Below are 72,089 nucleotides of genomic sequence, written 5' to 3' on the forward strand. Positions count from 1 at the left end.
GGCTCTGGCCCAGGCTCTGGTCCAGGCTCTGGTCCTCCAGGCTGAGGCTGAAGCTGGTGTAGCCGTTGGGCCCAAAAGCACCACCACCGCCGCCCGACTTCACCGAGCTCCTTCTGCTGCCGCAGTCCCTGCCGCCGGCCCCGCGGCATGTCATGGGGAAGGTGCGCGCCTGCCTTTCGTCCATGATGCTTTGATGAGGGGTGGTCCCGGGTTCAGGTCAGGAGGATGCTGGCAAACGCTGGTTGCGCTCAAGCCAGGAGGTCACAAGCACACACAGGTGAGGTCCAAGTGGAAGGGATGCAGAAGCGAGACCGTGAGGTAGAAGACCTTACCTAAGCATGCCTGGCTTCCCACTGCGATGAAGGGCTCTCTCTCTGGGTGGGTACGTGTGTGTCAGGACCTGTAGTGGGGGAAGTGACAAGAGTCAAGCAGATTGTATGACAGTGAGCCCTAAGCCCTTTACCATGCACTGGGATGGACCTTGTAACCTAGTAGTCGTGGTCTGTGGCTCCAGTCCGCCACATCCCCTTTTGGCCAATGACCAATTTACAAAGTACTGTACGCACATCCAAAAGAACAAACAAACAAACAGGTGCTGGAAAGAAGAACATGCTCAAAACCTCAGCTTGCTGGTAATCCATTAAATTAACTATGGGGGCTTGATTCATCGATCCAGTGTGTGGACTCGATTTCTCCAGTTATTCAGTTCTCCCTGGGACCATTTTTTGATTGATTGAATAATGTATTAGTCAGAAACGTAACGTGTCATGTGGTAGTCAGACATTAAGGCTTAAAAGGATAACACCAGTAAGACTCCCTAATCAGAGAGATAGAAGAAGGCAATGGTAGCCGACCAGGAGGGAATATGGGGAAATGATCCATGTTGATGACATGACTTACGAGATTCTGTGTACCGCTTTGCGGGATTTTAGGGCAAAATCTGTAGGAGCAGTGTCCAAAAATGTGTTTTGCAAGAATCAGCCTCATGGTGGCGCTAGAAGAGGGCCATGAGGTGGATGTTGTGAGTTGCCATCCAAGGAGTGTGTGTGCAAAGTTTGGCAGGGATAGGGGCAACGGTGCCAGAGATAAGAGTAGGGCAAAAGTGTGACGTACAGATGGACAGACAGACAGATGTACGCAATTAAAAGTAAAATCTCTATCACACTTATGCCAGGGTGCCCGAGACTACCCTCCCTCATGCCAGTGGGTGGCACCCATGCCTAAGGTTGCAGCAAAACAATGTTGCATGACAAGTAAACAACATCATCAGGCTTAAGTAAGTTTCCGGTATTCTGTGATATTAATGTCAAAGGGGAACGGAAACCAAGGGAATTACTACAGGGAATTTGTGAGAAAGGATTTGGAGTGAAATCTAAGTGCACTGTTGATAAAAGGGCTATAAGCATAGCCTATGACTGCACATAACACAACACAACCCCATAATAACACAACACGTACTATTCTCAGAAAAACAATGCTGCTCCAGGGAATATACGGATGACAGCGAAAGGTCAGCACAAAGGTTGTCTTCTGACAGCACTCTGGAAGGATTTGCTACAGGAAATAGTAGACAATCCAGTTGTAACGCCTTGATGTCAAACATGCCTATAGGGAGAACTGGTATTATTGCGACCGTAGGTCGCAGTTACTTGCGCTCCTATACTATCCAAACCTCCACCGGCTGTCCGTCAGTCCGTCAGTCTGTCACACGTCACACTTTTGCCCTGCTCATATCTCCGCAACCGTTGCCCCGATCCATGCCAGATTTTGCACACACACTCCTTGCCTGCCAAACTACAACCTCCAAGGAGCTCCAGGGACCCCAAAATCCCTGGGGGATCCCCAGGTGTAAAAAATGACCAAATGTGCAAAAATGACCAAATGACCACCTCAACGGGGCTGCTCACAGGGAATTCCCGGGGACCACCGACTCCTGGTGCTCCAGAACGGATGCAAAAGTGGTGGCGCCCCCAGTGGAGGACCCCCTCCACTGCAGCTCATATAAAATGCCTTAACTCGGGCTAGGAGCGACCGGGAGAGCCGGGGCCGGTACCTATTCGTCCGCTTCGGCGGAGCGGAGACCCCACCCCTCATTTCTCACATGGCCCTCTTCTAGCGCCACCATGAGGCCGATTCTTGCAAAACACATTTTTGGACACTGCTCCTACAATTTTTGCCCTAAAATCACGCAAATCGGTACACAGTATGTCTACACTCATGTCATCAACTTGGATCTGTCCCATATAGCGCCACCTTCAGGCCGATTTTTTAAAACACATTTTTGGACACTGCTCCTACAATCTTTGCCCTAAAATCACGCAAATCACTACACAGTATGTCTACACTCATCTCATCAACATGGATCTGTCCCATTTAGCGCCACATTCAGGCCGATTTTTTAAAACACATTTTTCGACACTGCTCCTACAGATTTTGCCCTAAAATCACACAAATCGGTACACGGTATGTCTACACTCATGTCATCAACATGGACCTGTCCCATATAGCGCCACCATCAGGCCGATTTTTTCAAACACATTTTTGGACACTGCTCCTACAGATTTTGCCCTAAAATCACACAAATCGGTACACAGTATGTCTACACTCATCTCATCAACATGGACCTGTCCCATTTAGCGCCACCTTCAGGCCGAACACATTTTTGGACACCTACAGATTTTGCCCTAAAATCACGCAAATCGCACAGTATCTCTACAGTCATGTAATCAAAACACATCTGTCCCATCTAGCGCCACCATCAGGACGATTTTTGTACAACAAATTTTTGGCCTATTTGTAGAGATAAGCGACCAACGGATTAGGGAGTCTTACTGGTTGTATCCATTTCAATTGTATTATATGCATTCATATTCATAGATGATGCATATCTGTGTCCCAGCACAGCTGCCGGCTAGTCATTGTTTTTTGGAGCTGTGTGAAGCACAGGCTCCCTATACGTGGCCGTGTGGGTGGGTCTGTCTGTGTGTCTGTCTGTCTGTCTGTCTGTATGTAGCCTGAACTTCCTAAACTTCGGCACGCCACTAGTCCCAGTTTTGCCACCACACACTCGCGCCATATGTCAAATCGAACGGCTTACTCGGGAATTGTGGGCTATTACTTTTCTAAGAGAAAGGTTCTATAGTTTAATTGATATTAATTTATTAGTGAATTAATTTTCCCCATTGACTTATAATGGGAATCGCAAAAACTCACATTCAATTATTTGTCTCTCGCAAACCATAGGGGCTAGAGTTTCAAGACTTGGAGAGGAGGTTCATAATGATTTCAAGGATTAAATAAAAAATAATTGTGTCATTTGGCCACATGGTGGCGCCATAACACCCCACTTTACGTTTTGGCCTGTAACTCTTGAACCGTAGGTCGGAAAATTAAAAATATTTTTTCCCTGGATTCCTTGGGTCATGACGCATCTCCCCATATAGGCCACGCCCATTTGCGCCATGATAGATTTTCCGCCATCTTGAATTTTCTCCAAAACACACTTTTTGCTCCTTTTCCTACATATTTTCTTCAAATGTCACAAAAATCGGTACACATGATCCACACACACACACACACACACACACACACACACACACACACACACACACACACACACACACACACACACACACACACACACACACACACACACACACACACACACACACACACACAGCTCCACTTCACACGGGTGTGATTTTTTTTTTCATTTTCATGTTTTCATTTCATTTGAAAGCTGGGGATCACAGTTTTGAAGATATGGCTTATAGAATGATGCCATGCTGAAATAGTACTTTTGAGATATTCAAGTTTTAAATAAATGTCTAACCTGCAATGACCTGACTCCGCCACATGGGGAGCAATCTTCAATTCAATCTTCAATTCAAAGAAGCTTTATTGGCATGAGAACACAAACGTTTACACAGTGGTGGAAAAAGTACCTACATTTTATAATTAAGTAAAAGTATCAATTCTGCTATGTAGAATCACTCTGTTACAAGTAAAAGTCCAGAATTAAAAATGTACTTGAGTAAAAGTACAAAAGTATTGGTATCCAAATGTACTTAAAGTACCAAAAGTAAGCTGGGGTGATCCACTGTGTCATCATCAACAGTGTATAGATTCTATACACTGTTGATGATGACAAAGTGGATCACCCCAGCGATGGTCTGTTCAAACCACTGACTGACTGACTGGCTGAAGTTTGCATAGGAAAAGGTAGTTTCATGACAATACAGTTCACTTCACTGGTACACGGTCAACTAAAATAATCACCCAAAAAAGCCTATAGATTGTTTCAATTGAGGTCCTTTTTTAACGCGTCGGCGATTTTATAACCTTTTCTGTCAAGTCTTGTAACTAAAACCTGTATATAGCAGCACTCAATCACTGCGATTTGAGAGTTGAGACGTGACGTGAGTTTACAGAATCACTGTACACGATCTGACTACCCGTCCTCTTCTGGTTTGTTCACACACAGGACACAGCTGTTTGTGTCTGAAAAGCCCAAGTCTAGCCTACGTTAACTTAACCCGACAGTGCAGATCTAAAAGCTCAGAACGCGTCGCGGATGCGATGTGTTGTGAGCTTGTAGATCTGTACGGAGAAGTATAACTCGGGCAGGCAGGCTGTGGAGAGGCGACTTTTGGGAAGATGATTGCAATATTTTGGCTTATCGCCGAACCTTAATTAATAGATACGGGGTGCGGTAATTACCGCAGTACCGGCGGTAAATGGGAAGACGGTAATCGCGGTAACAAAATGTCGATACCGCCCCAGCCCTACTGATACCGATATTCCCAATCGATCGGCAAATCCATAGATTCTTCTACATATTGTGTTACTGTAGCAGCATTTATATATTAATGATTCTTCTTACAAAACACTGACATTGTATATTAAGTATAAGCATTAGGAGACTGCATAAATATTGTGAAAAGCTGATCTAGCGATCAAAGCCGAGAGGCATTATTGGCCGATGGCGATCACTCACCGATCAATCGGCACATCTCTAACTAACAGCACAGACAGAATAGCCCATACAAGGAGATATGCACGTGTTTAATATTTTAGTATTGACTTTAGATACATCCTTAATTTATTATGCAGATTAGTCATGCACTTTGTCTCCTCTTTCTGTTTATGCTCTTAAATTATCTTCACTGCAATGATGGGTCTGCACAAGAATTTCAAACATATTACCTGTAATGTGATGTGAAAAATAAAGATTTATTGATTTATTGATTGTTTTGAGCCTGTAGATAGCGGCTATTTTCGCTACTTTTGTGCGACATAGAATGACGAAGTAGGGCATCAATTACTAAAATTAGTGAGTGTGGAAAATATAATGGCCCTTTCCATCATCAAAGTTGTGCATTATGTTCTAGAGCAGGGGTCCTCAACGTTTTCAGGCCAAGGACCCCTTAGCTGAGAGAGAGATGAAGCAGGGACCCCCAGATTCCATAATAGTTTCATCGTTTGACAGCACAATCATCAGTGTATTTTGGATTCCTGTCAATTTGTGTTTTCAGATATTTAACCACTTGAACCGTCAATACTTAATAAACTTGAGCTTTCACTCTGTACTTAGTCTTCTCTTTTTCCCCTCTACACCAAAGCTCTTTGACGAAAATAGCCGATCTACAAGCTCACAACACATCACAGCGCAAGGCGTTGTGAGCTTGTAGATCTGCTATTTTTGGCTTAAGTTCAAGTGGTTAATATAAAAAATCAAACCTCGGTTCGAAGTAAAGCGGTGAACTTTTATTCTATGTGTTCTAGAGTTATGAACTCTGTGATCTATACATTCTTTATATTCTGAATGAATTAATGATTTTATCTGGAGGGCCAAATTGTCATGTGAAGCTTGACCAATCCTCAAATATATATATTTACTATGCAAATATATATAAAGTATCCTCAAAGTATCCAATCATCAGACCGGGACGGACACTACACACATACGGACGGACGGACGGGACAGATAAAACCTGTTCATTCTGAACTGAAATGGCCATATATGGACATGGGACACACATTTTGCTTTTTGAAAAAGCCTATTCATTCTGGACTGATATTCTGGACGTACGGGACAGAAAAACCCTGTTCATTCTGGACTGGAGTGACCATATATGGACATGAGGTGACATACATTGTGTTTTTGAAAAAACCTGTTCATTCTGGACTGAGATGACCATATATGGACATTAAACACACATTTTGTTTTTGAGAAAACCTGTTCATTCTGGACTGATATTCTGGACGTACGGGACAGAAAAACCCTGTTCATTCTGGACTGGAGTGACCATATATGGACATGAGGTGACATACATTGTGTTTTTGAAAAAACCTGTTCATTCTGGACTGAGATGACCATATATGGACATTAAACACACATTTTGTTTTTGAGAAAACCTGTTCATTCTGGACTGAAATGACCATATATGGGCGTGGGACACACAAAGCCACTCATTGGAAGCGGTTTTCACCGCTTCAAAAAGGAGAAAAAAAGTTTCTATCACACAAAGATTTGGAGGACCCCCAGTAGTAACTCTGAGGACCCCCTAGGGTTCCCGGACCCCCTGTTGAAGACCCCTGTTCTAGAGGTCCCGGAGGGCAGTGGTAAGGAAATGGGTCAGGTCCATCTTATGTCATGGATATCAGACAACAACTATTAATACAATATAAACCCAAGTGTTCGTTGAACCTGTTATATGAGGAACACAGAGGGACCCAAATAAAACAATGTCCAGGCAGAGTTATAATCCAATATTCCAAATTATTTATTTCCTATTCTCTAAGTGTACAATTATTGATGAACCTATGCTAATGTAAATGAATGAATGTAAGAAAAGAATGATACAACCTTACAACAATGGCAATACAGCAATACAGCAATACAGAGCTCTGGGTCCAAACTTAACTAGCACATAGAGTAAACTCAGTGTGTCAGTTCACGAAGTCTGCACACCGAGTTTCTAACTACAGAGCTTCTTATACAATTTAGATCAAAGGGGTTGATGAGTCGATTCTCGTCATGGGTTGATCTTCTGGTAATTTGGGACGGTCCATGACAGGGTGTTGACAACTTTGATTTACCGCAAGTGATGGATTGTTTTCACGTTTCCTGAAATTAAAACAACTCAAGCAGAACAAAGTGCAGAAATATCGCTAATATTCTGTGTATGTTTCCACACCTTTTGTCAGTTTTTTTTAGAGATTCGTGGGTGGGTTCATGACCTCGATCTAGTTTCGTTTTGACAGCTTAAGTTTCGTTTTGACAGCTTAAGTCAAATTGATGATACATCGCCGTTATATTCTGATTTCTCTTTGTCTGTAGAAGTGAACTAAAAATAACAACTGTCATAATGATATATTTAAATTTTACGGAAATTTTAAGTGCCTGACATCACTCTTTTAAAACAGTTTCGTTTACATTATGCTGCGGCAATCACCTTTTATTACTGGAATCTACGTTAACTTATGTTTTAAAATTCCCCTGCCTGTGCAAAATACTCGTGACATTTGTCTTGACTTTCCATAAACCTTGGATGCACTTTTGGGGCTTTTTGGGGACAGGGTTTACTCAATTTAGCTTATAAATCTAAGTTCATATAATGCTGTTTTCTCATCAGTCCCCCTTTCCACCTGGTCAGGCCAGGTGGACTACAGATGTTGTTTACATAATGGTTATGTTAATTTCGGTGTATTCATAGGGCCTAGAGGGAACTGAGTGGTCTGGCTCCAAGTCATAATATGAAGCTTCACTTGGTACCATGACATAGCGGGAGGAGCTTGGGGTATAGTCTGCGTTGACGTAATGAGGAGTACACTTATTAACTCATTCATATTCACCTTAGAGAATGAGACAGGGGCAATGAGGGATACCATAGCACAAGTACCTAACCACCCGTTGGTCAGAACACTATGCAATGCCTTACCTCCACAGTACCACCAGACATCGGCTCTTGCTACAGGGAAACTGTTAGATTCCTTTTGACCTGTAACATCAAGGGTTTCAACACACTTGCCGATATCTAAGTCTCCCATGCTTACACCGTTCTTAGGCCCCTTCCTAGTTATGCAGGAATGGTTGGAGGAGGCTGTGGGAGAAAACACTAGTGGTACAGCTGCTGCTGGAGCGATGGGAAAATACTTTTCCCAGTGTGGTCTTAGGTTGGTCCGCGAGGGTGTCAGTTTTGTCAGGTGGGTCAGTCATTGGCCGTGGGGCTGGGCAGTCTGCGGTGGGGTCGGCTGAGTCGAGTGGGCCAGTCAATGGTCGTGAGGTTGGGCAGGAAATCCTGTATGGGGACCTAGCTGCTTCTTTTCCTGCTTTATACCCCAACATGGGAACAACAAAAACAACAGCCGAGCAAGTAGTAAAGGGCATTAGGCCCCTTAAAACATACCAGGGAGATATAGGTTTCCTGCTCCTTCTAGATATTCTTATAGCAGTGCGGCGATGGGCATCCGCCCAATCCCCGGGGAAAGGAGCAATTTCTGGAGGAGGAGCAGTTTTTGGGGTTACTCCCCCTCCGTGTTTTCCGGGCAGCGAGGACATGGTGTCCCCCTTAGATAAGCGGAAACACAAAGGAATATTTGATACCTTCTATTACTTAGACCTGGTTTCTCCCCTTGTTCGTAGAATCTTCTCCACCTGCACATTTAGTTTAGTAAAGTTTCTATTTCTGTTTCTAGTGCCTTGGCGGTGTAATCAATTAGAGATAATTCCCACGAATCAAAATCGTCGTGATCTTCACGTGTTGCAAACCCAGTAAGATGATTAGAGAAGTCTACAATCCAGCGCGAACACTGGTACACATATCTCACAACTCTATGTCTATAACTATGTATTACTGCTCTTATGGGCATCTAACAACTACACTCTTTTTATTTATTTTTCTCTCTTTTTTTATTTTTTATATGATCATTGTGGATGCATGTTAGGACTTAGATCATAGATCACTTGAGTCCTTTGGACCTCCCTCACCAGGGTGCAGCCCTGGGCTAGACCCCTTTCCACTCGAGGCCTGCACTCAGGTTCCCCTGGGTAGAGATCTCTAGCCTCCTGCTTCCCGGTGTCTTCTTTTCAAAGCCCCCCGATCACAGGAGCACAGCTCGCCTACTGACGCATTCGCTTTTGGCTTACTGTGGCCTGACTGTACATTGAGCCGAGCACGGCGGCCATCAGTCCTCAACAGGCACCTGCATGGACTTACTGCCATCTGTGACCCGACCGGCCGGTGACCCAGTCGATAGCGACCCCTGACCCCGTAGTGATGATTGGTCACCCAGGGAGGAAGCCGACGGTCTGATCCCAACCCCACTTGGCTATGAGCATCGAAACTTTGACCGTTTTCACCAGCCTTGCCTGTTCACAGAGGTCGTCTACCACGCACCTCTGCTAGGTGTGGACTATCGTCCACGTACCACACAGTTACCGCCACCATTACGTGCGACAACCACGCCGACTAGACGGTACCACGGCAGGGTGTGAACTCACCCTTCACTAGACACGGGGGCCCTTCAGTATACTCTCCCCAGCACTATATTTTGTCTTTAACGTGCCCTTGGAACCTTGCGATTCCGCCGCCGCCTGTTACAGGCTAGGTTTGGGGTGCCCAATCCCCTTGCCTAGCCTGTAAAAAATGATTAATATGAGTTCAAATGCAATCAACTGGTTAAATGAGCATAAGCAAAACAACAGTAAAGGAGAACAGTGTTGCCTTAATCATCAAATCGGGGTCGTCCTTCCAATTGACGATGAGGTCCTCTCGAACCTGTCCCAAGGACCTGTCTCCTGGTGTGGCTGCAGGGGCTAGTTGGGTTAAGTGGAACCAGATAGACCCTTTTCCCTCTAACTGGACCGAATGTGAACCCTTAAGTTAACCTTGTACGGGCCTGTCCATCTAGGAAAGCCCCACTTTTTCTTTATCACCTTAAGAAAAACCCAATCCGAAACTTTAACAGGCGGTCCTGCCTGTTGTTGTTCCTCTCTCTTCTGGTGTATGGCTTCCCGTCTGAGTTGAGACTGTTGAGAAAGCTACCAATGTAGTTAGTGCATTATAGAACGATGAGTGACTTATCTTTGAACGGTCTATTTCAGTCCCCCTTACAGCTGTAGTAGCCAGGCCGGGGAACGGGTACCCCCTGGTCATTTCAAAAGAAGTATACACTTGAGTCCTTTGGACCTCCCTCACCAGGGTGCAATCCTGGGCTGGACCCCTTTCCACTAGAGGCCTGCACTCAGATCTCTAGTCTCCTGCTTCCCGGTGTCTTCTTTTCAAAGACCCACCGATCACAGGAGCACAGCTCGCCTACTAACGCATTCGCTTTTGGCTTACTGTGGCCTGACTGTACATTGAGCCGAGCACGGCGGCCATCCGTCCTCATCAGGCACCGCATGGACTTACTGCCATCTGTGACTCGACCGGCCAGTGACCCAGTCGATAGCGACCCCTGACCCCGTAGTGATGATTGGTCACCCAGGGAGGAAACCGACGGTCTGATCCCGACCCCACTTGGCTATGGGCATCGAAACTTTGACCGTTTTCACCAGCCTTGCCTGTTCACAGAGGTTGTCCCCAAAAACGTACCCTCTGCTAGGTGTGGACTGTCATCCACGTACCACGTGTTGCCTGCCACACCCACCATGTGCGACAACCACGCCGACTAGACGGTACCACGGCAGGGTGTGAACTCACCCTTCACTAGACACGGGGGCCTTCAGTCAATCTCCCCAGCACTATAGTACGTCTTTATCGTGCCCTCGGAACCTTGCGATTCCGCCGCCGCCTGTTACTGGCTAGGTTTGGGGTGCCCAATCCCCTTGCCTAGCCAGTTGTACTATTCGCGAGTGCACGGCGGGTGACCTTGCTCGGGGGACAAAGGTTTTTTGAGTGATAAATTAACACACACCTCTCCCCCCTTTGTTTCTGGAATAATACAGCGTTGGTCACGTTATTTTTTACAGAAACATCCAGAAAAAAAGCTGAGAATAGTCAGAAACACTTAGTTCAACTCTAGAGTTCAAAGAGGAAGTAACCTGACTGGTGGTGCCTAGCAACTTAGTGTCAAATTCCTCCCTGTACAAGTCGCCAGCTTAAGTTTGGTCTCTAAGATAATTTAGGGTGACATGAGGAGGATCGTGAGGCGCCATATAAGGTCTAATGGTGGCAATCCATGACTTCCATGAATTAAACATAGTCTGAATACCGATCTGACCCACAGGTTGCGGCCGCAAAGCGCCCCAAAGTACTTCAGCAGCATAGGTGTGAGTGCCTCCAGGCGAAGACAACAATGGAAATTGTCCATGAATCAACTGTCCATCAGTGCAACGGATGACAGTTCCATCGGGAAACGAGAGAACAATACCCTCGCTTGTGCATAGAATAGATGCTCCGAGAGCAATGAGCAAGTCTCTCCCCATCAAGTTGACAGGGCAGTAGGAGAGTACATGAATGAATGAGCCAGTTTCTGTTGGCCCACTTCCGTCACGAGGGGTTTGGTTAATGGCATAACTTGTGTTTTTCCTGATAATCCCATAACAGTTATGTGGGTGCAAGACAGGTCTTCAGATAATACGCCATTGTTTAATGTTGAATATTGTGCGCCAGAGTCTGCCATGAATCTCCTCATTTTCCCCCCCACCCGTATGTCCAGCAAAGGCTCAGCCATCACAGCATCTGGAATGGGACTCCCTAGGCCTCCCTATGCTTGATAAGGGGACCACCCGAGTGGAGATTGCATCGGTGGCGTTGCAGCTCCATGAGGGGCCTGGTGGGTCTGCTGAGGAGGGGGCTGAGGGGGCTGAGCTTGGACGGGCCATGCAGCAGGGGTTGGTTGCTGCTGGTACTGCAGTGGCGGCTGGAAGTGAGACCACTGAGGCGGTGGTCCGTAGTACTGCTGTTGTGGTTGTGGCCACTGCTGACCCAGCAGCTGATATGGGGATACACCCTGTGGGGCCAAATCAGTACGCGGACGCCTAGGGCCCCTGCAATTGCGGGACATATGGCCGAATTTGCCACAGTTATAGCAAACGCCATTGAATTTGAAGACATTTGGATTGCCACCTTGTTGACCCCTGGGTGGCCCAGAGCCTCCCTGTGTCCCTCCCCCCTGATTCTGCTGAGGAACAGACTGTTGAGTGTTCCCTTGATAAATCATCATGTCCCCCCCATTCTCGCTCTCAGTCCCCTGGGGCGGAGTGATAGTTTGAGTATTAACTTGAGGGGCCTGCATGGCAAGTGCTTTCACTGCCTTTTTCTAAGTTCCTCCTCCACTTTTCTAACCTGTGCTTTAAGGAGGCGGGCTTGTGGACATTTTGCCTAAAGTCAGAACGCTCAATTTATTGAGGAGTCCGGTAACGATGTAATGTATTAGTAGTATAAAATTATATACGATGCTAAAAGTAAATATGTAGTATAAGTATATATCGGTACATACAAGTAAACACACAGTAGAAGTAAATACACACAGCATGAAGGAGCGGTACATTGAGGGTGTCAACTAACGGTTCAGAAACCCACACCAGCTCAATGCTTTTGCAATATATTCCTATACAAGCGTAGACAGAGATAGGCGGAGGAGATGTGGCTTCCAGAGAAAAAGAACCACCAGTATGAACTGACAGGTCTTTAAATCCTTGACCACGAGCACATTCCCACCCGCAATACAATCCCCAATACAGACTTATTCAGAGAATAAAAGATTTGTTTCTTTTAAATATTCTCTGTATAAGGAAGCCACCCACAGTCCCCACAACGAGTCCCTGACTCAAAAGTCAATGCCTTTGTACGACACCCACCTAAGTGCTGTGTCAACAATGCCAACTTATCTTTAACACTTGTCCCCTGGACTATAAACTCATCTGGCCCCCGGCCAGGCTAGACCCTCTGGTCCTAAAACCAGGTATACCGTCTGATTACTAAGATCAAAATTAACTAAACAAAAATAAACTCATCTGGCCCCTGGCCAGGCTAGACCCTCTGGTCCTAAAACCAGGTAACTCTTCAGATTACAAAAATCAGGATTAACTAAACAAAAATAAACTCATCTGGCCCCTGGCCAGGCTAGACCCTCTGGTCCTAAAACCAGGTAACTCTTCAGATTACAAAAATCAGGATTAACTAAACAAAAATAAACTCATCTGGCCCCTGGCCAGGCTAGACCCTCTGGTCCTAAAACCAGGTAACTCTTCAGATTACAAAAATCAGGATTAACTAAACAAAAATAAACTCATCTGGCCCCTGGCCAGGCTAGACCCTCTGGTCCTAAAACCAGGTAACTCTTCAGATTACAAAAATCAGGATTAACTAAACAAAAATAAACTCATCTGGCCCCTGGCCAGGCTAGACCCTCTGGTCCTAAAACCAGGTAACTCTTCAGATTACAAAAATCAGGATTAACTAAACAAAAATAAACTCATCTGGCCCCTGGCCAGGCTAGACCCTCTGGTCCTAAAACCAGGTACACCGTCTGATTACTAAGATCAGGATAGACTAAACCCTCTGGCATTAAAACCAGGTAACTCTTCTGATTACAAAAATCAGGATAAACTCATTTGGTCCTCGACCAAGAAAGACTAAACAATAACAATCTAAAAAGTAAGGATCCCAACGGACCCAGCTAAAAAGCAAACCAATCAAATCTTAGCATTCATTCACCATGTGTCTGTAATTTGGTAATAATACACTATGCTTTTAGTCAACAGTAACACTTTGTTCGTTTGGACAAAACCTTTTTAGAGTGGCCAATTGCAGAATTTGTTATAACAGGTTTCTGCTTACCGTTTAGTAGATGTTTATACTCCGGAGTCGGGTTTGTCCGCACGAAAAAAAAAAGCCTCACTGGGACCACTCAGGAACAAAGTCCAGGCGGTCACCTGGCCCAGGAATGGGTCCCTCAGGAAGGTCCTCAACAGGGGAGTCGGGGGTCACCAAATTGGTAAGGAAATGGGTCAGGTCCATCTTATGTCATGGATATCAGACAACAACTATTAATACAATATAAACCCAAGTGTTCGTTGAACCTGTTATATGAGGAACACAGAGGGACCCAAATAAAACAATGTCCAGGCAGAGTTATAATCCAATATTCCAAATTATTTATTTCCTATTCTCTAAGTGTACAATTATTGATGAACCTATGCTAATGTAAATGAATGAATGTAAGAAAAGAATGATACAACCTTACAACAATGGCAATACAGCAATACAGCAATACAGAGCTCTGGGTCCAAACTTAACTAGCACATAGAGTAAACTCAGTGTGTCAGTTCACGAAGTCTGCACACCGAGTTTCTAACTACAGAGCTTCTTATACAATTTAGATCAAAGGGGTTGATGAGTCGATTCTCGTCATGGGTTGATCTTCTGGTAATTTGGGACGGTCCATGACAGGGTGTTGACAACTTTGATTTACCGCAAGTGATGGATTGTTTTCACGTTTCCTGAAATTAAAACAACTCAAGCAGAACAAAGTGCAGAAATATCGCTAATATTCTGTGTATGTTTCCACACCTTTTGTCAGTTTTTTTTAGAGATTCGTGGGTGGGTTCATGACCTCGATCTAGTTTCGTTTTGACAGCTTAAGTTTCGTTTTGACAGCTTAAGTCAAATTGATGATACATCGCCGTTATATTCTGATTTCTCTTTGTCTGTAGAAGTGAACTAAAAATAACAACTGTCATAATGATATATTTAAATTTTACGGAAATTTTAAGTGCCTGACATCACTCTTTTAAAACAGTTTCGTTTACATTATGCTGCGGCAATCACCTTTTATTACTGGAATCTACGTTAACTTATGTTTTAAAATTCCCCTGCCTGTGCAAAATACTCGTGACATTTGTCTTGACTTTCCATAAACCTTGGATGCACTTTTGGGGCTTTTTGGGGACAGGGTTTACTCAATTTAGCTTATAAATCTAAGTTCATATAATGCTGTTTTCTCATCAGCAGCAGGCAGGTTCTAGAGTCCAACTCCAGCCAGCTCCGGCACAAATTAAGCCCTGCACACACATATAATTAGTGTGCAATCCAATTCATTCATTAGTCAAAACAGTAGAGTGATTGTGATTGATGGGTGACAGACTATATGACACCTTTTCTTGCCTCATTCATAGGTATCTGTTTCTTATAGGGCTGAGCTACATCCATGGAAAAGTCAAGTGCACTAATGAAGGACACGGCCATCTGCTCATCTGAATCATACTTTGAGGAACCCTCATTTCTCTCCTCAGTGGGTTGACCAATCCATCTGAACTTGCACATAGACAATGATGACCACATAATATTTAGGGAGAGAGTAAAGGCTAGTCAATCTAAGGTTTGACCCAAAAGAAATTGCAATAGTAATGGTTCATGGTTTTTTATGATCCTTAGGGTCATCCAAATAACATATTAAAAGTTGTGAATTATATATTTAGTGGATCAAGGTAAATTCAGGGGGTTCAAGTTTGGGTCCATTCACTTACTATACAGGAAAAAAAGACCCCCCAAAAAATCTTCTTTAAGTAGCATGGGAGGGGTCTAACTAGGGGTTTTTCATGATCCTGAATCCATTGCAAGCATTTGTTTTGCACAAAAAACATTTGTCAGGTTAAAAACGGACACCACAAAACGGAGCTGGCCCCAGAAAAGTGATGACTCATCACTAATCCATAGTTTTGTGGTGTCCGTTTCAAGCCCAAGGAATGTTTTTTCCTTGCAATGGATTCAGAATCATGAAAAACCCCTAGTTAGACCCCTCACATGCTACTTAAATACGATGTTTTGGGGTCTTTGGACCTAAGTGAATGGACCTAAACTTGAACCCCCTGAATTCACCTTGATCCACTAAATATATAATTCACAACTTTTAATATGTTATTTGGATGACCCTAAGGATCATAAAAAAGCTTGAACCATTACTATTGCAATTTATTTTGGTTCAGGCCCTTTTTTAGCTTAAATTGACTGGCCTATGCAAGCTGTTTAATAGCATTTCTGTAAACTCACTGGAAACTGCTGTGAGTTAACACTGGGGGGAGGTATTGTCAGTGTTGATCAGCAGGTGTTTGTGCTCTCCCCTTTACAATTGTGCTCCCCTGAATTTTTTTGTAGGCCAAGTACACTAGACTAGAGCATTTGCATTAGTGTTATTTATTATTATTTTACCATGCTCACTACACATTCCAACAGTAAGCTTGCAGTACCAGTAAAGACATAGCATGTTTGTGAACTCTCACTGAATTGACAGCTGTGGGTGGAACCAGGGAGAGTGTGTTTCCAATTGTCTAATTGTGCTCTCCTCTTAATAGCATAATGTTCAATGTTGCAAAGTTATAAAGGACTTTGAACACCAGGTCGCAAGTTATGAAAAGCTCCACCAGCTGTCTGTCCGTCTGTCACATCACATCACACTTTTGCCCCTACTATTATCTCTGCCACCGTTGGCCCTATCGATGCCAAACTGTTCACACACGCAAATCACAACCTCCAGCCGATTTTCTCACATGGCTCTTCTAACGCCACCATCAGGCCGATTAATGCAAAACACATTTTGGAGCACTGCTCCTACAGATTTTGGCCTAACTAAAACCATGCAAAGCGGTAGGCACACAGTATCTATAAATCATGTCATCAACATGAATCTGTCCCATTTCCCCTCCTGATTGGCTACGATTGCCTTCTAAAGTTTGTGTATGTCCCGATTAGGGAGTCTTACTGGGGTAAACACACACACGCAACAAGCAGCAGATCTGAAGCTGGGCACATGGCATGTAACCTAGACTGTGCATCAAAATGTTATATGGTCTATCTGTACATAGGCCATGGGTTTTCATCAGGGGGTCCGGGACCCCCTGAGTTACTACAGAAGGGTCGCCAAATCTTTGTGAAATAAGAACTTTTTTATACTTGAACCCTAGCATTCCTATTCTGGGGGTAACATTTTCCGAATTCTCTTCCCGACAAGCGTGTATAGTAGATCGGTGATAGAGGTTTGGTGTAGGGGAGAAAAAGAATCAGGCCAAGTACAGAACCAAAGGTAAGGTTTACTAAGTATTGAGGTTTTAAGTGGTTAAATGTCTGAAAATACATATTAACATGAATCCAATATAGAAAAGATAATGTTAACAACAAATGAAACAAACAAAAAATATTAATTTATACTGATGATATTGCTTTTAATTAAGTCTATGAAACTATCTACTGTATTAAATCTATGAAAATAATGAATCTGCAACACAATTTTAAACAATATTTAGAGGGGCCTTAGTCTGAAAAACAGGTTGAAGACCCCTGACATGGGCTATTGTTACAGCTAATTGTTTATGCATGGTGTGCTGTGCACAAAGATGAAACCACACGTTTGTGCAGTGTGTACACATGGAGCCAGGACCCTTGTGGGTCCATTTGGTTCCATGTGTAGAGCTAAATTCACACTGAGGATTTCACAGTGTAATTAGTTTCCTTAAACAACCTAAGCCAAGGTGTCATCACCCACTGGACAAAGCGTCACTCAGGATAGTGTAAGTGATAAGGGGACATTGTCCGAACGAAGCAGGGGATCGGAAAAATAGTCTTTGGGTCAGGAGTTGGTTGGAGGTAACTGGAGCTAGAGCAGCCCCCTGCTGTCTGCCACCATGGCTGTCCATGAGGTGATGACAGCACCTGTCACTACAGCTGCCAGGAGTGGAATATATTAGTACAGTAGCTACTCAGATTTGTTTACTTAAGACGACTTCACCACGTTTCAACCTATCTTCTTGATATAATTGGTCCTCACTAATGTTCACGATAAAATAGCACAATTCTTTCCCACTCGGTCTGTGTCTCTTAGGAGGGCTGTGTGCAGTTCAGAAACCCACCTACCAGTGACATCATCGTTAGGCTTTTTTTTTTCTTAAACAATATAATACAAAAATATTTTGTTTTTTATGGCATTGCAACTTTTCAGGAATAGAAAGCCTGCAGTTTCTATTAGACTGGATTCCCATGATGATGTCACTAGTCGGCGGAAGAGTGGTGAAGTCGTCCTTTAAGTAAAAGTACCACGATATAAAAAAAAGATATACTCTGCTACAAGTAAAAGGTCTGGTGATGACAGCACCTGCCACTGTTTAAGCTGCTGCTGTCTTTTACTAGAAATGGGATTAGCCTACCCAGCGAGGGGCCAGACCTATTATATCTTACATATATTGTAGGATCATTTTTCCTATTCACAGCAAACCAGTAATCCTAGAGGGCTCCAGACTTGGTAAATGTACTGCTCGGTACTCTGGCAACGTTCTTAGCCACATTTAAATAGAGATAGAGATGGATGCATGCAGAGATGGGCACTAGGCACATGTGGGCACTTGGAGTGGTGCCGGTGGCCACCTGGACAACTGACCACAAGGGACATGTGGGCATTTGGAGAGGTGGGAACCTGTACAACACAGCACTAGGGACATGTGGGCACTTGGAGAGGTGGACAACTGGCCACCAAAACCTGTGTGGGCAGTTGGAGAGGTGGGCACCTGGACAACCGGGCAATAGGGGCACGTGGGCACTTGGACAACTGGGTAATAGGGACATGTGGGAAAGTGGACTAACTGATACAGATCTCCATAGCAGGCACACTCTCTAGAATACTCTATGGGCCAGACACACACACACGCATGCACGCAGACACACACTTGACTTTGAGGCATAGATACTTTAAGCTACTCTACAGTTACATAGCATTATGTGTCTTTGACTTTCCAATCAACCCAACGAGGGCTCCTGCCGTTGGGTTTAGGTTAAAGATATGGAATGACAACAAATTTAGCTTACAGTTGACATTTTTTAGTTCTCATGCCTCGGCTTTTGTCGCGTAGACTATAGCCTATAGGCCTCGCCTAGCCTAGGTAGGTTTGGAATAAAATATATTGGCGTTTGTTTGTATAAAATGTCAAATTATTTGCATAAAGCTTAAACACAGTAGCCTAGTTGTGTAGCGTCACACCTGTAGGCTGTAGATAAGTGAAACTCACGAATTCAGTAGCATTTCACCTATTACAACTGAAGGAAAGGTTAAAACTAAACATACACATTATTAAGTAGAACTTAAGGTTAACCTACCTGAGCGAAAAGATAGGCAACCTCATAGATCCATAACGTGCGTGTTGTCTTTTCTCTGAAGCTGGTGGTGTTGTATCATTTTTGGCCGTCCTAACAACAACAAAACAAACCCTCCTCCTACTCCACGTTTCTTGAGAGGAAGGGACTTCCTGTCAATGAGTTGAACTCAAAAGACAGCAGCAGCACGCGTCTGAAAAGAAACAATAAACGTTGATTTGGTCATTTTTGTATTCACCACCACGACAGCGTGTCTTCCTTTGAAGTGCATCACCGTTGAGACGGAGCGTGTCTGTGTGTGTGTGGTAGTGGTGGGGGGGGGGGGGGGGGGGATTGCACAGCTGGCTGGATCATGAGAGATGAAGATGAGGATGAGGATGCTGACACATGTGGACAGTATAGTGTCTGCTAGTAGTGTTCATATCATTCCACTTTAGAAGTCGTTTTCAACCTTTTTCATTTCAAGGTCCATTATTCGGCATTTGAGCCATGGACCACCATGAGATTTAGCCTGTCAGACCTAACACACACTTTGAATATTTTGTTGTTGTTGCATATAGCCTACAGTATGGATTTTACACAAGTCCATGCTGTATTGGTGTTAGGAGAGATAACAGACAAACGTTGATCAAAAATAACAATTACTCTACATTCTCTATGTAGCAAGGGCAAAATTATGAATTGACAATCCCACCCTAGGAGTGAGTATAATCACAGTAACCATAGCATTACATAGGCCTATATACTGTATATCAGGGTATTCAACTAGATTAGGCAGTGGGCCACAAATGTAAAATCAAAAGTCGGGGGCCACAGGATTGTGACAACAGAACAGAAACGAAAATGTTCATGGTTTACCGTTTCACCGTTTGTTGTTCGCTATATTTCCGATACAACACAACAATGGACATGTAGCCTATGTCCAATTTTGTCCATTAGTCAGAGATGGGCACAAAATACAAAAATGTACTTTAAAAAAAACTAAATCAAAATACTTGGTCAGAACTTTGTCTAAAACTGACCAGGATACTGTCACCAAGATACTATCCCTGATTGAAATATTATTATTTGTAAACAACAACACCTTCTTATTCCCATATGAGATACAATAATCCATCACACAGAAATAAGACAGGAGAGTGATCAGAGTGAGAATGGAATATTTACTATGGAGAGAGAGGATTCAAGACAGGTATACAGTACATAAATAATGGTTGGTTCGTGCTCTCTCTGACATATTATGTTTTGACATGAGTATAAGTATGGTCATTTCATCAGTCAGTGGATGACGTTTCAACAGTTAATAGGATATGTTTCTTGTCCACACATCACAAGACTAAGAGTCCATATACAGGGTTCCTGGGGGGAGAGGTGTCCTTGCTGGTGTCTAGATGACACCAAATGTTCCAGGCCGAGCCTTAGAATACCAAAACAATTCTCATTGTTTTCGGAACAGGCTCCATGGCAGTAGATAAGGTCTGATTTCTACCAGACGGAGACCTTGTGGGTACTGTAGTGTACATGACCTTATATGACACAGTCACTGTGCCATATGTATTGATAAAAAGATGATATGAACCATAACAAAATACCTATCAATCCCCAATCCTGGTAACAGCTATCCTGGTAAGTATTTCACATAGTATTTTTAATTTTGTGCCCATCTCTGCATATTAGGCTATGGTAACTTTATTAGGCCCTGCTTCATACTGCATTCATGCATTTTTATGTTTTCTGTACCAGTCCTTTATAGAGAGGCTTAGATTTTGATATTAACAAAAGAATACAGTATTTCAGTGTGATCTACTACACGGGTCATTGGCATGGAAGCGTCTTTGCGGCAACTCCGGCAAGAGTATTTGAGGCAGGCTGGCAAGGTGAAGTGTTTACACCGACTGATAAGAGCTCAAGATGTGTTTGAAGTTAATGATGATGGAGAATATGGAAGAGAGATACAATCCAAGTGAATTATTTCTTTGGGTTCATCCACTCAAGACCCAGAAATGGACACAACAATGGACATGTATGTCCATTAGGCTATGGTAACTTATTAGGCCCTGCTTCATACTGCATTCATGCATTTTGATGTTTTCTGTGCCAGTCCTTTATAGAGCACAGGCTTGGATTTTGATGATGATGGAGAATATGGACACACACAATCCAGGTGAATTATTTCTTTGGGGTAAAAGAACAACATCCACTCAAGACACAGAAATGGTTTCAAATGGATGGATAAACGGTGCCATGGCATTGGTCCGAAGGTTCATTAGTCCGAAGGTTCATTAGTCCGAATTTGTTAAGAATACTATGCCTAACTCTAACCCTAACCCTAACCTTAACCTCAGTAACCCTAACTAAATTCGGACTAATGAACGTTCGGACTTATGGGCAGTCCCCGGATAAACTGCACTCAGAACTCATCTGTTGAGCTCTTGTTTTCACCATGTTGCCGAGCTGCCTAGCAACATGGTGAAACAATAAATTGCTGAACATTCAAAATGGTCATCCTGTACAAAACTTTTACATTGGAATATTCTCCAGGGGCCACAAGAAAGCTCTGCTGGGGCCGCATTTGGCCCGCGGGCCGCCAGTTGAATATCACTGCTGTATATGCTGGACAATGTAACGGAACCAGAGGCTGATGTGGGCTATCAAAGTGTCAAGTTTTATTAAACAATTAAGTAGCAGAATAGCAGAATAAAATGCAGAAGGCAGGGAAGAGGGGTTAATATGCAATATTCATGAATACCTTAAAATGGGACTAAGCCCAAGGGCGAATGAGTCCTATGGGGCTTAAGGGCCTACTGGAGCCTTTAAATAGTCACAGCAAACAAACAAATCAAATCATAAATACGCAAAACCCAAAAACAAATAAACTAAATAAGGTAATTAGAGTAGGCTACTTAAAGTAATTAGAGTAAACACAGCAAACAAATCAAATCATATTAAAGAATAATTTCTGGTTCCACCTTGCAGTGGAAAAGATATACATTTTTTATTTATTTATTTTTATCCCATTATTTTGTAACCCATTTTCACCCAGTGCCAATTGAATCATAATCTTATATAATTCAACTGGATAGGTTTTGGATTTTCATTAGAATCTTGTGAAATGCACACAAAATATATTGGGACATACACACAAAGTCAAACTTAGGAGGGTTAGCACCACTCAAAAAAAAAAGAGTCTGACGATTTTATATATTATTATTATTATTGTTGTTGTTGTTACTAGGTATACTCATGTGCTTATACTTAGAGTTAAAATTAACCAAGCCGAGGCCCGTAATATCTCGGTTATGATCTCATCTACGCGAGCTTTCATCTACTACTGCTGCGGTCTCAATTGTCCCTCGACAGCTTCCGTCCGCATACATCAGTCATCTGGAAGAAAACATGGCGACTCACACATGCAAGGTGTTTTCAGTGTCCTTAGGACGAATGAAAAGCCCTGCGTTTGCAGCTCACAGCCCGCTGGGCAGGATGACATACGCCACAGCCCTGTCTACTAACAGACCTCAATCAGGCAAAGGTGAGAATATGTTTGCATTTACTTAAAATCCCCCTGTAATAGAACCATACAGACCTACACACAGCCTGCTAGCTTGTTTATTAGCCGCCTGCTAATAATATGCTATTATGCTTGCTCTGGCTTTAGTTCTTCTCAGACTTTTTATTTATGTATTTCAAGGACCACTATAATTCGGAGTGTGAAAATGTGCACACTCTCAGGGTTATAGACCTATATGGATAAGCCTGAGTGCTATGGTGCAAAGCTCACTTAATGACATGCTTCCTAAACTGTGTTGTTGCAAGGATTTCCTGACCGAGGCAACAGAGGAGGACCCAGGAAACCCAGGAGAGAAGTAAGTCTGTCTCAATATCATAAACCCACTATTAAAATGAATGGATTGTAGGACTGCAACTATCGATTATGTCAATATAGCGATTATTCTTTTGATTATTATTTTTAATACTAATATCAAGAAATCAATTAACCATTTTAGCCCTACTTTATACTTTGTCGCACAACGGTTTTGTGTAAACAAAGTGGAAAAAACAGATCTTCAAGCTCGTCTCGAGATGTGATGATGTGTTTGGAGCCTGTAGGTCAGGTTTTTTTACTTTATATTTTGGAAGATGTTTGCCCAAAACAGGCATAGATTATCAAGCAATTATTTTATAAAATTATCGATTGCCCACATAAAAAAAGGAAAAAAAAGTTTGATTAACTGTTGCGCCCCTAATGCATTGTTTAATGAAAAAAGAAAGCCTAAAATTCCTATCTGTCTTCTAGCCAGGGGAGCCCAGGACAGAGAAGATGGCAGTGGATCAGGACTGGACTAACGTGTACCCGGCCTGGGCTCCGTTCAGACCCGGGTCGGTGCCCTTACCTGTGCGGATGGGCAAGCCCGTGAGGGGAGGCGTTCCCCCGGAGAAGAAGGGAAACCTGGAGCTCCTCAAGGTCTGAATACATCCATAACCAAATAAGAAAAGTAATAAAAAGAAAAAAGGATGTGCACTTCCAAATGTCCAGTGAAATATCTGCCGGATCAGAATAATAATAGCTTAGAGTAGCAGACTGACACGAACGCTTGCTCACCAGAAACAAAGCTCCCATTTGTCGCTGTCGGTGGAAACCTTGTATGTCCAAAACGGTTATTTCTTCATGAAAAAAAAGGTAATCCAATGTAGTAGTAATGGATCTAATGTATTTAGTGTTTATTCACAAGCTACAGTAAATGTGACAGTCTGTCTTGTATAACAAAGTAGGGCATACAACCAGTAAGACTCCCTAATCGGGAGATAAGCGACCGTTGGTCGCTTATCTCCACAATCTGTCGGTAGATAATGCCGGTCTTATATAAGGGTCATTTGTGTACGGTGTGATGTCATACTGATGTCAGCAGTGTAATGTCATACTGATGTCAGCAGCTATGTCTCTATATATGGAGTTATATGTTGTTCGTGTCCAAATATGGGGCTTGTGAGGTCAGACTTAGTGAGATTCGTCGGTTATCTCCATATATGGAGGGATGTGTTGGTTATCTCCATATCTGGAGATTCAACCTTCAACGTGTAACTATGGCTACCCAATCTGGGAACCCATCGTCAAAGAAGAAAGGGCGACACCTATCGGTTCTCTGAGGCTGTCTCGAGAGATTAATGGCTACCTAACGACTAGCCACATGACGTGAAGGTGAGTGAGGGTCTTTGTAACAGCCACCCCCAGATTTCTGTACAATATCGAGAAGGCCCGAACGGAAACTCTTAGTCAACTGGCCACCCCATCAAAGAGTAAAGGGACATCAAGGCCTCTCTCTTGTCAATGGGCTGGTGTCGGCCACCCCGTACGGGTTCTAGTCTGAGGTGATAGCCTGCCACCCCGTTAGTAGGCAGGGGTCCCGACAAGCCAAGGGGTCGATTGCACCAGCTTCCTCCTGCCGCGAAGGGTGCCAGCATGACTCACACCATCCTTCCTAGACGATTTTGACATCTTGTTACTAATCTGTCGGTAGATAATGCCGGTCTTATATAAGGGTCATTTGTGTACGGTGTGATGGCATACTGATGTCAGCAGTGTGATGTCATACTGATGCGGAGATATGAGCAGGGCAAAGGTGTGACGTGTGACCGACGGACGGACGGACGGCCGGTGGAGGTTTTGATACTAAACTGCGACCGTCAGGTCGCAATTATGAAAAGCAAAACATGAAAAGCTGAAAAATGGACATGCAAGGTTTGTGCCTGACAGCGACGCATTAAGAGGATTTTATTTAATGCTTTTTTTGTTATATTTTACTTCTACCTCAGGTGAAATGAAATCCTCTTAATATGAGCTTTTTGGTGTGCTGTGTGCTCCTACTCTAATCTACTGCATTCATAGTTAAATACGTAGAGCCCCCCCTCTGAGTTTGGCCAAGGACCAAAACAAAAGCATTGTGTTTTTGGTAAACTCCAGTAATAATACCGCAAAACACACTGCCATAGCAAATCTCTGCCAGGAAGAGGCATGCCCTGTCTGTCTGTCTGTCTGTCTGTCTGTCTGTCTGTCTGTCAGGGCTGTATTAACCATTGTGCCAGTGGGGCCGTTGCCAGGGGCCCTTGGCTCTCAGGGGCCCTTGGGGGAACTGGCCCGCGTGGTCATTGACAATTTACAAAAATTAAATGTATATTTTAATCAAAAATCAAATGTGTGGGCCCCTCCTCTGTTGTCTACAGGTGCTTTCTTGGTCCACAGATGATCATCATGGCTTAAAATCCAAGCTAGATAGTGTGCGTCTGGAGGGAGGAGAGGTTATGGTGGGGGGGCCCTAAAAAATTATCGGCCAGGGGCCCTCGTGGGGGTTAATCCGTCCATGCTGTCTGTGGTATCTGATTGCCCAATGTTTTGGGGTTGTAAAGGGAATGTGGGAAATCACAAGTGTGATTGTAGGGTTGTCACTATCATGACAAATAATTATCATACACATAATTGTGATTATTTCTAAATTAATTATTGATAAACCTAGAAATCCTCATCAGCCCAATTACTAGAATCAGCCCTATTGTATACTTAACCACGTTAACTTGTTAGCTTGTAGATGTTTTGGGCAAAGCGTGTACTGTATATAGGGTTTAAGCAGTTAAAAAGATAACTGAAGGGAGCGTTGTGTATATTGTCTACTACTATAGAAATGTGAAGATTGCTCAATCTTTACACTGTGTGTGTCTAGTTAGTTATTTGTGTATTTGTAAAACCTCTCTTTCAGATTCCCAACTTTTTGCACTTGACACCAGCTGCCATTAAGAAACACTGTGAAGCTCTGAAACGTAAGCCCTTTTTTCAACAAGAAAAGCACCTAGAGAAGTATTACTTGTTATTTAAAAACATTAAGACTTGGAACTCATCCGTTTCACTTTAGATTTTAACCACTTTAAACATTATTCTATGCTTTAACTATAAACAAAATAGCAGATGCCGCGCTGCAAGCTTGTAGATCTGCTATTTTTGAAGAATCGTGAAAATGTGTGCAATGTATATCCTTGTAACTCAAATCTTTTCTCTTGATCCCTGGAACATCATATTTTGAGGGGGGACTGCGGTCAAATGCATATAATTCAAGGGGTTCTTTACATGGAAAATATTGAGAAACACTGATCATAGAAACGTTGTTTTTTCAAAAGAAGACATTTAGAAGACATTTTTAGATTCTGCCTCAGGTCCTAAAGGGTTAATATATACAATAATCCAATGGAGGGGTGTCATGTCTTTAGCCTTCTGCACAGAGTGGCCCTCAGCGCTGCAGACTGATGCTGCGTGTGACCAACACTTCCCCATCAAGATCCAGAGCACAGACTATGCTTCTGCTGGGACCTCGCTTAGAAACCCTGCTGCTCGCATCGTCCATCTCAAGGCAAGTGTTCCACGAATTCCCTTTTCAGGGAATTCCCTTTGTAAAAAAAAAACGACGAAAAAAAAACGAAATAAAATGAACAGTGTAGCGATTTCCTCTTTAACACTTATGTTGCAATGATTTTTTCTCTTCAATGTCTCGCGTTGCCATGGTTACCATAGACTTCCATGTAATTGTGCAATTGTGTAAAAAGTGCACGCCCATGCCTAGATGATGCACCACGTGTGTAGATGCTGTTCACAGCTTTCAAACAAAAAAATCCGCTTGGAAATCCGTTCAGGCATTCATGATTTATGGGCCATTATGTTTTCTTCAGATGTAAACAAACATGGCTGCCATGTTTGAAAGAATGGGTTGGTATGGGGGTTAAACATGCAATTTCGCGATCGCGATCATGCCTAATACATTTATGGAGGTCCAAAAAAAAATTTTGGAAAAAAAAAAAATGTTTTTTTTTTTTTTTTTTTTCCCAAAAACGGCCCAAACTCGGGAAACTCGGGGTTGGCACAGCGTTGGTATCAATACAAACTCGGGAAACTCGGGGTTGGCACCAGATGTGTTAACTGTGGGGTGCCAGGTAGGAGGATGCCTACCAGAGAGGACTCAGTCTTCTCCTTTTTGTGTAGCCAGGTGTTGATGAAAATAATAAATAATGAACCCTTAAATCTGTGGAACAGCTCTGTATTGAATTCAAATTCACCAGGGGGTGTTGCAATAAACACATACATTAAATGAACATAAACCCCCAACATAAATGTCATTGAAAACCGCAAAACAAAATAATACCCAAAATTTGAAATTCAAAGAACTGGGGTTATCACTGGGTTACTATTTCAAACCTCCTTTTATAAAGAAACCAAGGAATTGTCTGTTCAAAAATCGAGTCTGTTCTCTGTTCGCATTATGAAAAGAAAAAAATCCTCTTGCTTTTAATAGTCAAGGGTTTGAAATCCTCTTGCTTTTATATTGTTCTGGGTTACCTGTGTGTAGGGTTCCAATAAGTTCAACTCCAAGGAGGAAAATCCTGAAAGTGATCCCTGACTAATAGGACAAATATGCCTTAATACACTATAATTGTCCTCTATAACTACAATGTAAAATTAAAAACACCTCAATTATTTTATTTATTCTAGAAATAGCTAATCTTTCACTCAATAGGGGAAATGCCCGTCGCAAGTTGGTGATGTCATAAATGTCAAGTGTGATCTATCCCTATGGAATTTATGGCATGCATGTGAAAATAAAAACAAACTTAATATTTCCTATGGTTAATATGAGCATCAAATCAATATTTCAAATGTGTTTGTGTTTAGTTTTTTTGCACATGCATGCCATAAAAATTACACATGACATTTATGACATCATCAACTTGCGACAGGCATTTCCCCTACTGAGTGAAAGATTAGCTATTTCTTGAAGAAATACAATATTTAAGGTGTTTTTAATTTACATTGTAGTTATAGAGGACAATTATAATGTATTAAGACATATTTGTCGTATTAGTCACTTGAAGGCAAATTCTACTTCTCCCTGGATTGCCACGCAGTGGAGTTAGAATAATATTCTCGCAGGCCTGCTTATATATGTAGAACTGTTTTTAAACTTGCCCCAACTCGAGCCAAAATGGATAAATGAAAAGAAATGAGCAAAACACTGACAATGCTGACTGAACTGTCCTTCAGCACTGCTGCCAGCAAACAAACTGAACTTCCCCACACCCTGAATCACACACCTGTAGCCATCAGACCTGAGTGGCTGATTCCCAGGTGTCAATTAGCCTGATTTCAGACTCAGCTCACGCTTTAGTCTGAAGCTGTGCTCTATTCTAAGCGATTTACAGGGAGGGACTTTTTTTGCGAGCGTGCACGCGCGCATCCGCGCGATGCACGGTGATCGAGACGCACGGTGGACGCGACGCACGGTCGCGGACTGTGTGTGTGATTGTGTGTGTGTCTCTGTCTGTGCCAGTGACAGAACTGCGACCAGAAACATGTAATCAACATAAACAGCTTGGTGAACTCAGCGCGTGCGTGTGTGTGCGTGTGCCTTCCTCAGCCTGCCTGTGTGTGAACTTCGTTTGAATCGTTTCAACTGCTGCGCGGATTGGATATTCGTTAGACCCACCCCCACCCCCCGCGCTCATTGGAGCAGCCGAAAATAAAAAGTGATTCCTGTACTCAGCTCCAGACCAGAGAAAGAGTCCACTCTGAGAGTGGGCGGGGTCTCTGGTCTGGAAGCAGGCTAGGTGTCAATCATCGTTGTCAATCGTTCCCTAGGTGATGGCCTGTTAATTAGTCAATAATCGTCAATTATGACTCTGGCCGTCACAACAGGACAACATTTATGAATCCAACTAAGAACCGTATTTGCTTGTTGGTCAAAGCCTTTAAGTTCCTTTTGTGAAGCGTCAAAAGATACTAGTCTAGTTAAAGTTAAAAAGCCATTATTTGTCCAGGACAAAGATTTAAAGAAAAACATGGAAACATACAGTAGGTGACCAATACTTTGTGAAAAAACAAAAAAATTATAATAACTCACCAATGAGCAGCCATCTTCTCGAGTAACACTCTTTGACTGTAGATTAGGATGTTAAGGTAAAGTTTCCAGTAGGGTTTACTTAGCGCCTGTTATGCAGTAACTGATTCTGGGTGCAGATGCAAAATTGCACAAAACATTTATTATTACCTGAGCTCACGTGGTATGAGCTTGTACAGTGGATATGTTCAATTGATTGATTGAATACTTTATCAGTTTTCCACACAAAAAAGCACAGGAAAGTAAAGTTCAACACAAGGCCTGTTTATAGGATTTTTATCCCAAGAAAGCCTATGGCTTGTTTCCATCGGGGTCCTTTGTACTCAATTCATCGAAATAGCTTGAGAAGCTAAGAAACATAGTTCGGCAAAGAGACTTGATGTAGAGGGGGAAAAATGTGTGTGTAGACCCCTGGGTCAACGGGGCCAAGTTGAATATATATATATATATATATATATATATATATACAGTAGACACACACACACCTACAGTATACTAACAATCGGAGTATATGTATATATTGTCACGTACAAGTGATGTAATACAAAGCCACGGTGAGACATTATAATCACATGGTAATCTCTTTTGTTTTCCCTCTTTATCTGTTCTACAAAAGGGTCACTGGTCAATAAAGAGATTTACGTTCATGTTGAATCTATAGGGATTTAAACAAAAGGTTTGACGCAGATTGAATGACCTGGTTTTAGGCTTGGCTGTGCTTTCCTTATTATTCCTTTTTGTTTAGAAAGAAGAGCTAGCACATGTCTTTGTAGTAGCAGTAATTATGTGCATATACTGTATATAAATACATTATTTTTTATAGCACCTTTCATACAAGATAATGCAGCTGTCAAGTTGCATTTCATAAAAAGAGAAAATACATTTAAGATGGAGAACAATAAAAACGGGGTGCTTTGCAGTAAGCGGAAAACAAGAAAAACATGAAGAAAACATCTAACATTCTTGAGTAAAGCACACCATGAATCAATAATAAAGTGACACGTGTTCTGTAGGACTATTGGTAAAAATGTGTCATTATATTATTGTCATTGTCATTCTAGGTAAAGCTGTCCAGTTTGAATCTGGACGACCACGCCAGGAAGAAGATGCTGAAGCTGGTTGGGGACAGATACTGCAAAGAGACTGATATCCTTAGCATCACAACTGACAGGTAAACATAAATAAATAGACAATGCATTAACATAATGGTGTTCATATCAACGCTTCCTACCAGTTTTTTGTGAGTAGGGCTGTCAAAATTATTACATAACTAGACCTTACCCGTTTGAAGATATGTGCTCCAATATAGAGAGAGAGAGAGAGAGAGAGAGAGAGAGAGAGAGGAGAGAGAGAGAGAGAGAGAGAGAGAGAGAGAGAGAGAGAGAGAGAGAGAGAGAGAGAGAGAGAGAGAGAGAGAGAGAGAGAGAGAGAGAGAGAGAGAGAGAGAGAGAGAGAGAGAGAGAGAGAGAGAGAGAGAGACACATTCCTAACTGTGAGATTGGTGTGTGTTAGACTTAAGTCCGCACGTCACCACCCCCTGTTGGTGGGTGGTTTGTAGTGGAAAAGCATTTACTGACTGACTGAGTGACTGACCTCCTACTGACTGACCCGCAAAATTATAGTATAGATTGTCTAATCGCAATTATTTGAGATAATCACAATTATTTTGTAATAATTGTTTACATGTTGAAAAGTTTTCATATTTTCAAAAATAGTGGAAATAGCAGATCTACAAGCTCACAATGCGTCACATCGTGCTTGTAGATCGGCTATTTCCACTATCAATGTTCTTTTTCAAGTATAAAGTTGTCAAAATATGTCGGTCATTTCTTTGTATATTTAGGTTATGTGTCATATCTGCCATGTGCAACTTCAAAGCCTACAAGCCAAACAGGAATGTGATTGTCAACAACAGAAACACAATTAAATCGTTAATCGCAATTAGATGTCACAATCGTGACAGCCCTATTTGCGAGCCGACGCACCTGGCATCATCCAATGGAATAAACTGTATTTTCCCCCTTTACCATAAGCAATTTATTCCTATTTAAAATCAATGAAATCGTCTTGCTGTTACATGTTGTGTCAATTTCTAAATGGCTTTATTAACCCATTTAGGCCTAGAATTATTGAATGCTTTAACCAGTGAAAAATAGCAGATATACAAGCTCACAGCGCGGCACCGAGTGCCGCGCTGCGAGCTTGTAGATCTGCTATTTTTGAAAAAATCGTGAAAATGTGTGCAAATCTTTGAATATATGTAAAGCGAGCGTTTGTAACTACATTTTTGCTTCTGGGTGGTCCCTGGAACTAGATATTTTGAGATGGGCGTTCCGTGGCCAAATACATATCCTTTTGGGGGTCCTTGACATGAAAAGGTTTGAGAACCACTGGCAAAGTAGTCTCTCAAGAACAGGCTAACTGAGCTCCATTTAAGTGAAAAGGACCTTTTCTTTGACGATGGCTGGCCAGATTGCTGACACAGAAACATAGGGTTTTTCAAGAAATCTTAGAAGGATTCAAAAGACACTTATAGAATCGGGTCAAAATTCAAATTTTCACGATTTTTCAAAAATAGCAGATCTACAAGCTTGCAGCGCGGCACTCGGTGCCGCGCTGTGAGCTTGTATATCTGCTATTTTTCATAAAATAAAATAATGATACACAATATAGTGTACCTGTTCTAAATGGGTTAAACAGCCATGTAATAAGCTGGATAATGAATGGTGAGCAGATGGTCGTTGAGAAATAAACCCCTTCAGGGTGATAAAGACCCCTCCGCACCACGTCAGGGTCAAATCACCATGTCAGGGTTTATTCCTCAACAATGACCAATCAACATTCATTATCCTTTTGCTCATTTGTCATCGTTTGCGTCTTAATGAGTCCTAAACGTCTTCCCTCTCCCAGTTGTCCTTTGAAGCAGCAGAACACTGACTACGCCATGTACCTGCTGACGGTCCTCTACCATGAGTCCTGGGTAAGTGCACTTCATGAGTTTCCTTCTAATCAAGATTTGAGAAGTAAGCCATTTACCATGAGAGGGAGTGGGTTGTTGGCTGATTTACCCACTGTTCAGGGTTGTGCCACAAGCCGCAGGCGAGTGGCAAACAACTTTTCCAGCTTTTCTACCAATTTTTTCATATAAATGAAAGAAAACACAGTTGTAAGTTGCAGGGATTTTTTGTTACAATCATTCATTGTTTCAGTGGGCGGGGTCCATGAGCCAACCCAAGATGGTTGGCCTATTTACCACTGTTTTAAACCAATCAGAATCCAGTATTTGAACATTTTGACTAGAAAAAGTGGTAGAAAGAACCCTTTGTCATCATTACCGTGGAGCTGTCCATGACCCTGATCTCGGTCTCTAACCCTTTACGGAACTCTCCTTTAGTCATCGCCCAATGATCGCTAATTTTGGGTGTTATTCATTGACAAAGAATTTGAAAGAGAAATAAAAGTTGCCCCATTGCTTGGCAGCGGTCTGGTACTAATGGATTGGATGTCCGGTTGATCTGTCAGTCTGATCACCACTCCACATGACTGTGTGGACACCCGACACTGCTTGGGTCAGCCTCTCGTGGTCAAGGGTTCGAACGAACACACTAAAGGTCTTTGTGGCAGGATGAGCACTACGGGTTTGTCCTGCTGCCTTTTCCACTGAGCCATGAATATTTCATGACTTCACCATTCATATATCAGCCCTGGTCCCACCATCACCACCCCCCCCTCCATCCCATCCCCATCACCTTAGACCTCAGCAGTGTTGGGCAGTAACTAGTTACTAAGTAAATTACGGTAACCCTGTTGCTTTGTGGCCTTTTGGTCTCAATGCTTCCGTTTTGTTTATCAGCCTTTTCCATCTTTGATCAAAAGACTTGACTCATTGGAAGGGTTTCCTTTGGCATCATCAGCCCAGTCCACTGTCACCATATGTATCGGCATACGTTTGCCATATCAAGAGGTTGTTTGGGATTGGACGCAATAAACCATCTGTCCTTGTGTGTCCTGACATGCCTGCAACACACAAAGCCGGATCATGATGTCTGTTTTAAATGAAAGCCACTCGGATGCTCTGGTGAGGCGCTACTGTATGCCATGGTTCTTTGATGCCATGGCATTACTCGGATGTCAAGAGAATCACTATTAACATGATTAAATTAATTCTCCTCCAAATATGAAAAAAACAGTAACGTACCGTCTCTTTATTAGTTTGTTCATTTGAGTGTGCCTGTGCACAGAAAAAGGTTGATTGCTACATGTTGATAGAACGGGCCTTCACAATTCATCACAAACCAGGGTAAGAATTCACTTGCAGGTTGTGATCAGACCCCCTGCTGCCTCTATATATAATCATGATTCACATTCAACATTTTGTTGTTACTGTTCATCCCATATCTCGTCGCTGTCAGGTGGAAACCTTGTATGTCCTCCACCGTTACTTTTCGATGGGAAAAAAATAAGCTCTTGTTGATACTTTTGATTGGCTAAATGTTTATAAAACCAAAGAGGAAACGCAGCGCGAAGCAATGCTTTTTGAGCTTGTAGATCTGCTACTTTTGCTAATTTTTTTAAAATTTGAATCCTGTTATGGACACTTTAGAACATGGTTTTCTAACATTCGCCATGTCCATCGTTCCTCCCTCTTATGGGAGAGTGAGTCCATTAGGGAGACCTCAGGCTTGAATGGGCCCAGGGCCTGCAAACTGCACCATTGTCCGCTTGACATTTCCCTTCAGATGGGGGGGAACAGCCTCCCCTATCAGGTGTTGAACGTGACACATTCACATTAAGCTGGCCATGCCCCACCAGAGCAACTCACCAATAGGTCATTACCACCGGCGCTGATGCCATTAGGCCAGTGGTTCTCAAGGACCCAGCAAAACGAGTTGATATAAGTAGTTATAACTTTAAAGGACAACGTTGTTTTTTTTACAACAAGGATTCATATTTTAGATTTTTCTCTTTAAAAAAGAAACGATGAGTGTTAAAATGTTTTCATTTACTGCTTTCTATCGTCTTTGTGATTTTAACGATTTTGATTTGCATGCATGCCCCCAGGTTGGGGGCATGCATGCAAGTGGCTAAATATGTATTTTAGACACAAAAAGCCCATTCCCAAGATGCACCACAATCTTTCATGGGCAGATGTGACTTATGGGGGCTGGTGTAAATAGTAATTGCCGGAGTATTGTGTCTAAAAAGACATATTTAGCCATTTGTACGCATGCCCCCACCCACTGAAATCAAAATACTAAAATCGCTAAAACAATAGAAAGCTGTAAATGAAAACATTTTTAACACACATCTTTTCTTTTCTCTAATTACAATCTAAAATATGAACCCTTTACAACAAGCTTGTTGTAAAAAAAAAACAAAGTTGTCCTTTAACTTTTGGCTGTGAAAATAGTCAATCTAGAAGCTTCAAGGTCCTCAGTCCAAATATACGCTTGGTCCTTGACATAAAAGTTATTGAGAAACACTGGTGCCAACCCAGCCCAGGAGGACACGATGTGCGTGTCTTCTTTTGTCACTTTGAGACCCTTTTCAAACTCTGCCAATAGGCCACAAGATGACTCCCCCTGTTGTGCAAACAGCTACTTTGGGGGGGAACCTTTTCTTGTTGACGTTTTAGTCACGTGAAAGAAAATAAATTGTTCTCCGTTGGGAATGGTTGTCCGGAATAAGCGTCCTGTGCCCTTTTGGGAGGCACAATGGAAGGCACAGTGCTGCCCACTGGCCCGGTGGAAGCTGTGAGAGTGGAGTGGCGCTCGGCTGAGAAACGCAAGCCCACAAAGAGTCTGATTGTTGGCAGCCAGCGAGGTGATTTTATCTGCCCCACTCAGGGAGAAGTAACGCAGGAGGACCCTAACCTGCCTGCCTGGCCTGGTAATTCCACTGTGTGCTAAATTAATCCAGGCCAGCGCTCAATACAAGCCTCCTGCCCGGAGTCTGTCTGCCTGCCACCGACCCTGTGGGCGTCTTATCACTTTGCTATGCTTTATAACACGTGTTACCATTTATTCTGTATATCAACCAATTGAAGCAATTCTATAATTGACTAAATTGATTACTCTGATTAACCACTTAAGCCCTATTTTATACTTTGTTGTGCCACCGTGTTGTGAATTATACCTTTTATTTCCTTTGTCTTTTCTCACTTAACCCATTCAGGCCGGGTACACATTTTAGTGTATGGGAGGGGCTTACAGTACATGTACAGTATGTAGCAACATATTTGTTTTTGTAGGCTAATTTCTGATTTGGGCCTAACTATAGGTTAGGCCTAAATGGGTTAATAAATGAAATATCAAATATAGACACTGTACAAGCTCGTAATACGTGATCTACTTTATCTGATATTTTTTTTTGGCATGTTTGGGGTGATGAACTTAGAATTTTGTTCCCCCCAAAATCATTTTATTTATTTTATAAAATCGATTAGTTCGATTGCAGTGGCTGTTGCACCCCTATTCACCACCAGAGGCCACTCAAGTCACTTCTGCACACTCGGTGCCCCAGTCGGTCAGTGCCTGCCTGTCCATAGTATGAGTAAATGTAAACATGGAGCGGGGTGCACATGGTGTCCACCCCGGCGGGGAGAGGACAGGTGGCCGCTGGGCTCTTCTTGGCAGAGTCTCTCAGCGCTGTATTTTCCCCCTCTGTCGGCTAAACTCTTTGGAGATGGATGAAATGACAGACGTGGCGTCACAACTGTCAGCACCTCATCATTTACCTCTAGCCTGTTATTTTGAACTCGAGGAGGACACGAAGAGGAGAAAGATGTGCTCGTTATTCTTTTACGGTGTGCGTTACTAAATAAAAAGATACATCTTAAAATACGGAGATGAGCGAGAGAGCAGACCATGTAGTTTAAGGTTTTTTTAACGTAAAGTATTCGCCGCTCGGGCCCTACGATACATTAACGCCACTGATCTATTCTCAGCCTTAACCCATTTAGGCCTAGAATTATTGAATGCTTTAACCAGTGAAAAATAGCACATATACATTATACAAGCTCACAACGCGGCACCGAGTGCAGCGCTGTGAACTTGTAGATCTGCTATTTTTGATAAAGCAGTGAAAATTTTCAAAGCAAATTTTTGTAACTCAAATTTTGCTTCCGGGTGGTCCCTGGAACTAAATATTTTGAGATGGGGGTCCGTGGCCAAATACATATCATTTTGGGGGTCCTTCACATGAAAAGGTTTGAGAACCACTGACATACAGTAGTCTCTCAAGAACAGACTAACTGAGCTCCAGTTAAGTGAAAAGGACCTTTTCTTTGACGATGGCTGGCCAGATTGCTGACATAGAAACATAGGTTTTTTTTTCAAAAGATCTTAGAAGGATTCAAGACACTTATAGAATCGGGTCAAAATGATAAATTTCACGATTTAAAAAAATAGCAGATCTACAAGCTCGCAGTGTGAGCTTGTATATCTGCTATTGTTCAATAGTTAAAGCATAAAATAATGATACAAAATAATGTGTACCCATTCAAAATGTGTTAATCCTCTGTCCCGACGGCGGCAGCAGCGCACTCGATCCACCCAGTGTCTTTATAGATCAGATAATGTACGGTATATAGTCGGTAATGACGGTCATTAAGCTCACAAACGCCTGGCGAGAGCAAGAGAAGCCAGCAGGTTCTATCGCTGCCTGCATGTGCTTTAAGCTGACGCACAATGGGGCCTATTGTCCTGGCAGGGAATGTGATGGCAGCTGGACAGGGCCGTGGACAGAGCAGCACGTATGGAGAAACCCTATCGCTGTGAGAGGACCAAACATCAAGGAAGGAAAAAGCCCCGCACACACAACACCTGTACAGCCCTTCTGAAAAACATGCTAGTCTAAAACAACATACTCGTAGCTATCGTAGCGGTTATTCTATAGATTACTTTTTCGAATGATCGAGAAGCACCTATTTTTATTTGATATGCTGTCGGGCAGTCCATATTTTAACATAACTTTTTTTGTTATAAATTAAAGTTATACCATGTAACTTTTTTTATAAAACAAATCTTAAAATGGTCCTAGCTGTTAAATCGCTAAAGTTTTAGAACCCCCACTCCGTTATTTTCAGCTTCAAAAGCCTTCTCTTTATATGTTTTCTATGATCCCTGCCCGGGACCGGTTTTCGTGGAAAAATTGCGTCATCACACTACCGGCCAATCACAGCGAGGGTTATACACTGCCGGCCAATCACAGCGCAGAACATACACTGCCGGGCTCTCTGGTGGGTTTAGGAAACACGCCTTCAGGAAGTACACTGCAGTGTTTACACTGGAGGAGTCTAGCATGTAACTCCCCAACCGCTGCTCGTAGGACACGGGAGACCTCATTGAAAGCGGACGCGGTGGTCTGACGGCCCGGTCCGCGAGCGAAAAACGGACGAAAAAAGCAAACGCGACCGCGGTTTGCTATACTGCTACAGACCACCAGTTGAGCAACTTACACAGTATAGTTTTAACACCCTACTTGATCATACTACAGTGTCACACAATCATCAATAGTACCTGATCCACAAGCTTAAGTGACGTGTTTTGAGCTTGTAGATCTGCTACTTTAGAATCGTACTTCTGAAAAGTAAATGATCGATGGGTAGCATTTAGGGGTTAAGTGTCTTGCTCATGGACACATAGCTGGGAATCGAACCTGGAACATTCTGCTTCCCAGGCTTCTGATTCAGCTACTGTATGGCTGCCACAACATCATAGCCGGGGGATGTTCTTGTACATCAAAGTGCGGAACAGGAGATATGAACCATGTGCTCGCTCGCTGTGTTTTATGAACACACGTAACCTTGGTGGGGTTTCACACTGCCTTATGACTGCTTTAAAAACTTGGTGAAACCACATGATAGCAGATAATAATACAATGATTCTTTTGTTTGTTTAGCTTGGAAAGCAATCATTTTTGACAAGGGAAAGCATAGCAAAGTGTAGATTAGGTTGTAAGGAACTCCTTTTTTTTTCTGTCAGAAAACTGAGGCGTGGGAGGCAGAGAAGACGGTGGCCGACATGGAGGAGTACAGCTGGGAGGACAGTCCATCCCAGAGGAAGATCCTGGACACCTTGGTCCGCATGAAGGTAAGACTGGAAAGTGCCTTTCCGACAAGGCCTAGTAGTTGCATGTTTTAGATGATGTAATTTCCGGTTGTTATTAGTTGCATTAACTGTTCCACCCTTTACATTCAGGTTGTGGAGGAGGCGGAGGAGGGAGACGCGGAGGCGGTGAGAGAGCGGGTCCTGGGGCGAGCGGAGGTGCAGGAGTACCGGGACTCTGTCACCAGGCTGAAGAACGAGGGGGAGAGCGAGAGCTCCATGCTGCAGTACAGAGAGGCCGTACGCAAGCTGTTCAATCTGTGATCCGTTTACCATCTACTGAAAATGACTTATTCTACCAATTCAACTCAACCCCTAGTGGGAGACATATGTGAAAAAGGTGTTCACTTCCGGCAGAAAGCGTGAAAATTTGCACCTAGGGTTATTTTTGTGCGCTGAATTCAAAAATTGACGGTCCCAAGCACTTTTCTCAAATTCACTTTTCTCTCATTCACTTATCTTAGGGTTAGGAAAAAAAGACCCCCCAAAAATCTTCTTTAAGTAGCATGTGAGGGGTCTATCTAGGGGGTTTTCATGATTCTGAATCCATTCCAAGCATTTGTTTTGCACAAAAAACATTCCTTGGGGAAGAAATGGACCCCACAAACTATGGTTTAGTGATGAGTCATCACTTTTCAAAGTTTTGTTGTGTCCATTTCTCGGAAAGGAATGTTTTCCGTGCAAAACAAATGCTTGCAATGGATTCAGAATCCCGAAAAACACCTAGTTTGACCCCTCACATGCTACTTGAAGATTTTTTGGGGGGTCTTTTTTCCCTAGTATGTTAAGTGAATGAGAGCCACCAGATGAATTTTTGAATTCAGCGCACAAAAATACCCCTAGGTGCAAATTTTCACGCTTTCTGCCGGAAGTGAACACATTTGCCTTTTTTTGTTACATATTTCTCCCGCTACCCCATGAAGCCTCGAGTTCATGGGAGATGAAGTCCTAATGCTGGGGAGGAGCAACACCATGAGGGTCCATTTGGTTCCATTTTGTACACAAGAGTTAGACATGTAAAGGTCCATTTAGAACCCTGAGAGTCCCTGGACCCCTCTTTGAGAACCACACAAAATTCAAATTTTCACGATTTTTTCAAAAATAGCAGATCTACAAGCTCGCAGCGCAGCACTCGGTGCCGCGCTGTGAGCTTGTATATCTGCTATTTTTCAATAGTTAAAGCATAAAATAATGATACACAACACTGTGATCTACAAGCTTGCAGCGTATGGATTTGTTTTTATCGTGGTAATAAAACATTTACAGACGGTCTCTAACCGAATATTAGCCCATCTACAAGTGTCGCGACACGCCGAGTTTGTAGATTGGCTATTTTCAGTGGCTCTATTTTAGCCAAACTGTTTGCCTATTGTGATGACCTGCCCGGAATCGCTAAGGTTCATGTTGTTAAAATAAGATTTTCAATAATTACTCTGTAAAAACTGACAAACATTCTTTCAAAGCGTTGATAAGGTGAAAATCCTAAACGCTACAAGGTCTAAACCAACCCGTTGATGTACATAGAAAGTGTTGTTCTGATCATGGGCACAATGATATGTTGTATTTATTTTCCAAAAATAAAACTCTAAACTGTTGTACACGTATGTCTGATACAATAGTCATCATTCAATACCACAATGAAAGCCTGCTGTTCCTGGAATGTTTGCACACTGAAATAAAAGCCATTGTTCTTACATTAATAAAAAAAAAGTTAAGAAAACGGTTCAAAATCTTGTTTGAAATGACCGAAGCTGGATTCTGAACTGCCCACAGCAGGGGTCTTCAACAGGGGGTCCACCAAATCCTTGTCATAGGATGATTCTTTTAAATTAACAACTTGAAACCTCGCATCCCTATTCCGAGGAGAACTTAAGCCAAAAATAGCAGATCTAGCTCTCAACGCCTCGCAGCACGAGGCGCTGAGAGCTTGTAGATCGGCTATTTTGGGCAAATAGGTTTGGTGTAGAGCTAAAAAAGAGCAGACCAAGTACATAGTGAAAGGTCAAGTTTACGAAATATCGACAATTTAAGTGGTTAAATGTCCGAAAATACACATTAACACGAATCCAACATAGACTGATGACAGTCTGTAAAACAAGTCATGAATCCAACATAGACTGATGACAGTCTGTCAAACAAGTCTATGAATCTATCAGTGAAATCTTTGAAAATCTGCATCACACATTTATACAACATGTAGAGGGGGTCCCTGGCCTGAAAACGTTGAAGACCCCTGGCCCACAGTATACAGAAACTGCCGTCGTATGAGCATTAGTGAGGAGTTTTCAACCCTTTTCATATCAACGTCCATTATTTATTCTGCACTTGACACCATCTCAGACCCAAAATGGGGAATATTTGTTAGCGTTGGATACGATTTTGTCCACAATTCCATGCTGTATTGAACTGATGTGGTAGGAGAGCTAAACCAAAATAAGATTTCTTCTACATTCTCTAATTGTAGACTTCTTGTAAATTAAATAATGCAGATGTGTAACAATAAATTAACTCCTGAGAGCGTAAAATTAAACCATTTGGTTTTATTTTAAAAGCTCAGGAGATCTATAAGGGTCCACTTGGTTACCGACTCTCCATTTAGCTGGGGACCACCTGGAACCCCCCTCGAGGACCACTGAATTACATGACGAAGATGTGTTGCAAAACGGGTGAAGTGCTCCTCCACGTTGCTGTAACTAAGGGTGGGCGATATGGTGATAAATATCGTTGAGACGATACAATGTCTCCACGATATGCCCTTTCAGAGATATCGTATATATCGCGATACAATGAGTGAGCCTTATAAAGAAATCCTGTTGAATTGTCAATACAGAGATTCATTGAATAATTCATTTAAACCTGCATTTTGGTCTAAATCAGTAGTTGGTCAAGGTCTCCGTCAAGAGTTACATACTTGTAAGGGTCAATTTAGACCTCCCAAAAGGATCTTTCTCTTCTAGTTTTTGTTACCTTATAGGTGGTTGTACCGTTAAGTAACTTGAAAAATATCCATGAGAATCAACACGAAAAAAGAATTGTGATAAGATTGTGTATCGTGATACAGCTTAGAAAAATATCTTGATATTGTATTTTTCCAGATCGCCCACCCCTAGCTGTAACATGAGCTCTTATTTGACGGCAGGCAGGGGCCAGCCAGTTGTGCTCATCTCCTGCTCCAGTGCGCTCCGTGCTCCCATCCTGTGTCCCTCTCCAGTCTCATAATGGGCTGAGGGGAGCGCCACCACCCCCGCTCATAAAGGACACATTCAGCAGCAGGGCTGTTCTAAAAAGCACCCAAGTCCCATTAAACAGCTTCGGTCCGTGCTCCTCTTAGTTCTAGGTCACCAGAAACTCAATGCCATCCAGAGATGTGTGTGTGTGTGTGTGTGTGTGTGTGTGTGTGTGTGTGTGTGTGTGTGTGTGTGTGTGTGTGTGTGTGTGTGTGTGTGTGTGTGTGTGTGTGTGTGTGTGTGTGTGTGTGTGTGTGTGTGTGTGTGTGTGTGTGTGTGTGTGTGTGCGTGCGCGCGCGTGTGTGTGTGTGTGTGTGTGTGGAGGGGGAGACTGGAGAGGAGAGCATAATGCATCTAGAGACAACAAGACCCAACACATCAGCAGTGGTGGAAAGTAACAGATTTGACTTAATGTTTACTAAAAGTACTGTACAGTACGATTTGGTGATACATTTGCTTTCAAAAAGGGTTGGTACTTGTAGTCACTTATCTAGATTTAAATTATTTTTGCAAAACTACTATTTAAGCCCCATTTTATAATTTGTCTATAAAAAAAAAATAGCAAGCTCACAAAGCATTGCCATGCCACTTGTTGTGACCTTGTAAATCGACTATTTTAGAAAAGGTTTGACAGATTTGGAGAAAAAAATTTTGTACTTTTTCTTTGGTACCGCAACTTCCCGCAAGTATTTTGTACTTTAATTCAACTAAAATGTTGAATACTGATATACTTTTTAGTAAACAAAGTCAGAGTACTTCTTCCACCGCTGCACATCAGTTTCACCACCGCACCACCTCCCCTCCCGCAGAACGCTTGGAACAACATGGGTGTTTGTTACCGTAGCATTTCTTGCTTGGAAGCCCCCATCAGTGCACTTAAGTGTGGGGCGGAGGACATCTGGGGAAGGGCCCGGGGTTTGGCATCAACATCACTTAGAATGTATTAGAGTGCATCAAAATGTAGGCCTGCCAAATGGACACTTATAATTTTTTCGGAAGGCAAATGATCGCACCTTGGATGGATGTCGCCCCGTTCTGTATCAACCCGCAATCCTCGTAGCAAACCTTGGACTTAATGTTTTTGGCACACAATAATAGTTTATATACGCCAACTGTATAACTGTAATGCCTAATTTATGATCCATCCGTACGGTGGTGTCTCACGACAACAATAGATCGACGAGCTTGTAACGCGTTGTGTGAGCTTGTAGATTGGCTATTTCTCTGTCCGTATCCCTCGCAAACTAAACTGTTCAGCCAGATTGACTATTTTAGGTTCACACATGGACTACATCTTCCTCTGAATTGGCTTAAAATAAAGGAATGTTTTGTAGCCACACACTGCATTTGGCATTTGACAAACCTTCACAAAGAATCAAAACATATACGTTTACTATTCTAGAATAATTAAATATTAATAAAATTAATATGACAGCATCTCAGAGGTCTCCTCCTGCTGTATTCCTTCTTAAGATTAATTCTGGTAAACGATGGTGACCAGACGTCCCAGTTTCAAGCTGGGTGTCCTGAGTCCCAACAAAAGTCTCTAAAACACTTATAATGTCCCGGTGTTCAGCATTCAACCTCCAAATTGCCCTGGCTTTCACCACAATTCAGATAATACTTGTTTTGAGCGCTTACGTATACGTTTATAAAGTTCTGTGCTGTTGAAAGGTGCAGTCACTAGGTGTACTAAAGTCCTAGAATAATTGTTCCCCAATCTGACGAAGACGCCAGGTGAAAATAAAACGTCAAAACTATATCAAAGAAATTGTCAGATTAGCAGGTCTACAAGCTCACAATGTAAGGCACACATTGCGTTGTGAGCTTGTAAATCTGCTATTCTCTGCTATTTTTTTTAATCAGATGTAAGCGATTAACGGCCTCTCGGTTTGTTTGTTTTTTGCAAACACGGTCAGTCGGTCACCCAAACACATTTCAGAACAGCAAAGAAACCTCTGTTCCGACCATAACGCCGGCTCCCGCTCCCCCCCATCCCCAGCAGCGCAGGCCAGACCCTTCAGGTGGCGCTCTCCCGGACCAGGACGTACTTGACCAGTCTCATGGAGCCGCGGCGTCCTCGCCAGGCGGTCCGGTAGCGTCCCTTCCTCCTCCGGCGTCCCCTCCAGCTGACCGCCACCACCACGGAGCAGCAGCAGCTCAGGAGCACCGCCACGCAGGTGGCGGCCGCGATCAGCAGGCCGTGGGCGGCCAGGTGCCAGCCGGGGCCCAGCTCGCCGTAGCTGTCCTGGTCCTCCTCGGTGGCCTGGCCTCCTCCACCTCCTCCACCACCTCCTCCACCTCCTCCCTCTGCCGCCGCCGCGGAGTGGTTCCTCCCCCCCAGGTATACCTTGGTGTCGTTGGGAGGGTAGTGCTGGCTGCTCTCCACGTTGGCCATCAGGCCCATGGTGGTGGGGGCCACGCTGGCGTGATGCGCAGGACTGCTGGGCACTGTGGCTACCTGGGAGTGTAGGCCCAGGTATCATGGCAAAGCATCAAAAGTAGCAGATCTACAAGCAGTTTTGCACCCGACAGAGACGAGTTGATGATTAAGCATGCAGGTAATAGGTCACAGCTTCCTTGTGTTCCATTTTGGTCAAACAGACTCAGGATTGCTACTATTGTGCATGTTGGCTCACTGGAAAGACTGCTACACTAAATGGAGGGGAGCCTTAATTAGTAACGCGTTGTTGATGAATTGAATATGTATGACCATAATGGAATCAAGTCCCCAGGACTTCTTTGTGTCATCCTTTTAGCCTTACATTTCTGACTAATATTAAGTAATCAATCAATCAATCAACACACATGTGAAGGAAGAAAGCAGCCACATTTCAAAACATTATTGTGATGATCTAATTGTGACATGCCTACCTGAGAGAGGGTGGTGGAGGGAGCGGGCTGGGTGGAGGTGGTGGTGCTAGTAGCCTCCATAGATGTGTGGAAGGTAGGGGTGGTGTGGGTGGTGTAGGGAGCATGAAGGGTGGAGGCAGGGGGTGGAGGTGATGTGGTGGTGGTACCGTCAGTGATGGAGGTGTGTGCTCTCTTAGAGAGGGTGGCGGTGGCTGCAGCGCTCTCCACCTGGTCTAAAAGAGCTGATGGAGGGAAGGACCCAGAAAGCATGGTTATTATGGTGAACTAAAAACCAATGAAATAACTACAAAACATTTGTTTATGAGCTGCACTATGTAACTGTCCTCTTCTGCATAAGTCCTGATTGTTTTACCATTGAGCTAATAGAGCCTGTCTGCTTGCTCAGGGGATACATTGAATCTTGACCATCAGGTCAAAATTCGTGTCAGATCCTGTGTCTATAGGTGAGACATGACCTTTGACACGATCTAAAATATCTTGATAGAAGAGTAGGGTGACCAAATACAACCACCCCAATTGTATAGGTTATATCGTATTAACATGCTCTACCATACAGACTAGACGAAGTTACATTCATTTAAAAAAAAAAGTTGCATAGTACCACTTTAACTGAATTAAATATAAAACTGAGGCGTTACAAAAATATGATAACTCACTGAAACTGTATTGTGCTTGCAAAACTAACTGAAACTATCAATTCAAAGCTAAAATGTCAAAAACTCCAAAAACCTTGGGACAAAGCAGATGTGGTTGTTGTTGAAAGGGTGGTGTGTTGACCAGCAGTGCTCTGCGGTGTGGAAGAGGTGGAGGTTGGAGTGGGTGGTGGTGGTGGTGGTGGTGGTGGTGTTTTTGTTGTTTTGGAGGATCTTGCGGTGGGTCTTGATGAAGTGGATGGCTGCGCAGGGGGCCAGGGTGGCCGGTTGAACTGCCGTTTGTCTGAGGCCAGGGGTTCTGAGGGCAGGGACTCTGAGTCCAGGGGCTCTGAGGCGTTGACCCGGCCGCCGGACAGGTGAGGCCACAGGCGCACGTTGGACATGAAGTACTTCCCAAACACCAGCAGGTCAGGATCTACACCTGAGTGGCACAAAACAAAACCCAAGTATGACTCATATGATCGTCGCTGTCGGGCAGAAAACTCTTATCTCTATTAACTCTCAAATACCTGGAACGCGCCCGAGTCGCGTTAGATTTGAACCACTTTAACCATTAGTTTATGCTTTAACTATAGAAAAATAGCAGATATACAAGCTCACAGCGCGGCACCGAGTTCCGCGCTGCGAGCTTGTAGATCTGCTATTTTTGAAAAATCGAGAAAATGTGTGCAAGTCTTTGTATATCTTTGACCCGATCTTTGACCCGACTTCTAAATCCTTCCTCTAAATCAGCTGTTCTCAAACCTTTTCAAGTCAAGGACCCCCAAAATCACATTTTTTCGGCCACAGACCCCCCATCTCAAAATATGTTGTTCCAGGGACCCCCAGAAGCAGAGATTTGAGTTACAAAAGTCTGCTTTGAAAAATATATATTGAAAAATGTACACACATTTTCACGATTTTTCAAAAATAGCAGATCTACAAGCGCTGTGAGCTTGTATATCTGCTATTTTTCAATAGTTAAAGCAGTCAATAATCCTAGGCCTAAATGGGTTAAAGTCTTTAACTTTTTGTGTTTTTGTTTTTGCCTCATCAAAGTTGGTATGGCGACTTTACTGTACATTGTCAGATACTTGAATGTGTCATTAGGAGGTTTTTGACCATTTATTTGGAGATAATTTATTAAAATGGAAAAGTCAGGAGTTAAGCCGGTTGCACACTGCACTGCGTGTTTTCGTTGCGTTTTGGAAATCCGAAATCCGGAGGCCAAGGAGAGAGAGGAAAGAGAGAGAGAGCAAGGGATTCAGTAGCAACAGTTGCGAAAATTGGAAAAAATCATCCCTGGTCCGAAAATAAATACGAAACGGGCGGCAGTGTGCAAACGTGATTGACATAAGGTGAGGTTTTTTTATTTACGTGTTCCGAAATTCACTCCGATATTCGGCCCGAAAAATGCAGCAGTGTGCAAAGACCTTTAGCTAGGTTTTGTCAGAAGAAGCACTTTTTAATACTTTTCATTGGTAACAGTTTTGGACATACAGTAATGACTGAGGTTTCACCCTACGGCGACATTAGGCTACATTAACCCATTAAGACCGGGAACGCATTATTACTTTAACCATTATTTTATGCTTAAAAAAAAATGAATAAATAGATCTACAAGCTCACAGCGTGGCACGCTGCGAGCTTGTAGATTTGCTATTTTTGAAAGATCCTGAAAAGTTGTGCCCGATTTGACCCTATTCTATATAAATGTCTTCTAAATCCTTCTTCTAAATAAGTGGTTCTCAAACTTTTTCACGTCAAGGACCCCCAAAATGTATTCAGACCCCCGTCTCAACATATGTTGTTCCAGGGAACCCCCAGAAGCAAATATTTGAGTCACAAAATAAAAAAACGATATATTCAAAGAATATATAAAAAAATAAAAAATAAAAATAAATAAATCACAATCTTTCAAAAATAGCAGATCTACAAGTTTGCTGTGCGGCACTCTGTGTGGCGCTGTGTGTGAGCTTGTATATGGAATGACAGACTCACCCTTTGTGATATTGTACAGAATGACGTTGCTTCGTTGACTCAGAATGCAGCTCTCCAGCGTTGGACAATGCAGGTGAAAACAGTTCACGTTCTCTTGAATAGTATCATAGTGGAATATCGCCAGGTTACAGGAAACTACAAAGGAAGAGAACAGATCGGTGCGCTCATCAACAATTAGGCTACCATGCCATATTATACCGTATAGTCTACTAGGGATATCTTGATAAAAAAACACTCACGATAATCGTATCGTGGAGATTTAATTTATCGTGATATCGTCCTCCGTCATGCACTGTCTGGGATCAATTCACCTTTTATTTGCCGAGCTGCATATCCAATACCACTTAAACCCTCTATAATTGGTAAAAGCTCATTATAATATACGTACTGTATACAGTCATTTTTTCACTCTCTATCAAATGTATTTGCCAAAGAATAGCCGATGTTGTGAGCTTGTGGATCTGCTATTTTTTTGGCAAATGTTCCACCCCAGGATAATGGATTTTGCTTATCGCGATAATATGGTAAATCGCGATTTCTTTTGTCACAATAATCGTGATATGAAATTGTCATATCGTCCCATCCCAATAGTCTACCTCATTGGTTCTCACATTTGTCATGTCACGGACCCCCATATTGGTGTGTTTAGTCACAGACCACCCATCTGAAAATATGGTGTTTAATACAATGTTTTACAATTATTTCAAAAAGTTGTTATGTTTAGTGAGCTTGTAGATCAGCTATTAATTGTAAAACCGCGGTTAAAGTGTTGCAACCGATTTTGATGCTATATTAAACACATTTAGTTTGGGACCCTCAAGGACCCCTGGGGGTCCCCAGACCACAATTTGAGAACCACTGGCCTATACCCGGTGTTAATCACAATCAGTGCCCAATGAATGTAAGGTAGTAGGCTAATAATATAAGGTAGTGTAAGTGATATTTTATGGTTAAAACAAAAAGTATTGTCTTAAACAGTTAAAGTGGAACACATTATTAAAACGACCCCACAAAAATATGTTTTTAGTGATGAGTCATCACTTTTCACAGTTTTGTGGGAGCCGCCTTTACCCCAAGGAATGTTTTTCGTGCAAAACAAATGCTTGCAATGGATTTAGAATCTTGAAAAAACCCTATTTGACCTCTCACATGCTACTTAAAGCATAATTATTTTGGTGTGTTTTGTCCTGTGTAGTTAATTTAATGGGACCCTAATCAGCTGTAATGGATTCTCCTAGGGAAACTGAGATGTTGAGATGTTTTGCTCTTATAACTCGATGGTTTTACTAGACATCTTTATACAAACACATTGGTGAAGGTGCACAGAGAAATATTTTGGTAAGGAATTTATTCCAGGACTTTATAAAGATATCCCCTGACTAAAAGCAAATACCTTGAACAAACGCTGCTAGGCTACTCACAGTTTCTGGTGAGACAGCAGGTGCGGCTGCACTTGAGCGCGGTCTCCTCCTGGTAGTACCTGAGGATCTGCGCTCCTCTCCTCTGGGACTCCGCCATGTCCAGGAACAGCCCCGGGAAGCGGCGGATCCAGCAGTTCTTGTAGTAGGACGTGGGCGAGCACCTGGACTCGGCAGCAGCGGTGGACACCGTGCACACCACGCTCACCATGGACAGCAGACCCCATGCATGGACGTTCATCGCGCGTAATGGTGCTGTTCATCAGAGCGTGGTGATGATGATGATAATAGTGTCGAGTTTAGTGGTGCGCTGGACATGATGATGCGGGCAGGCATGACATGACATGACATGACATGAAGGTAGAGAGTGATCTGCTGCTGTGTGTCTGTGTGTGACGAGCTGCAGGTGTTACCTGCAGTCCTGCACAGAGGAGGAGGAGGAGGTGCATAATATGGAGAGCTGCTCATGCGTAATGGTAGACGCTTCTATTTTCCAACAGCAGGCAACGGTTACAGGGGCCTTTGCTAGCTACTTTCAGGCTTTGGGCGTTATATTGGGGAACCACTTCCATAATTATTGTATAATCTCATTTTGCAAATAGATTTTTGTCCCCCCCTTTTTTTCTTATATTTTTTTTTAAATCTCAGACCCTATAAAATTGTGCGGGTCTGATGACTGATGTAAATGTAGAATACAAGCCTTCTTTGTGAGGCATTGGCCTACTTCAGGGGTCTTTAACAGGGGGTCCGGGACCCTATAGGGGTCCTCAGAGTTACTAAAGGGGGTCCTCCAAATCTTTGTTTGATGGAATCTTTTTTTTCTCTCCTTTTTCATATTAACCACTTGAACTCTAGCGTCAACGTGGTTAAATGTCTGAATAAACACATTAACATGAATAACATATTGATCACAGTGCTGTCAAACAAGTCGATGAAAATCTGGATACACAATTTTATACAATGTCCCTGATTTATCTCCCTCTCATTAGGTTTTGTTGTTGCTGTTCCAGACAGAGAATTCCAGTAGCTTGTGGCAGACCCAGAGTGGATTGACATTAATTGCTGCCATAGCTGCCAGAATTGAGAATTCCAACAAATGAGATTATCCCAATAAGCCATTTTCTCGCTCAAGTTTCATTTGTTCCCACCTCATGCATGTCTCTCTCACCTATTGTCTGCTTGTCTGGGCTTCAGTCTCAGTTTTCAGCTAACAGCAGTGTTAGTGGATAAATGGACCAGTCTGGCTCACACTGTGTTGGAGCCAGTATTTATGGAGTTGTAAGCTTTACACCAGTGGTTCTCAAACCTTTTTATTTATTTTTTATTTCAAGGACCCCCCAGTTTGGTATATAATAGGCTTATTAACTTAAGGCCACAAACCCTCATCACTCTGACAGTGTGCAAACGGAACCAAATGGACCCGTATTTGGTTCTATATGGGATCCATTTGGCTCCTAACTATCAATCATTTTGCTGGGGAACCCCTGGAACCCCCTCAAGCACCCCAAGAGGTCCCCAGACCAAGACCATGATATAGACATGATACTGACCATGATACTCACCACACTGACCATGATACTGACATGATACTGACCATGATACTGACCATGATACTCACCACACTGACCATGATACTGGCATGATACTGACCACGATTCTGACCATGACACTGACCACGATACTGACATGATACTGACCATGATACTGACATGATACTGAGCATGATATTGGTATGATACTGACCATAATACTGACATGATACTGAGCATGATATTGACCACAATACTGACCACGATACTGACAGGATAGTGACCAATGATAATGACATGATTATTCATGATATTGACCATGATACTGACATGTTACTCACACTTTTCTTTGTAGATCTGCTATAATTTATTGCGACCGAAGGTCGCATATACTCTGAAGAACCGTGTCGCTTGAGTGTCCTTCCTTCCTTCCGTATCCTCGTGACCGTCCGTATCCTCTGTGATGTCAGTGTGATGTCAGCGAGTTGTGACATCACCTCCTGTACAGGGCGGCTACACGAAATGTGGATAACACTATATATGGAGATAGTCCAGTCCATCATGTCATATGGGACTACACACAGAAAAACACTGGGTTAAAAACAACCCAATTTGGGTTGTTTCCCAACCCAACACTGGTTAAATATTGGACCGACCCATCGCTGGGTTAATTTAACCTAACATGTTGGGTTATTCATATAACCCAATGTGTTGGGTTATTTAAAATGTATTATATTTCCTCATTATTATATATTACTATTATGTTGGTGGTTCCTTTTTTAAATTGAAATTTCATCGGTACAACTGATAGTTGTCAATTTAATTAAATAATCACATTATCACAAAGCATGGGCGAAGCGATTCAGCCTATGCTAATCTTCCCTGTTAAGTTACAATATCAACTAATTTATTGACATTACCAAACTGAGACAATACATGGAAGAATAGCATGGTCTCAGAGGCTAAACCTTCAAGAGTCCTCAAAGGTTCTGCATCTAAATTCACCTCTAGGGGGAGGGAGCTCAACCCTAACCTAGCACCCTAGCACTTTAGCTTATGGTTGAAGCTCAAATACTGACAAATCAAATTCTGACATAATGTCAGTCAGCTTGCCTTGGCAGACACTTGGATATGACACTGTGTCATATCCACACAGTGTCATTGACACATTTAGCATTTTTTGCTCCTAAAAGCTTAAAATGCCACTGGAAATGCTTTACCCAGCATGCTTTGCATTGTTATGCAAAGCAATGGTGACCAACGTATTTACCCAACGTGTTGGGTAGTCCAAAATAACTCAACAAATTCTATGGAAATTACAACCCAACAGCTAATAACACCATACCCAACAGAAATAACTCAGCGAATTGGGTTATCAGAATACCCATTTGCATGAAAACAACCCAATTAAATAACCCAATAGGCTTAACCCAGCCAAAACAACCCACCATTTTTTAGTGTGTACCGTCATAGAAAGTAGCCATTGTTAGGCCGGAGTCATTGGCTGTCTAAACATGGAGATGTTGATAACACTATATATGGAGATAGTCTAGTCCAATATGTCATATGGGACTACCGTCATAGACAGTAGCCATTGTTAATCCGGAGTCAATGGCTGACTGTCTGTACAGGAAGTGATGTCACATGACATACTTTTTATGCCCATATATGAGTCCTAACATGGAGATGTGGATAACACTATATATGGAGATAGTCTAGTCCAATATGTCATATGGAACTACCGTCATAGACAGTAGCTATTGTTAGGTCGGAGTCAATGGCTGTCTGTCTGACTGTCTGTACAGGAAGTGATGTCACATGACATACTTTTTATGCCCATATATGAGTCCTTCTGTACCACATCTCCATGTTTAGGCAAACTCCACACAGAAAGGCCCTATCGCCAACCGAACCTAGGGTGTGAGCGATAGGGCCTTTCTGTGTGGAGTTTGCGTGTTCTCCCCGCGTCTCCTAGGGTTGATACCCTCACAAAAACATGAACAAACTCCCCCAGAATGACAACAACTAGAATCGTCAGAGAAACGCTGTGGTTGGCCAGATTGTCAAGAATTGGCACGACCTCGCCCTTTAGGGCGAGGTTGCATGTCACCCTGAGGTCGCATTCCACCCTTGGGTGTCTTACTAGTACAATATGGTATAGTATAGTATAAGTATAGTATAGTATAGTATAGTATAGTATAGAGAGTGAGACTGATAGATATTTTTTTATATTAATTTACAAAGTATTGTAATATCCCTGCCCCAATATGGATATACAGCAGCATTGTTTAAATGAAAATATAAAATGTCAATAGTTATTGTGCATGAGAAACAAGGGTAAAGGAGTGATGGAAATAGCCACTCCGCTGAAGGCTGCCATTGTATGCCCACTGTAACGTATATCTGACCTGGCTTGTGCCCCAGTTTAGAGCTTGGCAAAGGAGGCAGTGGGCACTTAACACTAAAACTCATAATCATTCTTTGGTTTTGAAGTGCCACCGGTGGATCACATGGCAGTTGGCACCGTTTCACCTACTGATGATGCATCACATGAAAAGCTGGCACTGCCACTCCTTGTTGGTTGCCAAAGCCTCAAAATAGAAGCGTTATAATGTTGCTAAACACAAGTCCCCCCCCCCCCCCCCCCCCTTCCTCCTTGACTGATCTTCAAAACTGTTTGAGGCCAATCCTCCAGTTCTTTACTGTGCTGCTTGCTACTGCTGCTGGGCTGAAAGAAAATATGGAAAACATTGCTTTGGGGGAAAATGTGATGACCTCTCTTGACCACCAGATGGCACTGCAGGCTTCCATACCATATACCGTATTTTCCGGACTATAAGGCGCACTTAAAAGCCTTTAATTTTCTCAAAAAACTACAGTGAGCCTTATAGTCCAGTGCGCCTTATATATGGATCATTCCTTGACATTGACATTCCCTTTAGCACAGCTCCATCTGTTGGATGCATAACGCAATGGTAGCGTCTATTATGTGCGCCTTATAGTCCGGTGCGCCTTATATATGAAAACAGTTTGAAAATAGACCATTCATTGACAGTGCGCCTTATAGTCCGGTGCGCCTTATAGTCCGGAAAATACTGTAGTGTCCTTCTTACTCAAACCAGCAATAATCAATAGAAGTGATTATCAGCCATTTTCATTTCAAGGAACCCCCAGTTTGATGTGCCTTTGCTATTAATTTACACTGTACATTTAGGATACAGGAAGACTGGGCAAATAAACATTGTCTTTTTGTCTTTTCTTCCTAAAAGTAAATTATAATAATAGGCATTTGGAAAATGCTGGGAAATAATAGCTTATTAAGTCCACATTTGGACTCCTAGTTATCCCCGGAACTGAAGTTGAGAACCAGTCATCTAATAGCGATTACAACCAGGTTTCAGTAATCATTCCTGGAATATAAAATCCAGCGACAGACACACAGGTTATGTAAAGGAGCACTTTGTATTTTCCATCTGACGCCTCGGGGGCAAATTGCAGTTTACAATCAACTCTGTAATCAGCTTACAGATCCAAATAAATCTGGTTCAAGTTAGCAGTGTTATTATGTGCCTTTTGTTGGGAGTCAGAAGTTGTTTTTTGTTTTTTTCATCCAAAAAAAAGGAAAAAAAAGTAACAAGACAATACAGGAAATATCGAACATTAAACAACATCAAACGAGATGAATACAATAGTTATTTTCAGAAAATCACAATTTTTAGCCTCTATTGTTTCATAATGTTCAGAGGAGATGGATGTGGCACTGCACATTGTTATGCCTCATCAAATAAACACAATAAAGATTGGCACAAAAAAAACTGCAATACATTATGGAGGTGCAGAGAAGAGTCATTCTCAATTCTGTTTTTTTTTTTCTTCTTTTTTTCTGTTTTAGTTTTCTTTCACTGTTATTCATATTTCTATTCACTAGGTGGCGCCCTCGGGCAGCCAAACTCTTCACAAGTCCATGTATGCACAACTGTCCCCTGCACATGCACGATGAGTGTAAAAGGAAACTAAGACAAACAAGCACTAGTTAAATGAGATGAAACGACAAACTTTCTTCATGCAAACGTCTTTAGTTGGCTCCTTCGGTGCAAGACACCACAACATACCATATAAGTCCTCTTCTGTGCGTGTGTGTGCGTGCGTGCGCGCGTGTGTGTGCGAGTGTGTGTATGTGTTACGGTGCTTTCAGAACGACAACCTGCACACGGAGTCTAGACGTATCCACCTGTTTCTGCGAGAATTTACTGTAGCATTATATGTGGGACACTTCCGGTTAACAGCAGACAAACACGATCATTCTCGGCTGCAACGCCGGGACGTGGGAAAGTTGTGGATAGTGAGCATATTTGTACCCTAATATCCACCTGTTTCCGCGAGAATTTACTGTAGCATTATCTGTGGGACACTTCCGGTTAACAGCAGACATACAAGCTCACGTTGCGTCGCAGATGCAACCGCTGTGAGCTTGTAGATCATTCTCGACTGCAACGCCGGAAGCTGCCTTCTGCACACCTTCTGCAATTATGTCCGCCACCAGTCCACCACGGCTCCGGCACATACTGTAGGTGTGTCTTGGGCAGTGCTGTTGTTGTTTGACAGTCACTCTGTTTGGATCACTTCCCTGTCATTTCCCACAGCCACACCCATACACTTTCATTGGCTTCACGGATCTCACGGACGGACCAGATTTGCTTGAAGTTGGTTGAGATAAACTTTATTCAAATTAGATCTGTCCTTGTCAGTCCGTCAGATACGGCACATCGGCGAGAACTTTGCTGTATCGTACAAGACGGACAGTCATGCATGCCCCCTTTGGAAATGAATGGGATACGTGCAAAGAAACGGATTTCACGGAGTCGGTCTGAAAGCGCCTTTAGAGGTGTGCATCAGCACTGGCCTCGCGATTCGATTACGATCCACCGCAACCGATTCGATTTGATTCTACGATGCATCTCTCTTTTCTGTATTTCTGCTGAACATGTGTGGCGGAGAGAGTTGCAGCCCCAGCCTTGAAGCATCAAAAGTCTAGTATCTCCCTTGTTCCATGTGGATATTCCTTTGGAGTGATGGTTAAGATACTGGACTTCACGTGGGAGGCCCGGGTTCAAAGCCTGGGTGGAGAAGTTCGGATGACACATGGCACATGTTTTAAATCAGTAAATACAAGCAATCAGATACATATTGAACAACTGTTTGTATTTGTATTTACTGCTGTGATGCATGTATGATCACTCTCCTCCTTGACATAAATGCCTCAACATTAAATACAAATTAATTGTAAACTAATTGTAACATGTCACAACTTTACTGTCCAACCGAGACCTGAAAATAAACAATAAATAAACGGCTATACTGTAAATCAATTATGTCACGGATTCACCGGATCGCAATGCATCGTAGGATCGATCGTGTGTGTGTGTGTGTGTGTGTGTGTGTGTGTACTGTGTAGGTGTTTTATTTGTGTCGTAGTAGCCTCCTCTTCACACAAAATCCTGAATCAACTTCCACAGTGTCCAAATGCAGCTCTTCTTCCCCTCAGTGTTCCTGGGAATGCCAGCTAGCTGACACAGCCAGCGAGTTCATCCCCTGGGTCCTGACATTGAACTCGGTTTTTACGGGTTTTGCCTTCAGCCTTTTTCTTTTTTTTTTACAGAGGAAGTAGAGTCCATTGTTTAGTGTTTTGCCGTTTGCTTGGGTTTGAGGTGCTGTAGTGTTTTGAGTTCAGAGCAGCGGTGTGTTGTCGGCCGTGCCGTGCAGCGGTCAGTCTTTGACCAGCCGGTAGATGTGGTGCTGCGCACCGTGCTCGCTGGTGGACACCTCGAACACGTAGGCTATGCACAGCAACGTCTCCAGGGTGTCTCTGTTGGTCACCACCTGTAGGCGCACATGCACGCACACGCGCACACACACACACACACACACACACACACACACACACACAGTTATCGTCGTTGTCAGGTGGAAACCTTGTGTGTTCAAAACCGTTCGTTTTTATCATTTAAAAAAAATAACTAAACTAGTGAAAACAGCCGATCTACGAGCACACAAGGCCTCGCGGTGCGAGGCGTTGTGTGCTTATGTAGATCAGCTGTTTTCACTACTTTTGCGCGACGGCCTTGTCTGATGAAGCAGGGCTTTACTTCACGAAAAAACATACACATTTTAAACTTGGAGATACAAGGTTTCTGCTCGACAGTCTTATGCTCTTTTGGATGAGGATTTTTTTTTCTTTTTTTTTTCTCGCGCCCAGACAGCTATAGGGTAGCGATCCGGGCACCTAGGCTGATGCAGCCTGACAGTGTGTCGCGGGTTCGACTCCCGATCCCGAAGACCTTTGCTGAGTGTCAATCCCCTTCTCCCTCTCCCCATTTCCTGTCGAACTACTGTAATCTATCAATAAAGGCAAAAAGCCAAAACAATATCTTAAAGAAAATGAGTATAGTCAACCTCTTTATTTTCAAGCACCCCCAGTTTGCTATGCATTAGGCCAGTGGTTCTCAACCTTTTTCCGGCCGTGACCGCCCACAAATAATCATATTTGAACTGGGTCACTTCACTGATTGTCACTTCACCCTGACAAGCACTTGGAATGCAGGAGCTGAGACATTACATTTAGTTTGACCACAGATGGATGTTGTGAAAATAGGCCATACAAGCTCACAACACGAGCTTGTATCTAGATCTGCTATCTTCAAAGTTTCTTAGATTATTTGACCAATTTGGCCAATGTTTGACCAGTTTTTATAGTATAGTTTGTTGATTACCTTTCAGTAATGGTATTTTTTTTTCTCATATTAAAAAAGCTCTTAAAAGTCCTTAAATTGTCACTTCACTATCATCTGGGAAATTCATGTGTGGTTGAGAACCACTGCATTAGGCCACGGACCACCTTTTCATCCAGTATTTAATCTCTGGGACCCCCAACCTACACTGTAAAAGTGTACACATTGCACTTGCACATCAGCATGTGTGTTGAATGTCAAACGAAAACAGTTCTAGTCAGACTCATAATAACATCAACCTAACAGTCTACAGCATAACCCCGTTTACCCCTACTGCAGTTTGCTCACTGGCCGAGCAGAAATCACAACCCACTTGAGCACGGCATAATATTAACACGATAACTTTGTTAAAAAAATGAATCATGTGACGACTAATTTGTGGGGCTTAAATGTCCTGACCATTGTCCCAGAGAGACAAAGCTGCAATTCTGCCTGGAAAGTGAGTTCAGTGTGTCAAGATTAATCTGACAAGAACACGCAGCCTTCACCAAGTCATTATGCTCCATAACGCCATGCCAATGAATAGAGCCACTTGTTGCATGACGCACATTATCATCATCAACATCATCATCATCATCATCAACAACACTGTGTGTGTGTGTGTGTGTGTGTGTGTGTGTGTGTGTGTGTGTGTGTGTGTGTGTGTGTGTGTGTGTGTGTGCGTGCGTGCGTGCGTGCGTGCGTGCGTGCGTGCGTGCGTGCGTGCGTGCGTGCGTGCGTGCGTGCGTGCGTGCGTGCGTGCGTGCGTGCGTGCGTGCGTGCGTGCGTGTGTGTGTGAACGCTCCCTATCTGTGCACTTCCTGGTTATTAGGAGTTTAAATCAGCCCATTGAGTAAAGCTATAATGACATGCTGCCATGTAGCCGTCAGTGTGGGCTCAATATGGTCATTGTCCCCTGGCCTGGCCAGGAGGAATGCAGCCCCCAGTTGGAGGGAAGGAAGGAAGGGACACCAGTGTCTTTGAACCCTGCTTCTGGGCGACTAGAAGATCACACACTCCCTGTTAGACATTATATTCACCTCCTTCTCTCCTCTGATGAAGGCCGGCTCATTCACAAAACTTACCAACGACAGCGAAAAAAAAACTATTTGAATATTGTAACACTGCAGGACGTCCTAGAAAAACTAACTAACTAATACAGTATGTTACACATAGCCATGGTTGCTCAAGCAGTACAGTACCTACACTACTGTGTACAGCAGGAGTGCCCACACTTTTTTGAATTGCTACCGGTACATTTAAAACGACCAGCGCAACATGATCTATCCACCCAAAAATGTTTTATCCAAGGAGGGAGCGACACTGGAGTTACATATCAGACAAATGTTACTTGGAATGGGGGTAAAAGTCTTCATCGCATTCTGTATGGAAATGGTAGGTTTTCAGGTTCTTTGTAATGCTACTGACTCTTGGGTTTGCCTAATTTAGTAGCCATGAAGAGAGCTGTCAGGCCCTTCTTGATGTCAATCAATCAAGTCACGTTAATTCAAGTGACGGATACCAAAAAAGAGGGGTTTCGAGATTTTAGTTTATAAATACTTTTTAATATTTGAATTACCGGTATATATTCTTAGGGCCATGTCATGTGGCCCACGTGCACAGCCTTTGTGATCTACTGGTAGAGCACAATCTACCTTTTGGGCACCCCTGCTGTACAGTATAAATCAGGAATTATGTGCTAGTATGGTGAAGTTCTACTGTGCTGTACCTGTGGTGAACATTTGTAACTCAAATATTTGCTTTATGGGGGTTGGCGGCCAAATACATTCCTGGGATTCTAGGGGTCCTCGACATGAAAATGTTTGAGAACCACTGATGTTAGAAACATGCGTTTTTCAAAAAAACCTTAGAAGGATTTAGAAGACATTTCGGGTCAAAAATATTCAAACTTTCGCAGTATTTCAAAAATAGCAGACCTACAAGCTCGCAGCGTGGCACTCGGTGCCACGCTGTGAGCTTGTAGATCTGCTATTTTTTTTTATAGTTAAAGCATAAAATAATAGTTAAAGTAGTGGGATGAATCATGAAAGATGACCTGTAGTATGGTGAAGTTCTCCAGAACACTGTTCATCATGTACTTCTCCGGCAGGTGTTTCAGTTTGTGGATGAAGTTGATCATGTATTCGCACAGCGGCGAGCGGTGGATCCGGAACACGTAGCGGCCGTTCTCGAACCGCGCGTATTCCGTCTGTATGGAGAGAGATATACAGAACATTTAATTCATGCTTGCAGTGGAGCCAGGGCCCCACTGAAAAACTGCAGAACTTTAAAAAAAATACAACAATAAAAATATGCACTATAACAAGGGCAGGGCAGCAATGAAGTAAAAAACATGTATCAGTTCATGTTGCATCATTGTCTCATTGTAAACGTGTACAGGGTACAGCCAGGGTAGAGTTTTTAACCGTTTGGTTCGTCCAGCTGACCTTTTTAAAACAATACATACAGTAGGCCTATTATTTACTTACAGTACATGCCAGAAAACAGTACACGAGTAAAATGTGTGTCTCTCTCTTCGATGCTCCATATTCTTACTTTTTTTCCGGGAATTAACCTACTAATCCTACTTGTTCATACAACGGCGTCACACAAAAGCATCAAAAGTTGCAGATCTAACAAGCTTGAAACGTGTTGAAGCTTTGAAGCTTGTAGATCTGCTACTTTTGCCGTTTTTGAATTTGAATCCTGATGACAGAGACGATATACAGTATACAATTTACTATATGGAAATTCATCATGGCAAACATCAAAATAACACATGTCACTGAAATGCAGTTTAAAACATTCAATAGGGTCATCTATGTGATAATGTGTAAAATGTGTAGCATATAATATACCTAATGCAATGCAAGGCTCTCTAAATATGACAATAAATATGATAACAATGACATCAGTAATCAAATGATAAAGTCACACAATATCATTATGTGTCAGAAGGCTCTACCAAGGGATCGTAGTATGTACTGTATACTGTGTGTGTGTGTGTGTGTGTGTGTGTGTGTGTGTGTGTGTGTGTGTGTGTGTGTGTGTGTGTGTGTGTGTGTGTGTGTGTGTGTGTGTGTGTGTACGTGTGTGTGACAAGTTAATGGGAAGCATAACGAGGAGTAATGATGTTTAGTCGAATAATAATTCACATATTAGGAACCCATCTTCTGGGCTTGGGGTTATTTTTTTTTTAATGTAAAGAATAAATAAATAAATAGCATCTCAATTATGTGGTCAAGCTCACAGCATCAGCTTTTTCTGAAAAGATATCCTACAGATGTCTGTAGTTTTATGCAATTACTCATACTGACACAAATGTAGGCTATGACCTTTTAATCTGACAACATTATTTTGACAAAACAACATATTAATATTTAAATCTATTGGCCTTATTTCTGGCCACGGCCACACTTTCCGCTCTAACGTAAGGGGTAGGGAGGGTGGGGAAGCCCTACCAAGGGCTTTCCTGTTTACTAATATTGGTACTGGTGGACTGAGATTTTTTGGGCTTGATTCTAAAGTTAAAGGTGCTTATTTGGGCTTGTTTCCTAATGTTGTTTTTTCATGTCAAGGACCCCCAGATTAATGTGAATTTATCAGAGGAACCTCATCTAAAATATGTTGTGCCAAGGACCCCTATACAAGATTTGTGTTGTTAAAATGGTTCAAAGATATTCAAAATATTTCAAATTTCTTCTCCAATATGTAAAGTGCTAAGCGAGTCTAAACATCATTCCCTCCTCTCCTCTCCTCTCCTCTCCTCTCCTCTCACCTCCACTTTCTCCACCACCTGCTTGCCGAAGGAGCAGACCTTGGTGGAGGAGGGGTGATGATCATGTTCTCAGAGCTCTCGTACTGACTGGACACGCCGTAGAAGAAGCCACTGTCGTCCTGCAGGTTGGCACTCAGGTCCGCCTAGTGGAGGGGAGGAGGAAGGACACACATGACTGGTCAGCTTCAAAGTACTGTACTGGTCAACAAACACCTGTCAGTTAGAGCAGTGGTTCCCACACTGAGGGTCCAGGGGGTCCAACCATTATTATTCAAATTATTGTGGGCTTGCTGAAAGGCCGAGACCAGTATGTTATACCAAAACCTTATAGGTAAAGTTTATTCTCCTCAAAATAAATTACCGACAGTTCAAAGGTAGGGCCCTTAGCCAATGAGGAGCAGCGTTTATACCAAAACTTTATAGACAAGGTTATTCTCCTAAAAGAAATGACCGACAGAACGAAGGCAATGAGGAGCAGCCAAAGTGTAGATCTTTGTGCCCATGCGAGCCCACACCATTCCATAGGAACAGTATTTCTATTATAATTATTTTGTGTTTTTACTCCCCAGATTTTCTCACTCAACAGTAAACAAACCAACATAAAGTGTAGGAATCTGCAAATGTCTAAAGTGATAATTTAAGGATTTTAAGACCTTTTCAATATTTTAAAGCGAATATACTATATTACTGCATAAAAACCAGCTTTACTTGGATTAAATTAAAATTGTCAAACATTGGCTGAATTGCAAAATATTACCTGCGAAAGGGTAAACGAGCTCACAACGCCTCGCAACACGATATATTTATCCGTCGTAACGAGTGATTGAAACCTTTATTTATTCTCGAAAGAGCATCGAGGTTCACCCTCATTTGCAATGCTGACGAGATTACATACAAAAAAGATCAACAATTAGCATACAAATATATAAAAACAAAAACATCATAGACATCATAGACATTTAGTAAGTTAAAAACAATTGCACACTGAGGTAGGGAGATCTAAGCCAAATGTAATGTCTTAAAGGGATATTCCACTTTCAACAGGGAAACAGTGGAAGGGCCTCTCTCCACATACACACCCATTGTAACTTCAAACTCCTGGGGAGAGGCCCTGGGCCTGGAGGCCTGGTAACATTAAATCAAATATCTACTGTGAATATTGAATCAAGCAAATTAAAAACTGTTCAGGGTGTTCATAAAAGCATGATTAGACGATAAAATGACTTCTTCTACTTTTGTGTGATGCTGTAGTACGATCAACTAGGGTGGCTATTTACGGAAAAAAGACACAAAAAGTTTTGAATATTGAGATAACGATAACCTTTGTAAACTAAAGCAGTGGTTCTCAACCTGTGGTTATATTGGGCGTCCCCCGATGATTAGCTCACAACGCCTCGCAGGCGATCTGCTATTTTCACAATAGAACCGTGTTATACAAAATGTAAGTCCTCAACGCTTAGTGCTCATAGGGGGGGGGGGGGGGGGGTGGTTAAAATATGAAAATATTCACGGCCTGAAAAGGTTGAAAACCACTGAGCTAAAGGTGTGTTTTCCTAAAGGAGGTGGGACATTGTGTGCATGGGGGAGGATGATGAGAGGAGAGGAGGGTGTCAACACGTGTGCTGAGGTGTGATGAAGCTGTGTTAGTAACTCTGACAGCTCCACAAAGCCTGCGAGGGATTCTCTGCAAAGCCAAGGAGCATCCCATGATGGCCCGTCCATGGCCCCTGTTGACTTAGCATTAGGCTGTCAATCCCAAGCTAGCATTCCCAAGATGCAGCGCGCGCGCGCGTGCGTGTGCGTGTGCGTGTGTGTGTGTGTGTGTGTGTGTGTGTGTGTGTGTGTGTGTGAAAGAGAGAGGGAGAGAGAGAGAGAGAAAATGAGGGAAATATAGAAAGAGAGAGAGAAAGGAGGGAGAGAGAGGGGAAAAGAGGGAGACAACCACACACACTTAAGGCCTGCAACTATCAATTACACACACACACACACACACACACACACACACCCACCCACACACACACACACACACACACACACACACACACACACACACACACACACACACACACACACACACACACACACACACACACACACACACACACACACACACACACACACACACACACACACACACACACACACACACACACACACACACGTATTATTCCTTAGGTGCAGGGACGTGCAAAGAATGTTAGAGAGGCAGGGGCTGAAATATCTAAAAGGTCCTTTTGGTGAAAATATTGAAAACGTGTTGGAGGTCGTCTATTTTCGGTACTTGATACCACACTAAACTAAGCATAATCAAGTCAATACTGGGGATGTGGCGTACGTACGGCATGGATTTCTACACAGAGAGGGGCAATTCTTTCAACATAAGATGCTGCATTCAAGTTCAGGAGAGATTGGACAAGGCAATTCTGGCATAGTAAAAACTGCATTCATGGTCTGGAGATCGGCCACTTTTTTTACAGGTGGATAAAAGGGCAGGGGCTCAAGCCCCCTTTGATGTCTATATGTGTGCACGTGCCTGCTCAGGTGGACCCCCCTCCCAACCCATCCATCCTGATGGTTCAGACATCAGAATATGGGTGCTGCTGTAATCCGATCTCATAGTAGGGCGCGAGGTGCCATCTACATCATCAGACAGCGGCACTTTACCTATTCCCCTCTCAGGCCCTTGTCTCCTAACCAATTTAGAATGGGTACACTTTATTGTGTATCATTATTTTATGCTTTAACTATTGAAAAATAGCAGATATACAAGCTCACAGCGCGGCACCGAGTGCCGCGCTGCGAGCTTGTAGATCTGCTATTTTTGAAAAATCGTGAAAATTAGAATTTTGACCCGATTCTCTAAGTGTCTTTTGAATCCTTCTAAGGTTTTTTGAAAAACCCTGTGTTTCTATGTCAGCAATCTGACCAGCCATCGTCAAAGAAAAGGTCCTTTTCACTCAACTGGAGCTCAGTTAGTCTGTTCTTGAGAGACTACTATATGTCAGTGGTTCTCAAACCTTTTCATGTGAAGGACCCCCAAAATGATATGTATTTGGCCACGGACCCCCATCTCAAAATATTCAGTTCCAGGGACCCCCCCAGAAGCAAAATTTGAGTTACGAACATTTGCTTTGAAAATACATATATTCAAAGATTTGCACGCAATTTTCACGACTTTTTCAAAAATAGCAGATCTACAAGCTCACAGCGCGGCACTCGGTGCCGCGCTGTGAGCTTGTATATCTGTTATTTTTCACTGGTTAAAGCATTCAATAATTCTAGGCCCTAAATGGGCTAATAGGCCATTGAGCCGCCGCTCAGCCTCTGCTCATCTCTTCGTCTTCATCGCCCCTCCTCCCCCCTCCTCCCCCCCACACCCATAATTCCTCTATTTGTCTTCATCCCCGGGGCCCCGTGACCCCCACCGCACCGCCGTTTGCCCGCTCCCCTAACGGCCTGCGAGGGAATTCATCCAATTACAATCAACAGCGCGCAATTGGCTGATTAGATCACGGTGGGCCCGGCTGGCTGTGTAACAATTTAGCAGCGCCGGCCCAAATCGGATTCCCCCTGCACTTCAAAGGCGCAAGACAATCCGTTAGGACAGGGCCACGGGCGCTGTGAGGGGGGGAGAGGGGGTGGGAGGGGGACGACGCAGAGCAGCCAGTGGCCGTCTAGCAGTGGTGTCTAGGAGAGGTACTTGATGATTTTTTTACTTGAGTAAAAGTAGCAATACCAGTGTAGAACAGGGGTCTTCAATGTTTTCAGGCCAAGGACCCCTTAGTTGAGAGAGAGATGTTGCAGGGACCCCCAAAACCTTTTCAGATCCATATAGTTTCATTGTTTGACAGCACAATCATCAGTGTATTTTGGATTCAAGTCAATTTGTGTTTTCAGAATTCAGATATTTAACCACTTGAACAGTCAATGCTGAATAAACTTGACCTTTCACTATGTACTTAGTCTGCTCTTTTTTCCCTTCTACACCAAATCTCTTTGCCAAAAATAGCCAATCTACAAGCTCACAACGCCTCGCTGCAAGGCGTTTTGAGCTTGTAGATCTGCTATTTTTTGGCTACAGTTTTCAGAATAAGGAGACTAGGGTTCAAGTGGTTAATATAAAAAGGAGAAAAAAGTTTCTATCACACAAAGATTTGGAGGACCCCCTATAGTAACTCTGAGGACCCCCTAGGGAACCCGGACCCCCTGTCGAAGACCCTTGGTGTAGAAGTAAAATGCCTTGTATTAAAAATGCTATGTGAGTGAAAGTACAATTACTGTACACAAGTATTTACCAATTTTAAGTTATTTGTACTTGTAAAAGTATGTATTTTAATTCTACTCCACTACACTTCAGAGGTAAATATTATACTTTTACTCCTGTACAATAATATAAAAACTTTAGTTACTATAGATTTTGATTATTATTACAAATAAACATTAACCACTTCAGCCCTATATTTCGGCCATCTAAAGCTCACAATTCGTTACCAAGATTGGCCATTTTCACAAAGACAAAGAACAGGGCTTAACTCATTGAGTGCCACCCCTTTCACCACTAGAGGGCGCCCAGTGGCCATAGAAAATCCCATAGAGATATACTGGTATATGCAGAAGCCCTGCAGCCATGACTTGCCTGAACACTTTCCTTTGTGCATGTACAGGAAGAGGATGAAGTTAGCTTGAAGTTAGCTATTGGCTACCAAGCATTTTAGAAGCCTTATTTTCGTCAACTTAGCCATGATTAAACCTTGCACACCTCATGCATGGGAAAAAAACAGAGAAGAATGAGCTCTAAAAAATCCAATGCAATCCTGGATTGCATTGAAGTGGATTTGTGCAGTTTGTTCACAGCTTTCAAACAAAAAAATCCGATTGGAAATCCGTTCAGGCATTCTTGAGATAATCGCCATTATGTTTTACATGTTATGTAAACAAACATGGCTGCCCTGTATGTTAGATGGGGTTGTATGGGGTGGAACATGCAAAATCGCGATTGAAATCATGTTCACTAGATTTGATGGGGTCCAAAAAAATTATTATTATTATTATTTTTTTTTTTTTTTTTTATATCCCGAACATGTTCGGGATAGGCACTCTGGTATGCGATAATATATCCCGAACTAATTCGGGATAGGCACTCAATGAGTTAATTGGTGAATGTATGTTTTGTATCCATCTTTGGAGGAAAGAAAATTACATATCAAGTAAAAGTACCCAAAATTCTAACTGTAGTACTTGAGTACAAGTACTTGAGTTGCTTTCCACCCCTATAAGCTGTCGAGGAGGGGATGTGGAAAGGGGGTGTGGGGGGTGGGGGGGGGGCTGGTGGTGGATTTGCTGGCTTGGAAATTCAATCCAGAATGCCATAGCTTTGGAGGCCGGCCAGCCGCCTGTCATGGGTCGCCATGCCAACGCCGGTGCCTCAGGACACCCCCGAGTCATGACCCGCCCGACAACCTGCGTATCCGTGGCAACAGCATCAAACACACTCGTGCGTGTGTGTTTTTTCTCGGGGACTTAACGGTGCCGTTAACAAGGTTATCATATCTTCAGATGTGTTGAGGATTTCATTTTGCTTATTTGTATGGCCGCGAGCGTTCCGTCTCTCTCCCTCTCTCTCTCTCTCTCTCCCCGCCTTGGTTGTGTGTGTGTGTGTGTGTGTTTTTCTGGTGGTTGGGGGGGGGGGGGGGGAATGAAATCCTCTACCTTTATACACAGTGGTTCTCAAACGTTTTCATGTCAAGGACCCCACAAATTGATATGTATTATTTGGCAGCGGACAGCGTATACCCCCATCTTACAATGTTTTCTGCCAGGGGCCCCTCCAAAAAGTATTTTTTTCCCAATACTTTCAAAATGAATAAAAAAGAAGAAACGTTCAAAAATTGCAAAAGTATTCAATTCAAAGATATTACAAGCTCGAGCTTGACCCCATCCCCCCCCCCCACACACACACACACAAACACTTTGAAATCCTCTTTCTTATTGCGACCGTAGGTCGCATTTACTACCAAAAGCTCCACCGGCTGTCCGTCCGTCCGTGAGTGAGTCAGTCAGTCAGTCAGTCAGTCACACGTCACACGTCACACTTTTGCCCGGCTCATATCTCCACAACCGTTGCCCCCATCCATGCCAAATTTTGCACACACTCCCCTTACCTGCCAAACTACAGCCTCCAAGGACCCCTGGAGCTCCAGGGACCCCCAGGTCCCTGGGGGACCCCCAGGTGTAAAAAAATGTCCCTCCGTGAGTCACACGTCACACGTCACACTTTTGCCCTGCTCATATCTCCACAACCGTTGCCCCCATCCATGCCACATTTTGCACACACACTCCTTACCTGGCAAACTACAACCTCCAAGGACCCCCGGGGCTCCAGGGACCCCCAGGTCCCTGGGGGACCCCCAGGTGTAAAAAATGACCAAATGTGCAAAAATGACCAAATGACCACCCCAACGGGGCTGCTCACGGGGAATTCCTGGGGACCACCCACTCCTGGTGCTCCAGAACGGATGCAAAAGTGGTGGCGCCCCCAGTGGAGGACCCCCTCAACTGCAGCTCACATAAAATGCCGTAACTCGGGCTAGGAGCGTCCGGGAGAGCCGGGGCCGGTACCTATTCGTCCGCCAAGGCAACGCGGAGACCCCACCCCTCATTTCTCACATGGCCCTCTCTAGCGCCACCTTCAGGCCGATTTCTAAAACACATTTTTGGACACTGCTCCTACAGTTTTTGCCCTAAAATCACGAAAATCTCTACACAGCATGTCTCCACTCATGTCATAAACATGGATCAGGAAGATTTTGGAAAAACAAATGTTTGCCCTATTTGTGGAGATAAGCTAACCAAACGCGTCCCGTACACTGTCAAGAGTTTTGGGGTGGGTGGAAATTTGGGGTGATGCGGTGGTGGGTGGGGGTGTTTTGGGGTGATGTGGTGGTAGAGGGTGGGGGTGTTTTGGGGTGTTGTGGTGGTAGAGGGTGGGGGTGTTTTGGGGTAATGCGGCAGTGGTGGGTGGTGGGGGTGTTTTGGGGTGATGCGATGGTGGGTGGGGGTGTTTTGGGGTGATGCCGTGGTGGGTGGTGGGGGTGTTTTGGGGTGATGTGGTGGTGGGTGGTGGGGGTGTTTTGGGGTGATGCGGTGGTGGGTGGGGGTGTTTTGGGGTGATGTGGTGGTAGAGGGTGGGGGTGTTTTGGGGTAATGCGGCAGTGGTGGGTGGTGGGGGTGTTTTGGGGTGATGCGATGGTGGGTGGGGGTGTTTTGGGGTGATGCGGTGGTGGGTGGTGGGGGTGTTTTGGGGTGATGTGGTGGTGGGTGGTGGGGGTGTTTTGGGGTGATGTGGTGGTGGGGGTGTTTTGGGGTGATGTGATGGTGGGTGGTGGGGGTGTTTTGGGGTGATGTGGTGGTGGGTGGTGGGGGTGTTTTGGGGTGATGTGATGGTGGGTGGTGGGGGTGTTTTGGGGTGATGTGGTGGTGGGTGGTGGTGGGTGTTTTGCTGTGGCAGAATGTGTGTTATTTTGCTGGTGGATGCCAGCAGAAAGGGAAGACAAGAAGACAAGCCCCCCCTGGGCGAGGCAGATAGGAGGAGAGTGTCTGTGTCATCATGGCTGCTGGAGGCCACAGCACTCTGACATCACAATGTCTGCGTGTCCCACTGACTGATGACTAGCTGCATCCATGCCTCCATGTCCCCAGTGTCCCTGTGTGTCCCTGTCTGTCTGTCTGTGTCTCGCTCCAGGCACGTGCACACAATAGACATCAAAAGGGGGCCCTGCCCTTTTATCAGTCTGTAAAAAGTGCCCTCTCCAGACCATGAATGCAGTTCTTACTATGGTGAAATAAATGCAAATGCCCTCTTTCCATGCCATACCTGAAGGCAGTATTCAAGAGAATTGCCTCGTCCAAACTCTTCTGAACTTGAATGCAGCATTGTCTCCAGTATTGACTTGATTATGCTTAGTTCAGATATCACATACCGAAAATAGCCGACCTCTAAACTCACAACATGTCGCAGCGCGACGCGTTTTGAGTTTGGAGGTCTGCTATTTTCGATATTTCCACCAAAAGTCCCTTTTAGAAATTTCAGCCCCTGCCTCTCTAACATTCTCTCTATGTGAGTGTGTGTGTGTGTGTGTGTGTGTGTGTGTGTGTGTGTGTGTGTGTGTGTGTGTGTGTGTGTCTGTCTCTAGTTTTATTTTTGTCCATGTTCATCTACCCCTTTCCTTTATTTTCTCAAAACCCTAACTCTCTCCTTTTCCTCTCTCTTCTCCCCCCTCTCTCTCTCTCTCTCTCTCTGCCTGTGTCTTTCTCCATCTCAGTCTCTGTCTGTCTTCCCCTCTCTCCCTCTCCTCTTTGTCTCCCTCTATCTCTCCCTTCCCTCTCCCTCCCTCCCCCCCCCCCCCCCCCTCTCTGTGTTGTAGTGATATACAGCCCCTAACCCCCTTCATCAAATGCCACGGTCGGTGGGCTCCCCCAGCAGCAGCTGCTGCTCCTCTCTCCAGGACGGGAGGGACGGCCGCCGTATGTGTCCAGCTAGGGGTGTCACTCACCAATGTCTTTTATCTCCCCACAATAAATAAGGTGGTCCATGTGAGAAGGCTGAAGTCTCACGTACGGAGCGGAGCGCCGGGCCAACTGGTGGCATGAGATAGCGTCCGGGCACCGCCGTGAAAGTGACATTCAGGAAAACCAAAACGGCCTTGTAGGAAATGGCAGGCAGGCCGGGTGCAGACGAGACCGAACTGTACGCTGCAGCTGAGTTTAAAGGACAACTTTGTTTTTTTTACGACCAGGGTTCATATTTTATTAGATTGTAATTATAAATGTTTTCATTTACTGCTTTCCAGGGACGTGCAGAGAATGTTTGAGAGGCAGGGGCTGACATTTCTAAAAGGGCCTTTTGGTGAAAATATCGGACCTCCAATAGCAGACCTCCAAGCTCACAACTTGGAGGTCGGCTATTTTCGATGCTTGATTTCTACACAGTGAGGGCGATTCACCCTTTGTCAAGTCCCGCCCGTTGTCCCGCCCCTCTTCGTACCCATTGGTTGCTGTGTCTTGGTGGGACAAAAGTCCTTTCTCTCCATCCACTACCATTGAAATTCAGTTGCTTCTTATTGTTATTTTGTGTATTCAATTCTCATTTTAAGCTTGGTTTCAGTAAAATAGAGCCTCTCAGTTGCAGTATAGTGACTGGGCATGTTTTTAAATGTTTTTATTTCTCCAAAAAGGATGTTTTAGCTAATTCAACATAAAAAAGGCAGAACCAGGACGGGACAAGGCAGGGACTGTTGGTCAGTCAGGGACCAATCAGAAGACTGACAAAGCGTGAATTCTTTCAACATAAGATGCTGCATTCAAGGTCAGGAGAGTTTGGACATGGCAATTCTCTTGAATGCTGCCTTAAGGTATGGCATGGAAATGGAGAGGGCACTTTTTATAGACGGATAAAAGGGCAGGGGCTCAAGCCCCCTTTGATGTCTTATGTGTGCAGTGCACGTGCCTGCTGCTTTCTATTTTGTTTTGCGATTTTAGCGATTTTTCGATTTCAGTGGGTGAGGGCATGCGTAAAAGTGGATAAATAGATGTTTTTAGAATATGTTTTTTTACTATTTACAATAACTACTAGCCCCCATAAGTCACATCTACCCATGATAGATTGTGGTGTCTTGGGAATGGGCTTATTGTGTCTAAAAATACATATTTAGCCACACGCATGCACCCACCCACTGAAGTAAATGAAAACCTTTTTAACACTCATCTTTTCTTTTCTCTAATTACAATCTAAAATATGAACCCTTGTTGTAAAAAAAAAAACATTCTAGTGCTTCCTAAACCTTTGTGTGTCAGACATGCCCCCTTATACAAAACCATTGTTTAGTTTTTTTATTAAAAGGAATGAAAAAATAAATAAAGAAAAGGTCATTGTAAACACACGTCCCCCTCACTCATTAGAAGAACAATATCAGTCACCAGAACCAAGCACTAAAAATGCCAGGGTTGACGGTTCGAGTCCCACACACTCGAACCACATTCTACTAATAGGGTTACTGCACACGATCGTGGCGTTTTGGATGAAAATGTCCACCGAATGGCACGTTAGGATAACAACGACGAGACGAGCGTAAGTGTGTACGTGTGCTGTATGAAATTGTGCTGATGTAGGCGTGTACTCGTGGTGTGACGACAAGACCAAAAGGTCTCGTCGTCCAGAGGTCGTCACTAAGGTCAGATATGAAAAAAAACGGACAAAGTTGCGTGCACACACAGCGAAACCCTGACTCTTGAGAGGGTCGAAAAAATGACGTTATGCTCCATCTAGAGCAGTGGTTCTGAAATGGTTTTGTCCCAGATAGGTGCATGTACAGTAAATCAGGGGTTTTCAAACTTTTTTGACTCAGGGCACCCCTGTGAATAACGTTTTCATCCACGGCACCCCTGAGTTACACTGTTAAATTTTAGAATCTTACATCCTATTGGAGAAATACCCGTTTCCATCAGAACAGACTGAACCAAAGATATCTGATCCACAGGCTCACAACGTGTCACAACGCATCACAACGTGACGCGTTGTGAGCTTGTAGATCTGCTATTTTTGGTGAAAAGAGTTGTCGTAGATGGGAAAATAACTCATCAAGTACAGTGCAAATCAGGTCTGTTTTACTAAGCATAGTGAATTGATATTGATGTAGTGATATTGATGAATTCCAAATATTATCAAATGATCTCGCGGCATCCCTGGACTGGCATCACGGCACCCCAGGGTGCCCCGTCACCCACTTTGAAAACCCCTGCAGTAAATAACCTTTTCATCTATGGCACGCCTGAATTACATCATTACTTTACAGCACCTCACGGCACGCTATACGTAACGGTATGTCACGAGGAAAACTTGAGAGTATATCCGTTTCCATTCTGCACATATTGAAAATAACTTTACACTTGATGGAGTTCTACAAGCTCACAGCGTGTCGCAAGCTTGTAGATCAAACTTTTGGCGAACAGAGTTGGTGTAGATGGAAAAAGAACCCACCAAGTACAGTGCAACTTGAACTGGTGTTCATTTAAAAAGTGCAGCAAGTGCATATTTGTTTGTTAAAACAAGCATTAAATAACTATATGTTGTGATAGTAATCATTGCTATAGAGTGTTTGTTCAGTAGCAGGAGTCTCCTCATCTCTCCAGCCCCTTGGCAAACAGAAAATAAATACAAAATCTTGTTGGGAATGGGATACCAAATTCATCCAATGAGACAGTGAAACTGGAAGTGATGAAACAAAAAAAGCAGAAGCAAACAAAATTTGGATTGAGATGCAAAAAAAAATCCAGCTGATAAATAGGTACTCTCTCCTGATTGGATAAAACTGATGACCCACCTGGAGGAGTATTTTCCGTTTATTAAACAGCTGGAGAGACTGGGAGACATTTGTATAGCCATGTTGACCATCACATTATGGTACTTTGTTTGTTTGTTTGGAAGGGATGGCGTTATCTTAATGGGGGGAGACACTGATTTACACTACCTGTAACTCAGGACTAATCTCTCAAGAACAGATGTAGTAAATGAAAAGGAACACAACAGAGAGGGCTCTGTTTTTCCCTTTTCTTTGACTCTGGACAGAATCCACGTTAGGGAGCGTGATACGGATGAACCCTCTCTTACTCAGTGGTCATTTATCCACTCAGAACTCTCAAGAGTTAAATCAACACTCTCTCACACATTTTCTCTTCACA

The 72,089-nt window shown here is 43.2% G+C and overlaps 4 protein-coding genes across 4 annotated transcripts in view; 1 reads left to right on the forward strand and 3 right to left on the reverse strand.

Moving 5' to 3' along the window:
- The window catches only part of kcnq1.2 (potassium voltage-gated channel, KQT-like subfamily, member 1.2), a gene marked incomplete at its 5' end in the record, with an annotated part of 482,784 nt that extends 482,600 nt beyond the window's left edge, over positions 1-184 (reverse strand). The window contains one exon of the mRNA XM_080737216.1: positions 1-184. This exon is cut by the window's left edge and continues 388 nt beyond it. Coding sequence (XP_080593342.1) covers positions 1-184 — 184 coding nt within the window.
- Positions 185-22,489: 22,305 nt separating this feature from the next.
- Positions 22,490-39,207, forward strand: mrps35 (mitochondrial ribosomal protein S35). The gene is made up of 9 exons (XM_080736672.1): positions 22,490-22,620; positions 22,905-22,954; positions 23,386-23,553; positions 25,841-25,901; positions 26,346-26,491; positions 30,088-30,191; positions 31,931-32,000; positions 38,005-38,112; positions 38,221-39,207. The coding sequence occupies exons 1-9, from the start codon at positions 22,530-22,532 to the stop codon at positions 38,389-38,391; spliced, it is 969 nt and encodes a 322-aa protein (XP_080592798.1). The 5' UTR covers positions 22,490-22,529; the 3' UTR covers positions 38,392-39,207.
- Positions 39,208-43,374: 4,167 nt separating this feature from the next.
- Positions 43,375-48,520, reverse strand: mansc4 (MANSC domain containing 4; the record flags this gene model as incomplete). The annotated part of the gene is made up of 5 exons (XM_080737217.1): positions 43,375-43,815; positions 44,229-44,492; positions 45,100-45,302; positions 46,862-46,996; positions 48,283-48,520. 5 exons carry the CDS (start codon positions 48,518-48,520, stop codon positions 43,375-43,377), a joined length of 1,281 nt encoding a protein of 426 aa, XP_080593343.1.
- A 7,054-nt stretch (positions 48,521-55,574) lies between these two features.
- Positions 55,575-72,089, reverse strand: part of tead4 (TEA domain transcription factor 4) — a gene marked incomplete at both ends in the record, with an annotated part of 72,515 nt that continues 56,000 nt past the window's right edge. The window contains 4 exon segments of the mRNA XM_080737218.1: positions 55,575-55,688; positions 58,632-58,784; positions 60,354-60,404; positions 60,407-60,496. Coding sequence (XP_080593344.1) covers positions 55,575-55,688; positions 58,632-58,784; positions 60,354-60,404; positions 60,407-60,496 — 408 coding nt within the window.

This window comes from Nannobrachium achirus, assembly GCF_963921795.1.
Source record: "Nannobrachium achirus genome assembly, chromosome: 11".
Taxonomy (NCBI): domain Eukaryota; kingdom Metazoa; phylum Chordata; class Actinopteri; order Myctophiformes; family Myctophidae; genus Nannobrachium; species Nannobrachium achirus.

Coding starts and splice junctions, on each gene's coding strand:
- mrps35 (XM_080736672.1), top strand. CDS start 22,530: ATGAAAAGCCCTGCGTTTGCAGCTCACAGCCCGCTGGGCAGGATGACA. Junction 22,955..23,385: donor CCAGGAAACCCAGGAGAGAA/GTAAGTCTGTCT, acceptor TCTGTCTTCTAG/CCAGGGGAGCCCAGGACAGA. Junction 30,192..31,930: donor CTTAGCATCACAACTGACAG/GTAAACATAAAT, acceptor TCCCTCTCCCAG/TTGTCCTTTGAAGCAGCAGA.